Source organism: Ornithodoros turicata, chromosome 1 (assembly GCF_037126465.1).
Source record: "Ornithodoros turicata isolate Travis chromosome 1, ASM3712646v1, whole genome shotgun sequence".
Taxonomy (NCBI): Eukaryota; Metazoa; Arthropoda; class Arachnida; order Ixodida; family Argasidae; genus Ornithodoros; species Ornithodoros turicata.
In genome coordinates, this window is record NC_088201.1 from 126,962,200 (window position 1) to 127,034,288 (window position 72,089).

At 44.7% G+C, this 72,089-nt stretch overlaps 1 pseudogene; it reads left to right on the plus strand.

The window, feature by feature from the left end:
• The first annotated feature begins 29,421 nt into the window (after positions 1-29,421).
• On the plus strand, positions 29,422-31,869 carry LOC135385044 (uncharacterized; annotated as a pseudogene).
• The last annotated feature ends 40,220 nt before the right edge of the window (positions 31,870-72,089 follow it).

Sequence of the window (72,089 nt, forward strand, 5' to 3'; positions counted from 1 at the left end):
GTACAAACAAATATCTTGTATACAATGTGTGACTATACAGACAGCTTTTTAATCTATATCTTTAAAAAAATTAAGAAAGTGTGTACAGTTTTGACTTGTTTAAACAAGAAAATTATCTTTGGTTTGGAGTTTGCATTTTGTCTCATTATGAGCTACAAACTTCTAAAATTAAACTATGCCCTTTCCATTTGAAGTGCCTCATATGCCATGACATTGTGAATAAGCTGATATTTTTTCAGTACGGCTAACGAAAACCTCAGGTACATTTTGTCAGTTGGATCTATGTTTATGTGTGATCTGTACTGCTTTGGTTAAATTTGCAAAAAGGAATATTACTTTTTATAATTACATATATTCCATTGTGTTTATGAATAGTGCTCATCTTCATTGTATAGTGGTTAAACATTTCTGATGACAGTTGTGTGATTCGATTCTCCCAAAATCTGATTGCAATTGTATGCCGCGTGTTACGATGATTAGAACTGTAGATTCCGCCTGCGCGTCATGCTTGCAAAATCCATCACTTGCATCGCGTCATTTCATAATAGAATCCTTTCAACATATATTGTCAACTGTCCAATCGTGTGAGAAATATATACACTGTGCAATTTAATTCATAACATAAGCTTTCACAAAACAATAAGGACCCTCTTTTGTAAACAAAGATTGATGTAACATGCCTCTAAATTTCAATTAGTGATTCTTCTTCTACAATTCTATCCTTCGGATGTCGATGTTGTATAGAGTGTAGTCGTGTCCTCTTTGATTGTAAGCGCTGATTCCATGGGGGGATCCTTGTACGTGGTGTGGAGTAAACGTCTCAATCTAACATACTAACAAGCTGTTTGCGTTGCGATGTGTAGAATACATTACATTGATGGCGAATATTACATTTATTATTTCAGTTATACACTTGTTTATTTCGATAAATTACAGTTCTATTCCAAACTCTGAAATTTTCGCTTGTTGTCTTGATTGATGAATTCCGAAGACATCAAATAGTTTAGTTTGATTATTGGGCGCTTGAATCCAGTGTTGATTAACGCAGGCGATACGTTGTCGCCGTGTTTGTATTGCTTCAACAAGTCCCCCTTTGTTGTGATTCACTTGCACAGTCTCTTATTGATGTTTCCTTTCTTTGTATGAAGATTCTTGAATGACGTACAAGAGAGTATTAGATGAAAATCGTCCGGTGGTCGACTGCAATTGATATGATCATTCCCGATCGAAAAATCCATCAGAGCCAGTCCTAATGGAACCATTAGGCCAATCGGCCTATCGTAATTTCGGACATCTCAATTAAGACTAATGGTTTAACGGTTTGATGGGACACGTAAAACAAAAAAGTAAAAAAGTAAAAAAAATGTTCCTTTCTTTTTTCTGAACCTGTCATGACAGAATTTAATTTCTCTTGCTTTAGTCCGTTCTTTTGTTTCCAAGACTTATCAAAATATACAATGCGTGCAGCACTTCAGGAAGTGAACAGAAAAAGTAAAAAATAAGATAAAACAAACGCTCTCCAGAAGTGAAGGACCCAAACCTCACTTAGGATGGCAGTGTCCATTTCCTTTGATACATTGGCATCAAACACACACACACACACACACACATATATAGAGATACGAGGATGGGGCTGACGCCGGCCAGCAGGCTGGGTGCTGCCCCAGTGCCACTTGTACGTGATGAGGGATGATGATGGAGATGATAAGGGGTCCGGTAATCAAAGCAGGGTGGAGAAGCCTGTCATCATCATCATTGGCATCAAAGCAGTGGACGGAGACACCATATATACTATACTTATAGCTTGACTTCCGGGGTTTGGCGTATCCGATTGCCCTGCTTGCTGCCACGGTTAAAGAGAAGGGGGGTCTAAATCTATTTAATTTACTCACACACGCAACACTGAAGTAAGGAATGGCTTGGGATATTAACTCAAGGTTACCACAACGTCTGTGTTTCTTACTCATTTTGGTTTAGACATTCTGTAGATCCACCGAGAATCGATCTTCTGCAGTTCAATCGCGCGTGTTTTTCCCTCTCGCAGCAGTCCATTCCATCAGAGAATTCCGTCAACACTACGAAACTTTTTGAAAATGCCGACACGCGACATCCGGCAGATATACCGAAAGCGATGTCCACCTATAGATCTGCAAGTCGTTGTATGGATGCTTATGGTACTCGCGCATGGCACGTGGCATTTTATAGAAAATGGTTAAAATTGGGCTGTTCAGTATTTCACACTTTAAAAGCAATCAAACACCCCGTGCCTGGAAACAAACAAAATGACGACTTAACGCACAGCACAGACTGACGAAGAAGATTTTTATTGACAGACGTGCCTCTGCAGCCAGCAACGCCCTCTTCTGCAAGGTTACCATTTTACACCCTCAAGCCTGCCTAGTGCCTTTATCTTTTCGGAAATACAGGGCTTAGGAGTTGCAAACAGGAGGGGCTTTTGATAAGTATTGTGCTCTCGAGAAGGTAAAGTTACTGGGCAGGCTTGAGGGTGTAAAAGGGTAATCCTGCAGAAAGGACGTTGCTGGGTCAGGTTATTTATGAAGCAGGGCTGTCAATAAAAATCTTGTTCTGCTGTCTGTGATGTGTGTTGTGTCGCCCTTTTGTTTGTTTCCCGGCACGGGGCTTTTATCGCTTTTAATACCTTTTATAGGCTGGGAGCGTCGCACGATGCTCAATCGCCACACGCTAGGGCGTTCGCAGCTTGAGTCTCTGAGAGCTGAGCAGTTTTAGGGATGTTTTAAGGGAGTCACATATCACGAACGACTGCATCTTGAAGAAATATTAGAATATTCCAAGTCGTAATGAGTAAGACGGTATAAAAAATTTGTAGTCTAACGGTCGGAGGTCTATCTGCATGAGAAAACGAGCTGCCATATTGGAGACTGGAAGAACGTCGGCTACAGCGTTGCTCATTTTTTTATAACAACTAGGACATTCGACACAAGGAAACACTAAAGGACAAGAGTAGGACGGGGCAGGACGCAGGTTCCGTCATAGCTTTTGCAGTTCTGTCCTTTACGGCGTCCTGCATGGAGTGTTTTGGTAATTATATGCTATTCCATATCTCTGATGTCCCGTTAGGGGCCCCTGATCTACAATGAGGCATCACCTGTTCGATGGCAATGCCTCGTTGACGTACCATTAAGTTCTCCTGTGGGACCACTAAGCTCACCTGATAGGCACTTAGATACCCTTTATTCGGCCGTCAGGGGCCCCGTCGTACCATCAGGCTTTTTTGTGGGGCCATTTGGCCCACCTGTCGGGTTGTGGGAGAGCATTTGTCGGACCACTAACAGCCCTGTTGGACCACTAGGAGTTGTTAAAGTGCCGACAAGCTGCTTCGATGGTCCATCAAAATATTCTAATGGACCATTATAATTTCTGATGGAGTCTTGATGGATTTTTCGATCGGGTTGAGCTTCAATAAGTGATGATACATCACCTTGTACGCCAATATTGAACTTCTGTTCATTCGACATCATTGCAAGAACTGGTAGAAGAAAATAATTGTGTTGACGCTCTAGTGGAACATATCACGTGATAAGATTTTTTTTATGTACTTTCCATTTCAACCGTTAGGTGTAATTTCAACAAATCCGTATTGAATCGCGCGATATAGACCGCTTGTATATGATAATTTGATCTGATTGCTTTCTTGATTAATGCAATGTCCATTAAATGATTACAATTACATCTGGTCTAGTGTATTTCAATTCTTCGTTAGCAAACCTCAAAAACTCCACCGTCAATCCCAGCGGCCCTTCCGTTGTTGACGTGCAAATACTTTATAAGTATTTTTAAAAATTGATTATGTTATCAGGCTTAGAATGTTATTAATATCCACCTGCCGTGAGAATTATGAAAATCAATTTACAAAAGGATGTGATGAGTAAGAAAAACAAGGGCTTTCAATAATTCTATGTACAAAACCGCGCAAGAAGCCTCCTTTCCCTAACTTGACTTGCAGGAGCGAGTTTATGGTTTTCAACTATACATTGTGTACCAAGACCATTGTAGAATTCCCCTACTCCTTGCGGGCGTAACGTTAACGAAAGTGTATGGCTTCCCTATGGCTAGTGGCTTCCCTCTCTCACTTCGAATCCACTAGTGTGTCCTGAATGAAAAAGACGTGTTTCTGTCATGTATTTGCGCTGCGTGGTTAGGAAAATGTTTGCCTAAATTAGTTACTGCTTTGACTTGTTTCAGGTGATCGCTCGATTGATATTAGGCCGGTTTCACGTCAATTCAGGCAGGGAGGTCCCATCGACGCCCCGGATTTTCGTTTTTTTTATATTGAGAAGATCATCGTAGATGATGACCAACAATGGTAAAATAAATAATTGCTACGGAATAGTTTACCCGCCGAAAAATCGAGAAAAACCGGCCCTGAATTCGAGTGCTTCAGTTTTGCCGTGTTTGCACGGGTATATCTCCAGAGTCTTAAAAGATACTGCAGTGAAACTTTTAATGCTTTGGTATGCCGACAGGCCAGCAGTCAGAGAGCAAATTTTTGCGCGCAGGAACAACGCTCTGTGATATAAAAAATGGCGAACATGCTCTTTTGTGCAGTTTTGTTCCAAGTTCGACGCGTGATTTCTCGGAGTGTAGATATGCCTCACTACCATATTCACTATCACTTCACTCAGTTTTTAATGCTCTTTCACCTAATATATATATCGTGCGTATACCTCCCCCCCCCTGCAGGTATCTGCTGAAGCAGGCAAATGTTAAGGTATATTTCGAAAAAACAAGAATTTTGAGCTTCGGTTTCTCGAAAAGACCCCTTTTTATTTCATTTATACTTTGCCAGGATGTGGCCGGATGTTAGATCTTTCAGCTTACGTAAAAAATTCTGCTTCAAAAGGCGTACACTGGCGATTAGCGCGTTAAGGCTACGGTTCCACACATCACCCGAAAAGTGTTATTTTCAGTCAAACGTTACACGGCTTCCCGGCAACTTACGTGAAATATGGTGGTACCGTTGGAAAGCTTGTTCTTTGGGCAAGCTAAGCCAAGAGCTCGTTTTTTTATGTAATAATCAGCTGTGGCATTATAAAGCGAGAAGGACGACCATATCTTCCATTTTAGGAGTTTTGCAGTCAAGGATGATGCGAACACGAAAAGAGATAGCGCTGTCAATCTTCTTTCAAAGTGACATTGCACAGTATGCAAAGCAAAGTCAAGAACGTTTTTACTCCCGTAAAGCGTCATTAATTGATTATTGCCTATCAAATTTAAGAAAAAAAAGGCTACTTTTACACTTGCCATAAAAGGCTATTCTGTAGTTATTCTCGGCTGAAAATATGATCAGCGGGCGGGTAATTATCAGCAGGAGTGATGTTCAAAGTTTTATCGCAAATGAAAGAATAATAAATAAACTAGTGCGGTTCAAAATCGCACGCCTAAATACACAGAAACGCAGAAAATGTGGTGACTAGCGCCATCTGCCGTACGCGTTTGAAACCAGCGGCAGCTTCGCGTTGCAAGAGGTTGCCGAGAGATGGCATGGGTTCCTATGTGCTGATCACGTGATCACGTAGCGGTTCTCTGACCTCCCTGACTTACAAAACGTTGGCCCCGTGCGTGATTCCGTATACGCATGTTGCTGCCGCGTGTATTTTTGTTGATCGTACGGTTATATTGTGTCCGTTTGGCTGAATTTCGTACTGAGGAGTTGGATTATTCTCCGTTGGGTGTGCCCTGCACCCTGTCCCTTCGTTCGGCAGTTAGGTAGCGGAGTACCTCTATTCGCTACTCCTCTGAAACACCGCTACTCATTCCGAAACGTAGCGCGGTACCGCTACCTGAAGGAAATATGTACCGGCGCTACTGCCAAGCTGCCTCGTAAGATATTTTTTTATGACGAACATGTAACCTTGATGAGTAGAGCCCACACAACGCTTAGGCAATAAAATATTGTTTTATGCAGGAACAATAAGCATGAATAATGTCGATACCAGATCTGAACTTTATTATAGGCAGAATAAGAGCGTACACAAATTAGAAAATATCACTTCAGTCATGCCGGATTGTGACACAGATACTGCCTTGTCGAAGTGAAACGACGTGGAATACGAGTTACTTCTTTTGTCTTGCCCACTAAAGTAGCCGGAAAGTAGCGGTAGCAGCATCGGGCACATTACCAAAATTTTTCGATTAATTATCTATTAATTAATCTATTTTTATTTTTCAAATAAACTTTGAAAATTGCCAAGTGAACCTCACTTTTTCACAGAAATATGAAGTTCTCCAGGGGATAACGACAGGACCCCCCAAAATTAGTACAAACTCGGCTTTAGCCCCGCCTGCTTGATTGTCACAAAGAAAAGCCCGCGGTATTGAGGGGAGAGGGGGAAGTGTTCCCGCCTTTCGTTTTACCCGTGGTTTTACCTAGAGTTTTACCACGGTCCATTGATAGTCTCTCTGGTCAAAACTCTCTGGTCGAAACTCTGCCGGAGAACAACAGGTCAGGTTTGCCTAGGGAGAACCGCCGCCGCGCGGAGGCGCGCGCGTCGCTAGTTGGGGAGAAAACGCCAGCTGATACGGGTAAATGCCTCTTCTTTTGCCTGCGTTTTGACCAGTGTAGATGCTTCTTCCTGAAATCCACGTGCATCCTTAGATTGTGAATAGATTTCGATTAATCTATGCATGAGGCAGACGTGTTGTATCCCAGCGTGTCGCTCGGGGTATGATAATTCTGGTGAAAAGGTACCGTTTTTCGCGTTGCCGACTGATGCCATCAAGCGAGACAAGTGGAAGCGTTCGATACCTCAGAAAGAGGACTCGCGTTTCAGCTTTGAGTCAAAGTGGACACGTGTGTGCGAGAAGCACTTTGACATATCCGACATTGTCAGAGCGGACGAATTCCTCGTGACACGCGAAGCTCTGAATAACACCGCAAGCAAAGAGATGGTCACCATGTCTCGCGACAGGTCAAAGCTGCGTCCTGAGGCCGTGGCACGAATTTTTGACGGGTGTCCGCAATACTAGAGAACCCCAAAACCTAAAAGTTGCGCAACGCGAGGCTGCCAGTTGTGGTTGTAGAAGCTCTCATTGACGTTGAAACAGGAGAACTCTGCGTTCAAGACAGACAGCTAGGCGCATTAGAGTAGAATGTGCGTTACTATTCATAGAAGCCCTTTGAAACTTCTCTGTTGTAACATATGAATGCAATGCAGCCAACAAGAGGCCATAATAACACGCAATCATTAATTTATCTTTTCTAGCCTGCAGTAAAACTTGCAACAATTCCTGTCGGACTGATTCACATGTGTGCATAAAAGCAGAACTTGACCGAATGAAGCGGAAGCTGTGGGACACACAATAGAAGCAGCACACCCTGCTGAGAAAGTTGGCACAGGTCTGTGCAACCTTCAAGGTGTCACATGCACCTCACATATATATATATGTCCGGGTCCTAGCGTTGGATGCAGTGCGCGCTAAATCCAGAACAACTAAAGAGCTTTTTTTAGATGTCGGCTGCACTTATTTGCCCTAAGAAAAAAAAAAAAAAAACAAGAAGCTTAACCTGGCTACACCCAGATCACGCCCTGTTGCAGGTGGCAGGAAAGATTCCCCACTGTCGGTGGACAGTGCAAATAAGTCTGGCCCACCAAGGCCGTAAGGCATTTGGTCATTTCATGAGTTGCCCTGGAACACTGTTTTTGCCGATTATCATAATTGATTATGTAAAGCCCAGTCACTCACTGCCATTGATGTTCTGTGATATAAAGTCCTCATTGCCAGTGCCGCTGATTGTGATCACTGTTGTTTCGCGAATCATAAAATGTATAATACAATCATAAAATGTAGTTAATTAAAGCCTCCATGGTGTGGGAAACACGTTGCAATAGCAGTATTGTGAAGTTCTGCTACCTAGAATAGTAAATTTGCAATAAATGATGATTGGGTTCATTGCTGTAGCGCAGGTGGAGTCTTCATTTTTTTCAGACATTAAACGCGATCGAAACACTTACAGTAAAACGTGTCGATGAGATAACTGCCTAAACACAGCGTTTTTAAGTGACAAAGCGCCGCTGCAAATTTGCGATCAGTCGCATTTGGACGTCGGTATGTGAAAGCCATTTGTCGGTGAAAGTTCTCCTCCGTCCGCAGCCGATTATACTGCTCAGAGAGCTATATATCGTTGCGCACCCGTGCACGTGTAAAATAAAACAAAATTCAAAAACGTTGAACAACATTATTTGGTTTGTTGTGCTCGAAACCACCCAAAACGGCCAGCTCAGCCCTCGTGCGAACATACGGCTACGATGCGCCAGACGCGACCGTCACCACCACCACCTCCTGCTTACGCGCGCGCCTCCGCGCGGCAGCTCCGGTCCCTAGGCTAACTTTCCGGCGGAGTTTCGTGACCAGAGAGAGTATCAAAGGACCGTGGTTTTACCTTCCTTTGGGCCGCGTTGACCTTGATGCTGGTGACAACCCTCTTATCACAAAGAATACAACCGTCCTTATCATAAGGGCCAACGCAAATGAAGGCGGGGACACTTTCTCGTCTAGACTTAGATTTCGCGTACGGTTCTCTGCGAAAATCAAGCAGGCGGGGCTACAGCGTAATTTTTACTTTTTTTTTTCGACTATATCTGTTGCGATACTGTGCATAGTCTTTGTCGAGTCTGCGGTTATCCGTGGAGGGCATCATATTTTTGTAAAAAAAAAAATCCCGCAATTATTGTCCAAAGCCTTCTGTATTTCTTCGTTGCATTTCTCCATATCGGGCTCATAGGATTGTCATTACCTTCACGTTGTTGTCATAATATCAGTATAGGCTCAGTATGTAGTAAAGGGGATAAGCCCATGAACAGAGAAACTGTTTCATGACCGTAACTGATTGCAGTTGTCTCGCGACGTAAAGCCTCGGATTATTATTATTATGACAGTAGCTATCGGCGTTGCCTTCGCAGACAGCGAAGAATGATTGTAGGAAACAATCTCCCCGAAAAAAAAAAGTCCGTACACCGAAACTTCCACACCTGAATGTCCCGTTCCCGCCCCAAAAATGTCCCCGACTGACCGTGTTATTCAGGCTACCAGAGGTATTCCTGCGGCTAATTTCAGAGTTAGCTAATTCCTAAAGTGCGAATGCCACGAGGAACTCCTCGTGTAGTGGCTCAAGTATAATTATTGCGGGACAGGGAAGAAAACATTCCCGCACCCGTTCTAACGAAACAAAATACAAGATTACAACAACACACGCACACGAAGACATGATGATGGCGTGGGGCTCATGCCGGCCAGCAGGCTGACAAGATCACAGAAGTTTTTACCAGATGTACGTTTTCTTCTATTTGCGTTCACGCTTTTCTGCTTTTCGTAACCGATTGTGCACCCCGATGCTTTGGAGAATTGTCTTTGCGTGACAGTAAAATCCCGAGACGAGGAACGATGAAAGGCAAGGGATGATAAATCGGCGTTCGATGAAACGGCGTTGGGTAAAATGTCCCAGTCGAAATGACGAAATGAAAACCCAGTCACATTTCCCTAATGTATCAATTTCGCGTGTGACGTTGTCCCGGTCTACGTTCCTGAGTACGCTGTATTCCAAAGATAAAAATAATATAACTACCATAATTTTACTGTATTCTCGTACTGTTGTGTCGCCTGTATTTGCTTGGCTGGTTGGTTATGTGTATCAAGCGTAAAACAACATCATAGAAACAAAGCACAACAATAGGCTCGATTCATAACAATTGCACCCTTCGCTGCGCATGACGAATCAACTTCAGTCTCCCAGTGCCACTGACAACTTCTATGACAGCGAAGCCTGTTAGGGGCGGAAAGCAGGCTGTTACAAAACAATTGTCAGTGTTAGGCGTGAATAGTATTGCCCAGAGAGAAAATAATATAAGCCAATCCCCTTCCCCAGAGCACGCGCGTCTTTGTCTCGTTCCTTTTTCTTTCCAACTAGTTTCTTTGTTTTCTACATGTGGGGGAACTGAACGAAGAACCGGAACATGGAAGGAGGGGGCACCACGGTAGATGTTTGTTATGTAGGCAAGGGGAAGGAGTGCTGTCGCATCCATTTTGCTACGAGGAATTTTTGGCGTACGATAACTATCTTGCAATGCAAATGCGATTTCTTGGATTGAACTCTGAAGTCTGTAGACGGATCTTCCGTTTACTCCCAAGTACAACGATCGTCTCACGACAAACTGTGGGCAATCAGCGCCGCATAATGCGATGGCGACGACTGAAATAAACTAGTGAAATGACCACATTTCGTGGCAAAGATCACACCTCTCGTCATCTCACAACGCGATAACACGAATCGCAGCAAAAAAAAAAAAAAGTTATCTTCACCTACTAGTCACGGCCGCTACTATGCGGAATACGGACAGGTTACATAGCGTATAATCGCCGACTTCCCTATTTTACTTCGGTTATGCCATTCCTTTGATTCTTATTATTTTGTGTGCGCACTGTGAGTTGAACTTCTAGTTTCAACAGAATTGGTAATTTCGTAATTCATTTCAAGAAATCCTGTTTCTGTAAGCTGTATTGAGATAAAACTGCTACCGATCGGCACTGCTGACTGCAATTATTTAGTCCATTTTTTATTACCGCTGTTTGACCATTTTGCATTTGAGATATATATTTGTATATATCTCAAATATATTATATTTTGCATAGTCTTCGTCACACGCTACGCGCGCGGCAACTACGACTGTGCTACTCAAAACACGAAAGCACGAAAATCAACTCGCCGTCTTGCACGACAGTTTCAAAAGACTTTTACGAGACAATCGTCCCTTCTACACAGGCATAAACACCGGATACAATAGCATAGAGGAGAGTCCCAAGGTCAAAGGGTGCAGTCCCTAGCTGCCCCACGCGTAACGGGGTCATCCACGGAAACCGCGATGGTGGCACCCCGTCGTAGGAAGCCCGTAAGTACATTCAAGATGGCTACCGTGAGACCGTAGCCCTAAGACGCGGCCCTAGTCTGCGTGCGTACGTATCTGAGCCCGGCTGCCCGTACCGCGGAATGGCGTGCCTCCTGTGTCTGTGTCTGTTTGTAATCAAAAGTGGAAGTTTATCGTTTTGATAGATTGTTTCTAAATTATTTTTCTTTTGGGTACCTCTTGTTTACGTGTTCGATGGAGCATTGGTTTGGCTCTCTGTTAGCTGTTGATCGTGTTTCTCATTATTTTCTTGCATGTATCTATTGTTTACGTGTGGATGATACGCCGTTCAAAGTGTTTCTCTGCTATTCAGCGTTAGCTCTGTGCTAGTCGCTGTATTAAAATCGTCATGTTTCTCGTTTTGATAGATTGTTTTTCAATTATTTTCCTGTACATATCTCGTGTTTGGATGATGCATGAGTTTGGCTCTCTATTAGCTGTTGATCGTTGAGTTTGAGTTTGATTATAGAAAAAAGACGCAAGGTATTGAATTCGTCACTGACGAATTCTGCGACTCCCACAAAGGAAAGGAAATGAATGAAAGGAGAAAGAAAACTGTTGATCGTGTTTCTCGTTATTTCGTTGCATGTGTGCTATTCACATTTGAAATTCCAGGCGGTTTCACTCACCTCTTTACGTCTCTCGTGCGTCGTTTACGACTTAACGTTGCACTCACCCCTGCGCTCCGGTATAGGCTGGGCCACAGCAACACGGCGCTGTGTGCAACTTGTGGCTTCCCGGCAACAATCCGACACATTATAGAAGACTGTAGCCAGTACGTATGTGAGCGAGGGACTGTTAAATGTCAACCAGAAATGCTGGATCAGAGGCCATTCAACATCTGCAAAGTTCTCGGCCCATGAAGTAACCCTGGACATCAGTGCCGTGCACTTGGCGCTTTTCTTTCCTTTCTGAGGGCCACCGGCCTCTTTCACGAACTGTAGGGATTTCCTTCCCTCGTCATCCTTTCATGTGAACCTTTTTAGAATGGGGTAGGGTCCTGCACTCAACGCAGGGAAACATCCCACATCATCATCATCATTCATTCATCTATGTTGTTGTTGTTGTTGTTGTGCTATTCACGCCATAAGAAAGTGATTAATTATGTCGTGTTGGAATATTCACCTTAGCTTCCCATATTCTTTATTATGCGTATTGCGTTTCTTCTGCTTTCTTTTCTTTTCTTTTTTTTGTTGAGTTTTTCTCCCAACTTAGCTTCCCATATTCTTTATTATGTGTATTGTGTTTCTTCCGTTTCATGTTTTTGGTTGGGTTTTCCTTCTTCACGCGGAGTCACAACATAATTCCTGCCACTATTGGCTTTAATCGATTTAATCTTGTACTTTTGTGTATGGCGATCCTTTGTATAACTATACTTGCATGTAAAACGTCCACCGCGCAGCTGTTGTAACGGAAAAAAAATACGAATGAAGTCGGCCCAGGTGTGACGGCACCAACGTTGCCAAACTTGCTGGGGTTGCAGGTGTGCATGTTCCTACTTGTATGCAAATCGACCACCGCGTAACTGTTGTAGCGGAAAAAATTACGAATCAAGTCGGCCCAGGTGTTGTCAGTGTGCATGCCCCTATTTGCGTGTAAACCGCATACCGCACCGCCTGAAAAAAATGCGAACGAAGTCGGCCGAGGGTGAACAATGTGAATGAATTCGGCCCAGGCGTTGTCACTGTGCATGCCCCTACTTGCATGTAAACCACTCACGCACCACCTGAAAAAATTGTGAACAAAGTCGGCCCAAGCGAAAAAAATCGTGAATGAAGTCGGCCCAGGTGTGATGGCATCGTCGCTTGGTAGGGTTGCCGGTGCGCATGTCCCTGCTTGCATGTAAACCGCCTACCACACGGTTTTTGTAGCGAAAAAACTTATGAACGAACTCGGCCCCGGCGGAAAAATCGCCAGAGAAGTTGGCCTAGGGTGAAATATGCACAATGATAAGGGCACGCCCAGCCCTTCGGCCTGCTGGTAAGCACCCGGACAGCCCCTCAACCGCCACGCGCTGGAAAACAAAAAGAAAATCACGAGAGATGTTCGGCCCAGGTTGCAACTGCACACCTGCCAACTGCACACCCGCCAACTGCACACCTGCTGTACCGTGAAAAAATTTGCAATTGAAGTGGGCACAGATGGAAAAATGGTAAAACAAGTCAGCCGAAGCTGAAAAATGTGCGAGGGTAAGCGCGCACTTAGCCCTCCGGCCACGCGCCGCCCATTGGTAAGCGCACGAACAACCCTCCACCCTCGCGCCGCAGGCCGGGCGCGGGAAAAAAATACGTGAGTGAAGTCGGCCCAGATGCTGTCGGGGTTCGAACCAGGCACCTAGGGTCGAGTCTGAACACCTATCTACAGGGTGTCTCACGTAACGTGTCAAAAAATTATTTCAAAATCTACACGTCGGAAAATTATGGGGTCAATGCTATTCGCCTTCAGATGGTTTTTGCCATCGTGTGAGGACACTTTTATGAATTTTTCGTCATGAGAAATTTAATTTTCCGAATTAAAGCCCGGAAATTGCCTAGTCAACCTAACATATTCTCAACAGATTCAGGAAGTACGGGGCGGGTTTAGCAATCCACAGAAAAATTGATTTCGTGACACAAAATAAGGAAAGGTTGAAAAATTGGGAAAATATCCCATTTCGGGCCTCGCAAATTGGCGCTCGCCTTTCGCATTCTGCCAGAGCGCTCCGGGAAGCGACGCATAAAAAACAGTAGCCACACCCCTTCGCAATCGGCCCTTCATATCATGCAGGTTGGCGAGCCGTATCACTAAAGCAAAGGATAAAAAAAGCGAAGAGTAGAACAACAAAAGAAAATAAATGCAATCACCAAGTGAACCTGTGGCTGATAATGTGAGGGCGTTGAGAGTGAAATTAAAGGGGCGGGGCGACAGTTTTTCATGCGTCGCTTCCCGGAGCGCTTTGACGGGATGCGAAAAGCGAGCGGCATTTTGTGCAGTCCAAAATGCGATATTTTCCCAATTTTTTCCGCTCCTTACTATTGTACCACGAACTCAAATTATCAGTGGTGGGCTAAACTCGACCTGTTCTTCACGAATCTGTCAAAAAAATGTTAGGTTGACTAGGCAATTTCTGGACTTTAAATCGGAAAATTAAACTTCTCATGGCCAAAAAATCATAAAAGTGTCCTCACACGATGGCAAAAACTCCCTGAAAGCGAATACCGTTCACCCCATAATTTCCCGACGTTTAGATTTTTAAATATAATTTTTGACACGTTACATGAGACACCCTGTATACTACTTCTGTCCTACAAATGGCACGGCTTCTTTCACTTTCTAGACGACCTCAGGTATCTGAAAAGTGTCATTTTTACCGCATGGTCGATATTCTCGATCGCTTAGTTAAGCAATGAACACAGGTCATCTTCAAATTTATGCGTGAAGCGAATCTCCATACAATAGTTTACGGGCATAAATTATCTCGGGCTCCTGACAGAATGTTAACTTGCCAAAAATTGATCGTAAACTTGATCCAAAACGCGCTCAGTTCTTGAGCTCCTACGACGTCACCGGATTTGCACTCTTTCCATACACTCTTCGGGAAGCCCTCGAACACAAGGCGAAGAAAGCGCAGAACTGGTATTTGTATGTTTCAAAAGGACGCGAGCCCGGACATGACTTTCTCATGTTTGGGTCAAGTTCGAGGCGTCCCGAATGCTGATGAAAAGAAAATCTTGAAAAAAAAAGTTTATATCCTACATACACACCCCTAAGGGAATGCACAAATTTTTTTTTCAGCGAAATCTAAGAGGGTCGAGCTACGCATGTGGCTGGTTTTGAGTGGAATAGCCAAATTGTAACTGTAGTTGAACGGCGGTGTAGTTTTAACAAAGCTCGGGAGAAGTAATTCTATATGCTTGGATAGTAGTTAGTGCAGATCACTGCATAGCACATCAGGGTCAGCATGCACTGAAGTTTAACGACTCTATCCATTCTCACAAATACTACACTCTTAAAAATGAACTTCACCACATAGCACGCTCCTAGCCAACCATCAGCCCGTGTGACATCGTTTTCTCCCCTAATTTGTTGAAAACGGGAGGCGTACGACTTTTTGTGACACTTATGCAGAAATGTGAATTGTCACAAAAAGGCGTACGCCCCGCGTTTTCCACAAATCAAGAGTGATAGAGGTATCACTCTGTACAACGGTTGGCCTTCAGCGTGCTATGTGGTGAAGCTTTGTCTTAAGAGTGTAGATACCACACACCTATACTTGAGATGGTTCCATTATAGAATTACAGCATCTTTTCTGGGCCTTTTACACTATACTCTAGAACTATACTAGATAACTATATACTAGAGAAAAAAAAAGCACCAAGCACAAATCCTGACCACAAGATTCGTGAAAAGAAGTGGCACTATGAAAAACCACCGGAGGGCAAAGAATGCGCGCTAGAAGCACAACACATTGCTTTGTATAGGATGCGACGACAGCTGATAGAAGAAGAAAAGATGTTCAGAAACAATGAATTGTAGCAAAAAAGTTTGAGGACGAGTTAGAGATACGTGCACAGGAGGTTAAATACGGTATTAAGAAAGGCAACAAAGAGAAGGACAGATCCGCATGCGTGCGACCAGTCAGCAGGTTATGCTTGGTATTCTACAGGGTCCTGTCCAGCAAATAAAGTACTAAAGACTATTTTCTTTATTTTGACATAAAAAAGACACACACACTAGGAATGGAACAGCATTCCACATATTTTTGCTTGAATTAGCAGTAATTTAACTAAATATGTTGCAAGACAAAGTTTCATTTCGTACGCATTTTCTAGACAAACATTTGATATCAGGGTGTGGAACCGAAACGTTTTTCGTTCCGGTTCTGTCGTAAACGGTCCGGTACCGGTTTTGCTCCGGAGGGAAAACATAACTGTTCATACCGCTTTTAAGTGGTTCCGCTTCTGGTGGCTATATTCATTCACAGAAAAAAAAATCAATGTTGCAAAATGTAAACCTGTTCATTCCGCATACATGTTATTTAATATGAATAGGTAGCTGTGAAATTGATAGCTCCTCGTTCCTGTAGGTGACTGTCTGTTCAAATAGGCTTTCTCCTTTCTTGAAGCGCATGATACAGACGGAGTTGTTTGTCGAGATGTCATACGTACAGTACTTTCTTGCTAAATTGGTGCGATCGTGTCCCATCCGAATGTCTGTTGCTGCTTCCTAGCCACCAAGCAAAACCGCACGATTACGACGCAAATCGAGGTACACCTTCACTCACAAACGCGCTCGACGGCTCCGTTTTCTTTTCTTCATGTCCAGTCTACAAGAGAGAGCACCTTCGCACGCGCTTGCCTTCGCGGATACTGAAATGTATTCAACTTCGCTGTTCTCAAACCAGGGTGTCGGAGCGAACCGCAAACCGGAACCGAAAACCGAAAAAAAAACGCTATTTTGGTGCGAACCGGAACGGAATCGAAACCGTATACATTTGTTTCGCTCAGGAGGGAAACCGAAAAATAATTTAACGGTTATCGGTCCAAGAAAAAACTTCGCCGGTTTGGACTACGGATAGGCGAATGAGACGTCATGTGCTCTGAAGTCATGTCATGGATACTATACGAGGGTTACGGTTACGATGGAATCTATGTCGGTATAGTATGACCCTTAGGCTCCCTTTGTAATGGTTTATCGTTCGCGCACGCACACATACTTTGAGGTACATGTGACTCTCTAGCAATGTGCCGTAGTGTTCGTTTTAATTTGATCCCCCTAAACACTCCTCAACTAAACAACAAGGGGGCTGCATAACAGCTTCTTTATCGGTAATGTCGCGCAACGCGTCCCTTGTTTGAGAGCAGCTAAGTTGAATACATTTACGTATACGCGAGGGCAAGCCCGTGCAAAGTGGCAACTCGTTTGTGGACAGGACACCAAGAAAATAAAACGGAGCCGTCGAGGCGTTTGTGAGTGAATGTGTTCCTCGATTTGCGTCGTACTCGTGCGGTGGTGCTTGCTGGCTGGACAGTAGCAACAGACATTCGGATGGGACGCAATCGCTCCAACCCAGCAAGAAAGTACTTTATGTATGACATCACGACAAACAAGTCAGTTTGTAGCATGCGCTTCAAGAAATGAGAAAGCCCATTTGAACAGACAGTAACCTACAGGAACCAGGAGCTACCAATTTCACAGCTGTCTATATCAATATTAAATACCATGTATGCTGAATAAACGGGTTTACATTTTGCAACATTGATTTTTTTTTGTGGGGATGAGTATTCCCAGCAGAAGCGGAACCGGTTAAAAACCGGTATGAACCGTTATTTTTTTGCCCCGGAGCAGAACCGGTACCGGATCGTTTATGATGTAACCGGAACGAAAACCGGAACGAAAAACGTTTCGGTTCGACACCCTGTCTCAAACAAGGGACCCGTTGAACGACATTATCGATACAGAAGTCGTTACGCAGCCCCCTTGGGTCGCTGTTTAGATGAGGAGAGTTTGGGCGGATGAAATTAAAACGAGGGTACTAGAGTAAAAGTAGTAGAGTAATTAAAATTACAGTAGAGTTGGTAGAGAGTCACGACCGGTCACATGTACCTCTAAGTCTATGTGCGCGAACGATAACACGTTACAAACGGAGCCTGAGGGTCATAGTATACCGACATATATTCCACCGTAACCGTAGCCCTTGTATAGTATCCATGACATGACTTCAGAACACACGACGCCGGTTTCATCCGCCTATTCGCAGTCCAAGCCGGCGAAGTTTTTTTCTTGGACGGAAAAGTGTTAAATAAATTCTTCGGTTTCCCTCCTGAGCGAGAAAAACGTATACGGTTTCGATTCCGTTCCGGTTCGCATCAAAATAGCGTTTTTTTTTTTCGGTTTTCGGTTCTGGTTTCTCGGTTCTCTCCGACGCCCTGTTTGAAATCTTTTTAGTTTTCCAAAAGCATGAATCATCTGAGTTTGAATTAAGAAGACTTCTGTGTCTAATGACTGGGTTAGGTTGAACTAGCCAAGGCAGAAAGGTGGCTCTCACCCAAAATAAATTGACATCTGGTTTCTGTACATGCATACATGGCGGTGTGCAACGATCACGCATGCCCAATACAGTATTGGTACAGCTGGCAGCAGTGTTTTTGTTGCCTTTTTTTTTAAGTCCAGGAATGCGATCTGGGGTATAACTCTGCCAAACCCCCACTCAACTGCCTGTCCAACGGTGCTCATAGCTGCATTACGCGAATAGCAAGTACTTTCGCAATCGTCGCATTGAACCTCACGTACTATACAGGGTGTACCAGCTAAATGCTAATATATTTATTCAAAATATACATGTCACTTTTGACGAGATGACATCAATTGCATTGTACCATAGACTGAAGGGTACTCCTTAGGAGGGCATTAGCAAGCTCCTAAGGCAATGTCTTAATTAAGTTAAGTCTTAAGTTAAGTCTTAATTAAGTTAAGTCAAGTTGTCTTAAGTTGTCCCAATGAGAACATCTGGTCCCTTTGGTCACCTGATACTGGAGCCGTTTTCAGAACAAAAATCTGTTGGATACAACGTCTGCAAAAAAAATCGTGAAGGAACACCTTTTTTTCTGTATTTTGTTCATTGCGCATCTTCTGAGACGCGTCTTTCCTTCACCCCCAATGTGAGAGGATGAAGGAGCACAGTGCCGCCTCATGTGTCGAGGATGAGCTTTAACTTGCGGAAACAAAACAAAAACAAATGTATATCGATGACTCTATCGGAACTGCCCTTATCTTGGGTTGCATTTTCTGTTTTCTTTTAATCTTCTTCCAGGACGCAAGATGCAGAAGTGTGCTCTTTCACCCTGTCACATTGGGTGTGAAGGAAATACGCGTCTCCGAATATCCGCAATGAACAAAATAAAGAAAAAACATTGTGTTCCTTCACGAATTTTTTGCGGACGATCTATCGAAGCGATTATTGTTGTGAAAACGGCTCCGGTATCTGGTGACCAAAGGGACCAGATGTTCTCATTGGGACAACTTCGTAGGTTATATAATTAAAAAAAGTTAATTATTGAAAGTTAATTAAGACATTGCCTTATGAGTTCGCTAATGCCCTCCTACGGAGTGCCGTTCAGCCTATGCTATAATGCAATTGATTTCATCTCGGAAAAAAGTGATATATATATATATATATATATATATATATATATATATATATACTCATGGAACGATGCGACAGCACCAGAGGGCACGTGTTTTGCCGTGTTTGCGGCTCGTCAGCCCTGGGTAGCTGCGCATCGTTCGGGATTGGCAAACCAGGGGTCACTCAGCGAGTGATATACACCTGGGAGGGTGACTGAGCACTCCTCAATGCCACAGTGCAAGCCCTCTTTATATATATATATATATATATATATATTTAAATATGATCGCATTTAGCTGGGACATCCCGTATATATATTTTTTTTTCTTGGACTTGCACGGTTTACATGGGTGGTCCCGTGGAAGGGGGGGAGGAGCTCCCTCCCAAGCTCTAATGATGTTTTCCACTGCTTTCCACTAATGTAAAGTAGCCTTGTGATTCCGATAGATTGTGATAAATTTACCTTGTGATTCCGATAGCACTACCCAATTCGGCACGCATCCGAAAGGTTCGTACGTACTCAACGCAATTAGACGACATACTGCGCTCCCTTCGCAGAGCCCTATATAGAGAGAGTCTGGCCATTGGGAGGAGCCCAACTTGAAGCGCGTCATGCGACGTCACATCTGAACGACCTCCCCCGCTTGGCTCAATTGTTGCCCCGTCGTCAGCCAGCCGTCGACGCCATTTTCATGCTGAGCTTTGTTTACCATGCAAGGAGGGAAGACACGTGTGTACCTTCAAAAGCCCTTCGTCATTGAACTCTTTCAGTTTGGCAGCAAAGTCCCTCCCCCATAGCACAACCGGCTGCGGGTCATAAGCCGGCGATCACTGTAGATTACATTGAGCGCCACAAAGCACCTGTCGACTAGGTGGAGGACAGCATCAGAATGGCCCGCCCCAGATGGCTGAAAAGCGGATTCTGGAAGTATTATGCTTGGATAAAGGCTTTTTGGGCGGCGCAACGACAACTCTGACGTCAAAATAGGCTCCACCCACAAGGCGGCAAAAGATCAGAGAATGGCCAAACTCTCTCTATAAACGGCTCTGTTCCTTCGCTGGACGTCGTTCCCTGCATCGGCCCGCTTCCCCGTTTGTCATCCCACGTGACTGCACAGGGTTGGCAACAAACGGAACAGCTCCGCTGTAGTTACGGGGCAGAAATTCGTCCACTAACACTGTCCATGGCCAACGGATGACTGCGCCCGGGCGGTCACGCTCGGGGATAGGAGAATCCCATTGACGGCGTGACAAGTGCGTTCTATAGAGTCTTCCTATATTAACTCTATGAGTGAAAGCTCTAACCAATATCCCTGTTGCGAGTTACTCCTGCGTGGGACTGTGTAGTTCCATAAACACGTGTGACCTCCTTGACTATTGAGGTGCAGGGATCTCCCGTCATGTGTGGGTTGCCAAGGTCAACTTAGCTAAAGGAAAAAAGGCAGGTCCGACCAAGGCGAATTCTTCTTCATTGTCTCTTTGTGGACTCCATCTACTGACTTTTGGGGTTGATGCTTTAGCTTTCCATTTCGGAGTTTTTCGACACCAGCACGCAGTCCTACTGTTACGTTTCGTTCGCCGCGCTTACTTCTATAAAATTATATTGACCAGCTGATATTTCTTTGGCTGAGAATTCCATGTGTAAAATATTTTGCAGACAGACGGCTTTCGCAAAGCCAACTGCTGTGTATTCGGTAGTAGCTCATAAGCACCAAATGCTCATACCCTCCAAACGCTCAAAACCTCCAAACGCCCATATGCACCGCAAAAACGTTGGTGAACATGAGACAATTGATGTTCTGAGGCTCGAACACATAGAAAGGACAAATATATACAAAGCCTCAAGTGCCTCATCACCTCATCAAATGTTGGTGGTTTTGAGCATTTGGTAGAAATGAGCAGGAGGGGGAAAGCTGCTCATAAGCACTAAACGTCCAGAACATCCGAATGCTCATATGCACCGAAAGGCGGGAGACCACAAAGCCGGGTCTTCCTCTCCCGCATTTGGAGCAAGCTCTTAGGGTGAGGAAGGTGGAATGAACGGAGACTGCCAAGGCCGCTTAATGTGTCGGTTTGGAAGTATATGGGGTTGATCAAGTTTGAATTTGGCTGAATGTGTGGGTTTGAATGGGGTTATCTTGAGTCAATAGGTGTTTGAACGTGACAAGCGGCATGTCATGCAACATACTCCTAATTAGTGGACTTACATCGCGAGACATCTGTGATCATGGGCGATGCCACAGCTCTCTTGGCTCAGTGGTTAGCGTGCTGGCCATGTCACGTCGAGAGTGGGAGGTATGCGGATTCGAATCCCGGTGCCGGCTGTGCTCTCTTGGGGTTTTGCTGGGTTTTCATCTGACACGTTCAGTCATATGTCGGCACAGTTCCCTTAAAAGTCCGCGCGTCAGTCGTGACGTTGCGCACCTCTGTGAATCCACCATGTTCAGCTTCGAAGAACCATATGAACGACGTCTACGCTTCAGCTAGGTTGATGTGGTGAATGAAGTAAAATTTTGGGCGTACTTCAAGGAACGCCTTCATGCAATTAACAAGTGGGCGTTATCGCCTCTACATGTTCGAACGCTGAGTTTGTCATCTCTTCCTACCGGGGGTCGGTGGGGGGGGGGGATATACGTTTATTTCAGAAAAGTCAGCCTGACCGAAGGTCGGCTTGCTATTCCTAAATCAAAATATATCACAAAGATGAAGTACAAACAAATATAAGATTATGAGGATGGCGTGATGTGTAGATGACATGAAAGGTCAACTCATAATTTGTTGATGAGGTCTGCCGAGTGGAAAAAGTCGAGGTAAGCTCGTATGACGCACCACTGACGGGAGTGTCGCACAGGGCCAAGTAATACAGGATCGTCTATGTGTGTGTGCCCCAGAGCAGTCAGGCGTCCTATAAGGGTGTCGCGTGCAGTGTCGTAACGTCTACAGTGCAGTAGTAGATGCGCTGTGTCTACTTCCACCCTGCACGTTGCGCATGCTGAGGAGTTCAGTTAGCCCATCTTGTATAGCAGTGACGGTGTTCGGGCTACGTTTAACCGTAAACGGTGTACGATAGTTTCTTCCTTTCGAGTGAACCGCAGAGTGATCGTGTATTCCATCTTCGGGTAGATGGAGTGTAGGAACGTGTTCTCTAGCACAGCATTTTCTATGAAGTGTAGTGTATTGCGGGCGCAGAGCCGCCTCACCTGAATTCTGCTGGTGGACGACGACATCAGTACTGATGCAATTAGCTCACCTTCCTCATGAGCGCGGCGCGCAGCGTCATCAGCATATGCGTTCCCGTGCAGGCCAATATGGCCTGGCACCCACTGGAACCAGACACTATGGTCTAAAGCGAGTAATTCATTGTAGCGCTTTGTGATCCTTGTACAGATGTCGTTAATCGTATTAGCACAGTATCAGGCTATCATCTGTAATGCTGACCTGCTGTCAGTAAGAATCGTCCAATTGTACGCTGATGAACGCGATATGTATGACAATGCTGCGTAGAGCTCTGCCTGTGTGCAGGACGTTTCATGAGGAAGCTTAAGTCCTTGCTGGATGTTGCAACTCGGCACGTAGAATGCGGCCGTTGAACTGCCTGGTACCGCAGATCCGTCAGTGTACACTTCCCTTCGTTGGTGGTGTGCAGTGTCTAAATGTTCCAGCGCAAGTTGGCGCGCGATGATAGGGGGCACATTACTCTTCTTTGCTAGGCCAGGGATGTCCATGTGTACTGTAGGGGTACAAAGGGTCCATGTAGTTGGTGCATATGAGAAGTGTGCAGTGGACCATGGTACGCAGCTTTTTAGACCCCCGCAGGGGGCATCAGCGTACGCTGATGTTTGGTGAGTGGCGCCACCACGGACCCTAGCCCCCACTCCCAAGGTGTTATCCGTACCGTGCCGAGGGGATGAAAGGCGAAGGGTAGAAGCGTTGAACGGTGTCAGTCGGGGTCTTCATCAAGCCCCGGCTGATGGGTTGTCAAACTCCGGGACCTTCCCGTATGTATGAGTATGAAATACGGGTGCCTTTTTTGGAATACTCATTGATCGAACCTACATGGGTAAATATTCTTCTTCTACTGAGATCGTGGCCGCAAAGCGTCCACGGACCGAAGCGTTAAGGACTGTAACAAAACAGTTCACTTCAAAATACATTGTACTTTCTTCTTCAGATACAGAGAAAGAGAAAAGCACACCACTGGGAAAGATGTCGCCCTTTTTCATTGAGAAAGCGGAGGCATCACTGTCTAAGTACATTACTGAAATCAAACGCATCAGATCTGGCGACCTTCTCCTAAAATGCACCAATGAAATAGACTGTGAACGCATTCTAAACACACACGAGATGATGGGTAAAAAGACTTCAGCTTCCTTGCACAAAACACTGAACACTTGCAGGGGCGTCATCGCAGTATCAGAACTGATTGACGTGCCTGTCGAAGAAATCCTAGAAAACTTAAAGGACCAGGATGTCATCGACGTGCGAAAAATTAAAATCCGTAAGAATGGTGAATATATCACCACGAGGAACATTGTATTGACTTTTGATAAGCCCAACTTACCTGACAAGTTAAAAGTAGGATGTCTCTCAGCAGATGTGCGGCCTTACATTCCGAATCCCTTGCGTTGTTTCCGCTGCAACAGATACGGGCATGCTGCTGACGCGTGCCGGGGTTCTCCTTGTTGTGCGAGATGTGGTCAGGCAGGCCACGGCACAAAGGAATGCAAGGGTCCCGACCGCTGCCTCAATTGCTCCGGTGAACACCCCTCATATTCAAGATCCTGTCAAAAGTGGAAGTATGAAAAGGAGATTCTACATGTCAAGATCACACAAAACATCAGTTATGCGGAAGCAAGAAAAAGGGTATCGCCATACTTCTTTGAGAAATCTTTCGCAGCAACAGTCAAAGGAAAGCCACAAATGGCCACCAAACACACACAGATCGAAGCACACACAAGCGCACCACCGGACACAGAGGAAAACAGGGGGGTGGAAGATCCACCCCCAACTCCATTTACTTCTGTGGCGTCACCGTCATCGACGCCGCTTTTGTTATCGCCACCCATGGAAAGGACTTCTATGGAGTGCGATGACGATGCAAGCTCGCAAAGCTCATTCATGAGCGCGAGCTCCCAGTCTAAAAGACAGCCAAAAAGTAGTCTGTCGGGGAGTGGCTCACTTCCTGATATATCGCCAACGGAACTAGCTGCTGCTCGGAAAAAAACTCCGAGACAACCAATAATGGCCCCCAGAAAGAAATAATGCAAGCTTACTTGAACAGCACACTCTTCACCATAATGCAGATACGTGCCACACATGTCTCTTTCTTCCTCTGCTTTATGGGAATTCTACAGTGGAATTGTCGAGGGCTTTTCACAAATCTTGACGATGTCAATGATCTTGCAGATAGGTATGATGTGTTATGTTTTGCAATACAGGAAACCTATCTGAATCCGCAGCAGACACATACACTCTGGCGGTGGAACTTGTTTAGAAAAGATTGTGTTGATGGAACACGTACATCAGGGGGTGTTGCTATTCTTACATCGAAAACCCTCCCTTCAAAAACATTTCCCTTTAAAAACAACACTCGAGGCAGTTGCTGTTCAAATATGTCTTCATGGGGTCCTAACGGTTTGTTCCTCATACCTACCACCATCAGGTGTGGTATATCAGAATGCACTCGAAACTTTAATTGACGAACTCCCGCCGCCTTTCCTCTTACTGGGAGATTTTAATGCCCATAACTGTTTATGGGGCAGCTCGAGAGTCGACAGGCGAGGAAAAATGTTGGAAAATATATTACTTTCTAGAGCTATCTGTCTTCTTAACAAAGGAAGTCCGACTTATGTATGCAGTCCTAATCAGTCTTTCTCTGCTATCGACCTCTCTCTGTGCAGCCCATCGGTGTTTCAAAGCATTGACTGGGCAGTAGATCAGAATCCTCGGGGAAGCGATCATTTTCCCGTAGTTCTAAAACTGCATAATGCCCCATCCATCCTAGGCACACGTCCACCTCGGTGGAAACTGTCTCAAGCTGATTCCCAAGTGAAAAAACGTGCTTGGCCCAAGGTCGGCTGAGAGGAGTTGGCCAACTAAGCCAACCTTGGCCCAAGATAAGACAAGATGGTTGGGCCGAGCTTGGGGATTGACAACGGCCTGAGACTGGCCATCCATTGGCCACCAACATAGGGCCAACCTTTCTGGCCAACCTGGCCAACGCTGACCCATATATGGCCCTATCACGGCCCAGTGAGAAATTTTACATGACAACGCTACTTCCCAGCGGGAAAAGCAATATTGGCGAAACACTGGGCCGACGTCTGCTTCCAACCTAAAAGTTGTCGGGCCCAGCTTGCAAAAAAAGCTTGGGCCAAGGTTTGGGATTGACAATGGCCTACTCGGGCCGACGTAGCCGGCACAAGCTCGGGCCAATGTACAGCGCCGACCTGACAGATGTAGGGCCGATGCCTGGCCAATAAGGAACCAAGCTTGCGTACTGATTGGGTAAACGTGGGTCCTAGAATGGTCCACGGAACAACACCTGTGCATGGGCCAACCACGGCCCGTTGCCAAAAAATGCATGGCCCCACTCAATTCTCTCGCGGGGTAGGGTAACGGCGTAGGGGGAGAATCGTAAAAGCTCGCAATATGCCCGAGATCACTAGAATCAAACAGGTCAGTATAAAGAAAAGAAAGTGCATTTCTTTCCTGAGGAAGAACACCAGATACTATACATAGGTTTGTCTTGCGAGCTTCCACAAATTCGAGAGTCCTGCTCGCGTGTGAGTCAAAATGAAGGGTGAGGTGTCTAAGTTTAATTTGATGCGTACACAAACAACACTGAAATGAGGAATTGCTTGTCGTATTAGCTCACCATGAAGATAATGCCTCTGTTTCTTACTGGGTGGTGGTGGTGGTGATGGCGAAAGGGCTTGCTGTTGTCGGCCTCACCTGTTTCTTACTGCATTTGGTTTGAGACAATCACTTGGCCAATCGAAAGTTGAACTTATGCAGTGCTACACCATTCCGCGTTCACCCTCCCCGAGGCAACATACCGAGATTGAACCAAGCTTGGCAAGAGCTTGTCTGGCCAACCGAGCCGTGCTTGGCCAACGAGCTCGTTTCTTGCTACAGATCTGCCCTGGCCGACAGCTTGCCAAACCTCGCTCTGCCTATCACAATGCAACATATAGAAGACGTTAGAGGACCCTTTCTCTTTTTTCATATGGCGTATATGACTCTTTTGTGACAGTTTCAACGACTACAACAGAGTCTACGTGACTGTCTCAATCTTCGGTAATATGTGCACCCCCGAGAACTGATTGAAATCGTCATAAAGAGACGTCATTGGCCACTTACCTTGGTGCTACGTGAAGATGAGTTCGATAACCGACTGACGGCAAGCTACGGTGCTGTCCCGTCGGCACGGTCTGTTGGCCCAACGTCATTGGCCAGGTCCTCGCCGACGTAGTTGGCAGTTAACGTTGGCCAGACGTTAGAACATGACTGGCTGGCCGACTTAGTTGGCTGCCAACTGGTCCCCGACTTTGTGCCGAGAGTCGGCCGTCGGCCAATTTCAATTGGGTTGGAATCTCTTCAAAGAAGAAGCCAATCTCCTAACACCATCTTTCCAAGGTTTAAGTATAGAAGATGCCAATAATTTTATTACTGGCATCATTATAAATCCTGCTCAACAGTCAATCCCACAAACATCCGGTCGCCTCCCTAAGCGCTCTAAGCCTTGGTGGACAAGCGACTGCGAGACTACACGTAAAGAACAAAATCGGGCGTGGATTGTCTTTCGAAGGCACCCCACAACCGCAAACTTAGTTGCGTTCGGAAAGCACGTGCAAAAGCGCGCTGGACACGAAGACAGGCAAAAAACGAATCTTGGAAAAGTTTTGTATCTCCTTTAAATTGTAACACCCCCTCAAAACTTATATGGGACAGGCTAAGCAAAATCAAAGGGGATTACACAAGTTTCTCTGTTCCGCTATTGGAGGTAAATGGCATAGTTTGTCAGAGTTTGGAAGAGCAGGCCAATGCCCTTGGGGAGCATATGCAACATGTATCCAGCTCAGCTCACTACAGCAGTGAATTTTCGAAAATAAAATCATCTGCTGAGAAACAGACTATCCCAAGCGAAGGCGGTGACAAGTATGCATACACTTCGTTCTTTACAATGACTGAGCTACAAAGGGCTCTGTCATCCAGTAAAGTTACAGCACCAGGTCCTGATCGCGTTACCTACTCCATGATCCAGCACTTATCTTCCACATCTTTAGGATCCCTTCTTGATTTCTTTAATCTTGTCTGGCGGGAGAGTTGTCTTCCGCCTGGCTGGAAGGTGGCAACCGTCGTTCCACTGCTAAAACCTGGAAAAGACCCCTCAAACCCCTCCAGCTATCGACCCATAGCGCTCACAAGTTGTCTAGGGAAAACTTTTGAGCGCATGGTGAATGATTGCCTTATGTATTTCCTTCAAGAAAATAAATGTCTCGATAAATTCCAGAGTGGCTTCAGAGCTGCGTTCTCGACGACAGATCACCTGCTGCGGCTAGAGACTGCCATCAGGGAAGCATTTGTCCGGAGGCAGCATTGTGTGTCCGTATTTTTCGACATCGAAAAGACTTACGACACTGCCTGGTGGTATGGTATTCTACAGGATCTGCACACTCTGGGAATAAGCGGCCGCATGTTTCGCTGCATTGCCAATTTCCTTCAAGGACGATTATTTCGGGTCCAGTTTGGATCGACACTTTCTCGCCCATTCATACAGAAGAACGGTGTACCGCAAGGGTCGGTCCTAAGTGTGACTCTTTTCATTGTAAAGATGAACTCCATAGCAAGTGCCATTCCTCCTTCAGTCAGGTATTCACTTTATGTTGATGACGTTCAAATTCCTTGCTCCTCTTCCAGCATTGCTAGGTGCGAGCGTCAACTCCAACTCACAATAAACAAGTTGGTCAAATGGTCACATGAAAATTGTTTTATGTTTTCCCCGGAAAAGACAGTATGTGTCTCCTTCTCTCGGGTACGGGAGTATTTCCCGAACCAACACTTAAAATGGGCAGCCACGACATTAATGTAAAGCCTGAGCATAAATTCCTTGGGCTTATATTTGACCGGAAATTGACTTTCCTTCTTCCCCTGAAACACCTCAAGGTAATGGCCATTACATCTCCTAATCTTCTAAAGGAGCCTTCTCACCGGCCCTGGGGAGCAGATCGTGACACACTCAAGAAGATTTATGTCTCTACTCTTCTTTCCAAATTGGATTATGGATGTGCTGTGTACTGTTCAGCACGGTCATCTACACTCAAAATCCTCGATCCAGTACACCACCAAGGACTGCGTTTAGTTCTCGGAGCTTTCTGAACTTCTCCAATACAAAGTCTGTACATAGAATCAAATCAGTGGTCTTTACAGCAACGTAGGTTTTACCTTGCTGCTTCATATGCACTTAGAATCAGGTGTATGCCATTATTTTAGTCCTGAACTATATTTTGAAAAATCATATCAAATCGTCAGTCATATACACAGATTCTTTGAGTTCCTTACAGACTCTCTGTAGCATTCGTTGCACAAAAGACCCCATTGGTCATCATGCAAGGAGCATAGCAAGCACTATAGCTAACAGCTTTGGCTATAGTCGTGACGATGCCCACTTGAGTGCGGCCAACAACGGCAAGCTACCCCCCCCCCCCCCCACTATAGCTAACAGGGCTTATCGGTTACTGTTCTGCTGGGTACCCAGCAATGTTGGGATACCCGGAAACGAAAAGGCCGATCGAGCAGCTGCTGCTGCCCTAACAAATGACATAACGCTCTTCGACATTCCATCAAAAGATCTCAGGTTATGTTTAAAAAGCAGCATTAAAGGTCCATTCAAACATGCGTTTCAAAAAGCGGCGCCGCAGGAGCGTTTGCGTTCGCGTCTTGGGTAACCTGTCACGCATGGGAGAAACGCATTCGCAAACGCCTTTTCTTTCTCACGCGTATTCTCGAAGAGCACGGCACTCATCGTACTTCGTAGCCATCTTCTCGCAAATATTCAATCCAATCCTGGTTTCAAAGATGGATGCTTCGCACGCCGCTGAATTGGACAGGGAAGAATAAGTGTTGATGACCGTCCTTCTTGCTTATGCCACTGCCTCTGCTGCCACAAAACGGAAAAAGAAAACGAAGTGGTGGGTACGTCCGTGTTTGCGGGAGCGGGACTGTGTTGGGCAAGCCCACAACCTTCTTCCCGGCTTGCGCAGGGCAAATGACGAGGTCTACTACTGAGAGTAAGTTCTGCTCATTTGCCCATTTGCTCAACTTGTCCCTGTGTAACGTGTAACCAAACCTGTCCTGTTCAGCTTCTTGCGCATGCCCCCGAGGACGTTTGACTCACTGTTGAGTCTAGTAGGGGACAGGCTACGCAAAAGGGATACACGGTGGCGGAAATCAATCAAGCCAGATGAAAGGCTCGCCGCCACCTTAAGGTTTGTTGTGATCGTTCGTTCGCTGCGTATCGTTAGCAGCAGCGTGTAACTCAGTGACACACTGTTGGTATTTAGATTCCTGGCTGCGGGGGATTACTTATGCAGTAGCTCGTTCAACTTTTTGATCGGGAGGTCGACGCTATGTGGCATTGTGTCAGAGACGTGTCAAGTCATTTGGGACGTGGTGTCTCCACTTCATGTGCAATGTCCGAGAGCTGTGGACGAGTGGATGAAGGTTTGTATTTTTGCTCTTTATTATTAGAGATGAACAAGTTACTCGATAAAAGAAACTCGTTATAAGTCAAGTTACTGTGTGCAAAATGTTGGTGTGAGGCCATTATTTACTTTTTTGTGACAACCGTTTTTTTAAACGTTCACTGTCGGCAACGTGTCACAATGCATTTTTAAAAAGTGCACCTTGTATACCTGTTGCCTACTACTACTGTATCAAGATTGCTCCAGTATTTGATATAATGAAATAAGCGTACCTTTATGTGTATCTGCAGGGTGGTATTTGATGATTTTGGTTTCTTAGTAGAATTATTAAACTCAGCACAAAGCAGACATTGGAATTTTCGTATCGAGGTGAGCATCATTTGGAACATTGTGAGGTCGAACCATGCTAAGCGCGGCCTTTTTGTGTGGCCAATTTGTACAATTAACCACGTAACAGCATGGCAGCAGAGCGAGCAGCACCATACACGTATACAACTGGGGCCCACAGGACTGCCCTACAACATTATAGGGTGAGGCCGCAGCTTTCACTATTTATGGATCAGAGTTGAACAAAAGGAACTTGCCTCAAGTTACTTTGGCTAAGTTCTCTAAAAAAGGAACTAGTTCCTCAAGGAGTTACTGGAGCTCCAAAACAATGAGCCAAGTTATTACTGGAAAAAGTCGCGTAGTTACAGTAATGTCTTACCACCAGCACTGCTTAATATTGGGCTTGTTAATTTCTCTCATTTATGCTGTGCCATGCGGTTATTTTCATTCTCCCATTTTGTGTGAACAGGTGGCACATGGATTCCTGGAGCGCTGGAACATTCCACACTGAATTGGTGCAATGGATGGCAAGCATATTGTCGTCCAATGCCCTGCCAAATCAGAGAGTGTTGACAGGAATTATAAGGGCACTTTTACCAAGTGTATGTTTGGTGTCTGTGACGCCTATTACAGGTACTTCTCGCACGATTTTATGAACTAACTTGGAATCCAAGCCATACCATGCGCCTGCAATTAAAACACTGTTTTACAGGTTCATCTATGTTGAGATAGGTCATCACGGTAGTCAGAGCGATGGCGGAATATTTGCCCAGTCGTCCCTTCTGAAGGACGTCGTGTCTGGAGAGGCCAACATCCCCCTAGCGAGTCCTCTTGGGAATCGTTCAGAGCTTCCCTACTTTTTTGTTGGCGATGAGGCGTTCCCATTGAAAATGTTTCTCATGCGACCATTCCCCAAGCGAAGTATGTCGGATGCGTTTTGCAGATCAATATTTTCAGTGGTACCCCATATCAAATCACATATCGTACACCATGCAGAAAATAAGTATATCATTATGTTGGTGCAGGTATCACATCGATGAGGCAGAGGGTGTTCAATTACCGCCATTCTCGAGGCAGGAGGATAATTGAGAATGCCTTCGGTGTACTTGCACAACGATGGAGGATCTTGCGGCGTCCGTTTGCAGCGAAAGACGACAACATTAGACGTATTGTAGCTGCATGTATTACTCTGCACAATTTCCTTCTCAGTGAGTCAGAGTCATCCAAAGCTTGCTATTGCCCTACTGGGGTAGTGGACCGTGAAGGATCTGAAGGGGATGAAGTTCGAGGAATGTGGAGGACTGAAGAAGCTGGAAGGCCAGCTCTGGCGCAGTTTCCAAGAACAGGCCTTCGTTGCACAAGGTTTTATATTTTCACATGTTTGCTTAATTTTGCAAAGAGGAAAATGTGTAACATATGATGAGTAAGCGTGCTGGTGGACTGCACATGAGTGTAACATTTGCTCTGCACCATCTTGTGGTGTCATGTCTTTTTTCGTGTGTCTCCATTGCTAATATTTCGAAGATTCAATAATGTGTTATGTTTATGTACCTGCATACATGCTCGCCTGCTTGCTCGTCATGTGCTCCTCAGAAAGCTATGTTTCATCTCCCACCTCGTTGCCTCTTAAACATTAGGCTGTATTTTACTTCTGTTTAACATTGAAACATTGGGTGAAACTTGTTCTAGTGCTGCACATCAAGTGAGAGAGCACTTGGCTGACTATTTCATGGAAGAAGGTGCACTGCCATTCCAGGGAGACGAAACCATGAAAAACTGGGGCACCTGATGAAATGGAAGTGACGTCCACCACCAAGGTGTGCACCTTCTGTCTTTTTTCAAACCCTGTTTGCATTGTGTATTTTCCTGCGTTTCTTGTGCATATTGCTGGTGAGTAGAACATTAGTTTCCTTTGGTAGATGATAGAATGTTGGGACAAGAAAAGGTAAATAATCATTGAAAATGCATTTTTAATCATATTCCTGTATCACATGTCCACGAAAGACATTGCATTGCACATTTTTGGTGGACATTCCTCAGCTGCCCATAGTGAAAGTCACGTACATTGTATAATAAGGTCACTTACATTCCAGGATATCACAGAGAAACATGTATTTAAAATGCTAAAATAGAAACTAGATATTTCACAGTACTAGAAGATAAAACATTGCACATGAAGCAACTAAGAATGACAACGTAAAACATATGACGTGGAAGAACCGCGACAAAAAATAGAATCTAGGAATTGCTCAGTACCAGAAGATAAAACATTGCACATGAAACAACTAAGAATGACAAAGTAAAACATATGACATGGAAGAACCGGGACAAAAAATAGAATCTCGGTATTGCACAGTACCAGAAGATAAAACATTGCACATGAAACAGCTAAGAATGATCAAGTAAAACATATGACGTGGAAGAACCGGGACAAAAAATAGAATCTAGGAATTGCACAGTACCAGAAGATAAAACATTGCACATGAAGCAACTAAGAATGACAAAGTAAAACATATGACGTGGAAGAACCGGGACAAAAAATAGAATCTAGGAATTGCACAGTACCAGAAGATAAAACATTGCACGTGAAACAACTAAGAATGACAAAGTAAAACATATGACGTAGAAGAACCGGGACAAAAAATAGAATCTCGGTATTGCACAGTACCAGAAGATAAAACATTGCACATGAAACAGCTAAGAATGATAGAGTAAAACATATGACGTGGAAGAACCAGGACAAAAAATAGAATCTAGGAATTGCACAGTACCAGAAGATAAAACTTTGCACATGAAGCAACTAAGAATGACAAAGTAAAACATATGACGTGGAAGAACCGGGACAAAAAATAGAATCTAGGAATTGCACAGTACCAGAAGATGAAACATTGCACATGAAACAACTAAGAATGACAAAGTAAAACATATGACGTGGAAGAAACGGGACAAAAAATAGAATCTAGATATTGCACAGTTCCAGAAGATAAAACATTCCACATGAAACAACTAAGAATGACAAAGTAAAACATATGACGTGAAAGAAACGGGACGAAAAATTTAAAATATCATTTCTGCAAGTTCTTGCGTTGTGGACTAGACAAAAGATTCTACATATTGCTGCTTTTTCGCTCGTGCTTTCTTTAGGTACCTATACAGAATCATCTCCATTTCGTGTAATGCATCATCCTGGTCATCTTTGTCTAAGCATTTCTGGCTATTTCACTACTTTCAAGCTTTTTCACTGCAGGTGCTGCACATTGCACCTGCATGTCGTCAGCCACCTCCTTTGCATTCCTTCGCCTTTCTTGGATGTCCTTCAGGTTCTCAAGGCACAACTTCATGGTGTCGTCATATTTTGTGCACCTAGTACAACATTACGTTGTCACGTACATTCACCTCGCATGAACCCATACTTACTCATTCGGTCTATTCTATATGAATCTCCGCCTTTCCGCTGATGGTGGTGTCTTTTCTGCTGAATGTTCAGCTTGAGTTCTGTTTTAGATTGATGGGTAATAAGGCAGAGATGACAACTATGAAAAGTGTATGAGAAGCCACTGAGGTATTTGTTCAGAGGTTGTTAAAGGGCAAACTTTTGGTCGATGTGACCATTGTGATAATTTAAGTTATTTGCACAACATTATGCGAGCAGAAGATTAAAACAAAGTAAGTCAGGGGTTCAAGAGCGTATTCAAAGGTGTTGGCAAGGCACACATTTTCCGCACGCAGGCCCCAACTAGACACAAATTTTTGACGTACTTGCACGTCACATGTGTGAATGATACAATTGTGAATGTACTTATTTACTTACAGATCATCTTCCAGGAAGTCAAGGTCAGCAAAAAGACTGCAACAGATGGAGTGAAAACATCAGTCATACATGCTCAGCCCAATAAGAGTTTAAATTTACACCTAATGTAAATACACATCCCCACTCACTCTGATCCTATGTCTGCCTGGGAACTCTGCTGTGGGGATAGTGACAGCTGGTTGCCCTCCAGTTGAGATGGGGACTGTGAACTGCATGAAATTAGGCTCCAATGTGTTAAATGTAGGGTCAGGGGTGCCACAGGGCTTTGTTCTGGGGACGTTGCTCTTTTTGGTATATATGAATGACAACACAGGAAGTATTGGACCAAGCTTGAACATTAGACTTTGCAGACACTGCTGTACACTACAATACATGTGATCAGGAAAGATTGAACCAAGGGCTCGAAGACACAGTTTCATGGTGGGGAATGACACTAAACGATGCATCTTTGCATCTGTCATAATTTTGATTTTCTACTACGGCTTTTTTATGTTGAGGTGCATCGTGGCTATAGAGCTATTGCTTGTTTTGATTTTGTTGTACGTTTTTGGTAAGACTGTACACAGTGTTATCAGTGGCTTGACAATTCTGATGTATCAGTTTTGTCCGTATGTGCACCCTTACATGAAGAGCCTGCAGTATCTGTTAAATAAATAGTAAAGTGAGAGAATCTCAATGCTGCCCTATGGGAATAAATACTTTGCACTTACCCTGAGGGTTGTCTTTCTTCTCTTACTTCCACGTTTGTTATTATTCTAAGAGGAAATATTTATCAGCCCAATTAACTGCAAAGGATAAAGTACAATGCTGAAAAGGGCGTTGTAGTACTTACGGCGCGTCCTCCACGTACGGTCCGAGTATGTCGTTAATTTGATTAAAGTGTGGCCATGTTATTTTTTTAACATCCTTCGTCCCTGCGCCACTCCTCGACGTCTCGTTGAGCGCCAGCAACGTTTTCTTATATTTGTCCTTTGCGTTTTTAAATTTCCCAGCGCACAGTTTTCCTGAAATTGGACTACATGTGTCACCGATCGCCACGAAAACGGACTTTCGCAGTGCTTACCGTTGATGCCACATATCTTCCCAATCTTCTCCCATGTCTCCTCTTTCAATTGAGCATTCTTAAAGTCGGGGTGTCTTTTGTCGAATAGGTACTGATGTTCTCGTGTACTGTCGAGCAGTTTTTCCAGGTTAAACTTGCCGCCCGCCATCTTATCTTGTACCCGACGGCGGCTATGGATTAAGCTATTGCGGACAGGGAGCCACAGGAAGTTAGCGTGACATGCGCTCCTCCTTCGGAGTGCTGCTATTGGACGGAGAGGAAAGCGTTCGGGTTTCTTCTGTCCGAAGCTGGAGCATGGAGCGGTTCTCAAAACGTGGCTGGAAACGCTCCGCGGCCCGCGTTTCGCGGCGCCGCGAACGCGAAACGCGTTCAAAAAACGCATGTGGGATTCCAGCTTAACAGACACTGGCAAAGCTCTTGGGACCAACAGACAAGCAACAAATTACACATTACAAAACCAAAGATAGGCCCTTCTCCGTCTGCATCAAATCGACTGTATGAGGTGCTGTCCTGTCTTCTCCGCTTGGGACACACATATTTAAACAGACTCTGACCAGAAACTGTGGGAGCTCTTTGCAGTCGATAAAGCACCCATCAAGGACTCTCCATGCGAAAATTCACGCATTAAAAACCCGCGGTTTCTCTAAACTCGAATTTTAAACATTCGACTTCATCCGAGTGCAGCACGCCTAGCGTCAAACCGAGAAAACATACGTTTATATAGAATATCCACCCCGGCTCACCATCAAGATGACGTCAACACGGGGGCCACTCGCAACACCCACAATTGGCTCAAACGCGTCACGAGGTCACGCAATACCTGTCAATTTCCTTCATGAAATGGCATTTCTATGTTAATATGTTTTTATTACAGAGCCTCAAAAAGAAAAATATACCCTGCATTTATCACCTGCAACAGTTTCTACGATTTTCTTTTCAATCTGTACACGCGTTCCATATATGCTTCCGTATCCGGTCAGCTGTAATGGATGCCGTATGCCGAGCTTGCGAACTGCGAACTTGTGTGACTCCCGGTTCATCCTCTTTGTTCGGGTCATTGGATTGGTGTTGGTGTTGGTCGCCATATTCTGAACGTTTCACCCATCGTTGCGGTGTACTGTTCTTGATCTGCTGCGAAGCAACGAACCGCAACGGCAGTAACTCGCCTCAGCGAAATTCTGTCTGCTGCATCTCAAAGGAGCATGGGGACCTGATGTTACCTTCAACTCAAGGAACCAAGTGTGCTCTCGTGTGGTCCTGACAGAAAAGTAGTTTCAACAAGGTTAGCAGATTTATTTTTCAGTTCCAAGTCTACGTACTGAAAACCATGCAAGTGCAGTCGATCGTTCTCGTAGCTGTTGTGTAACGCGTATGCTTTCTTACGTATCCCACAGAACCCTCCACTTTTTCAACCAAGTTATCTTTATGAGATCCTTCTGATGGCTTCTTACTAGGCTATGCCGCTCCGAAGCTTTGAGATGGGGAAGCGTCGTGGTAGCTGCACCACCGCTTTCGAAAGATGAAACAGTCTTTCCACACTGTGCTTACTGGCTTTGTATAGAGTCTGGCAAATCCGACAAACATGGACTGCTTTTTTCAAGAAAGTTTGAAATGTAAGTATGTGTACATTGGTTTCACATATCCACCACATATTGAGCGTGTGTATGATTGTACTTTATATGCTACAGCATATCAGCGTACATTATTATTCAACACGTAGCTTGGTAAACTCGACATCAGTCACACAAAGCCAACAATTGCCTTTTCTGCAATTGCTTATTTTTATCATATGTTTTTGTCTATATCTCAATTTACCAACCAACAAAGTATATTATTTTAGTATAATCGTCTGATATTTAACAAGTCACAGTTTTACCATGGTTTTGGCGCACTGTAGCCCGAGTTGCTTATGTGCCATTAAATTGAATCATCATCATCTTCAACTGCCATTATTCAGTTGAAGTGCCAGGTGGATATAATGACATGGCGAGATATATTTTTTGCTGTCATCCTGGAATTGCTCATTTCAGAAGAATAGTCACCGTGAAGTTTATTTTCGTTTTTGGAAACATTAAGAGGACTAAAACCAAACACTTTTCTTTCAGAGCATCCCTTATGCACCTGCATTTCAATTCCAATCTGTATTACAAGAATGACAGACCACTCAACAGAGATGAACATCTGAAAGTGAAAGAGCTGGAACGGAGATACGTTAATCTGTGTGAAAGGTGTTTAGTATGTGTGTGAGTCGAGGACATAGGTCTCGAGCTGATTCCTGTCTTCAGAAGAGGTGACAACTATGCTCCTTCTATCTATTAACCAGCTCCACTTTTTAGGGTTCCCTGTAAACTAATGGAGCACATCATGTACTACCACGTTGTCAACCAAGTTGAGTCTCTCGATTTCTTTTTTTAAATTCCAGCATGGCTTTAGAAAAGGGTATTCAGGCAAAACTAACGTAGTGGAATTCGTTCACAGCATTTTGAACTGTCTTGATTTCTGGGTCCACGTAGATGTAGTATTTTTTTATTTTGTAAGGGCTTTTGGCACTGTGCTGTATGCTCGCGTGTTGGCCAAAGTAGCCTAATTAAAATTTGATCCTGCTAACTGGATATGCAGTTTCTCAACTAACCGTAACCGTTGCGACAACTCGTGAGGAGAACCTATCATATCGCCACCATGCAGCATTTGTTATGTTACATCGCTTCACATTTTAATCTAGTCAAAAGCAATGCCTTTTGGTGATCGGTCTTGTATGATTACATGCCCCTCGGTTATGTAACACCACACTGGGTTCTTCAACCTATGAGGGATGAATAAATATATTTCCAAGTACACTGTTTACGAGGCTCGTTATTCCATTTCGCCACACTACCACAAGCAATTGTTAGAGTAGTGGCCCAGGGTATGAAACTCGCCACTAATCATCATTCAAACAAAGTTCGTAATGTAAAATCCTTTACTGAGGACACCGGGTTAACACAACAATTAAGAATAGAGTAAACGTTTCATTGCCTATCCAGGTGGCATCATCCCTACAACAGAGAACAATCAAAAACAACATCAAAGGAGTCAAATCGATGGTGCACATTCCTTTCATCCAACGTATTGCTTACGCTATTTGGAGGGCACTGTGCCCATCAGGCATTTTGAGTGTGCATATCAAGTTGAGTGCATAGAATGTGATGGAACGTACATTGGCGAGATAGACAAAAGACGCGGGACAAGACTAAAAGAGCACACAAGGGACGTTGCCAGGGCTACTAGTGCTTAGCTTAACTAACCAAGACCGAATTAATCTACCATTGCTGTCCTAAGGGACATATATTTTGATGGTGCAGTAACCTTTGCACATGACTAGCGATGGGGCCCTAGAAAGTTCTTAGAATCCTGCTTTATCAGGCGTGATGCTTCAGCCTGTAATACAAACCGTGGCCCCCTATCGGATGTGTATGATGCCTTCTTAGATAGGCTGATGTGCTCGTCTTTGGCCTTTGTTGTACTGATGATGCCACCCGGAAAGGCGACAAAACGTTTACGCTCTGTTTTTAATCGTTGTGTTGAGCGGTGTTTGCAGTAAAGGACGCTACATTATGAGGTCGTCACCCGGCTTTTGGAATATATTTTCAAATAAAATTGTTGTTTTACAAAGCTCGATACATTGCAGAAATCATTCTCATTGCCTATCATTTTGAGGGTGCCATTCTTGCACTCACATGAAGCACTGAAGGGCCAATTTAAAAAGTAAAGGCAGTCTGATTTATGTTCTTAATGACATGGCACAGCGTATGTACGATGTAGCTCCATTTCAGAAGCCTGAGAACACTCAACGCAATTAGTGTGCTAGCATCAGATATGGTGTACAGCATTACATATTTGCTTTTGCTAGGGCAACTAAGGAGGGTGGATAGAAAGGCAGTTACAACCTGTTTCCACAAAAGACACTCAGATCCATTAGCAATTTCCTCCAAGAGAGCCAAGGCTTTTTCTAGATTACTAGAACATGTGTACCTGGTTATAAATAACAAGAATTCATCTACCAGAGGTCAGTGTTTCACACACCCTGCTTTCCATCAACACTATTAAAAGGTGTGACCCCCAAACCTGCACAAAATTCCTGGAGAGTCTTTACTGGACACTGTTGCTGTCCCTCTCACCAGGTGCTCTCTATGAACCTGATTCACAGTTCTGGATGCACTGCCTGAGCTAACTTCAGCATGCTTTCCCAACACGAATGGTAACTGCTATGAGGAGTGTTGTACTTACTGAAAGCAGCATGAAATGCTGTACCTTGACAGGTAATGTTGATATCCTTCTTAAGACCGTAGACGGATGTTCCTTGCTCCCTTTATTCCAAATTGTACAATCAGACGCAAGCCCACTTGCCACCAAGCCAAGTTGTGCCTCACAGTCAGTGCAATCAAGGGAATCTATCACTGAGGCTCAGAAAAGCTGTTTTCCATCGGGATCTGATCCAGGACTGAGCCGTGAGTAGCTCCGTGAAAGCACCAGGGTTTCTTCGAATTTTAGATGTGCCAGCTTGTTTTCCTCCCCCTCCTTCTTTTTATGTAGTAGCTGATTACTTTAGCCTTGTACTGCTTTGGGGATTGAAGATGTGGAGATGATGTAAGAGGTGGAACTAGGCTTTAGGTAAAATGAGGCAAAGTGTGACTATGTACAAATCTTCTGAGAATGATAACGAAAGGAAAGTTAGGTAGCAAGTGAGCTGGTGGTGACGATCCATGACTTGAAAACCCGAGACGAGGTAGGGACGATAACAGACAAACACAAACACCGTGTTTGTGTTTGTCTGTTATCGTCCCTACCTCGTCTCGGGTTTTCAAGTCACGGATCTTCTGAGAATGTTTACGTATCATTCACACAAAGAGAGGATAGGTGTTACATCTTTTTCCGGTTTTGATATTTATTTATTGATGAATATATCTCAAAGGCCCTCACAGGCATTACATGAGGGGGGACATCAACATGGGTCACTTAACAAATACGGAAGTTACAAGGAACATACATATTTGGAAGACAGACTCTGTTTTTCGTTCGTTCATCAGTCTTGCTCAAGAAATTGTTCACTGTAGCAATGGTACACAATGTCACGAAAGGAGTGCTCATGTATCGTTCCGCAAGACTCATTAAAAAGGACTAGTGTTGTGTTTCAACACAACATATTGAACTCATGAATCATGCATCATCCTGAGAGCTATAAATCATCCCAAATACAGATGCTGAATTATTTTAAACGCGATAGACGAGCTGTGCGAAGAGGTACCTCCAGTTAGGATCTTGGGTACTCAAAGCCTGTGGCATTTTCTGTGGGAAAGGCTTGCCAGACCCTTTTCACTGCACAGGCTGGGATGACCATGCTCTGGTTTTTCCCAAGCTTGTGCCATACTCACCTTGCAAACTGGCGACACGCAGTGTATCTGCATCGTCTACACAGATGTACATAAAATATAGTTTAGGTAAATAGGTAACCGGTTACAGTACAGTGTGTGTGCAGTGTCATTTCTACATGTACCTGAGAGCAACTACAGTTTACCTGCCCATACCCTGTACATTACTGCACATGCTGTGTTCTTTTCGAAACCAACATTGTTTTACTTTTCACTGAATCGACAATCAAGAACACTCAATATCGCTAAAAACCTACGCTAAAACCTTATGCACAGGGCAATACATAAAAACGTGACTTAGGACACAGCACACTGACAATTACAAACTATTGGTTTTCTCCAGTTCAGTGTTGTGTACTGTATAGTCTTTTTACGTGCTGCGCCCTGTACTGGAGTTTTTAACGACTTTAATGCAGGACCAAACCAGTTTTGGGCGCCCAAATTTTAACATCGTTCGACAAGGACACATGTGACTTACTTCTGAATATAGTCGCTCATAGGTTCGCGCTGCCCACGGAGTTCAATATGCGACCTTCAGGACAGTCATATTGAAGCATACAAGTTGGAAATCTTCGTGGGTTGTAATGCACTCATACTGCAGTCATTCGGCAGTGTTTTCGAGCTCCTGGCAGCACAAGCATTCGATCTCCTTCGGCATTATGACACACCAGCCACACCGGCACCATGAACAGCAAGTGCGCATTAAATATCAGAACACGAAATTTCAGAGAACGTATACGTGTTCGATCACAGTGTGCGTTAAAAAGCTCATCGCTTACCTGAAGACAGGCGACACATGCTGTTTGCTCCATCTGTGACCGATGTTCGTAGAGCTCTAACTTCATCTCACATTCGCAGCATCGGTGACGTTTCGAAAGCCTACCGAGGTGTTTAGCACGCAGAATTTTCTTCTCGATCGCAGAAATGTCAGAAAGAAGTTCGGGGCTCGAAGTCTCCGCATTTCTTCCTTCGACGTCCATATTGAAGATCGCTTTCCGGACGAATGCCGGCGCTCTCACAAACTCACTAACAACAGAACTTCCGGTCCGGGCGCCCAATGAAACGTGGACCTCGTGCTTTCGTCACGCACACGGAAACTGGAGGATGTCCAGTACAAAGAGGCTAGATTTCGGCCCCGATTGCGCGAGGAGGAAAAGCGAAGCCGGTTTTCAGCCCGCCGTTTGGCAAACTTTACCGCCGCGCACAGCCAAAATATTTCGCGTGTGGCTTGGAGGCATATTATACCTTCGTAATAGATGCAAACGAAAGATTTGTCGAACTTCTGGTCAGAATCCCTTTAACACATGGATATCTCTTACGGGAAGAAGACCCTCCTGAATGCAGTCACTTTGGGGAACAGCTCTCAGTCCTTCATATCCTCATTGTATGCCCAGCATATCAGCATCTTCGTGAACGTCATTTTGTTTTATTCTACAGAAACTTCTTACCACTCCACCCGGCGCTTTTGCTGGGCGATGAAAGTTTCATACCCTTTGAAAATATGTTTTTTAAAGATACCGGTTTTTAAAGGATCTGTGATTTTAATTACTAACACTGCACTTAACACTTTTTTAGTAAACACACAAATTTTACGTAGATAGAACTTATAGTAGTATTTGGCGCATTATGGCCTGAGTAGCTAGTGCGCCAGAAAAACCCAAATCGAATCAAGCTTTTTAGACAGGAGACCAACTCCGAACGTAGACGAGGGGCAGTTCGACTCGATAGACTGGAGGTAATGTGATTGGTGTCAGGTGAGAAACCGCGTGTAGGTACGGAGTGTCTCTCTGTCTCGCAGGACATGTGCCGGTGGTTCCTTCGCATCAGCTAAGACGGAGTATGTCTCAGTGGTCCTAGGAACTCCTAGGCATACTCGGTGGCTACGTGCTTGGATCCGTAGGAGTTCCATCTCTCCGTTTCTACTCAGGCCGTGTAAATACGGCAAGCTGTACCTTAGGGTTCCTGTTATGAGGGAGCAGTTTAGCTGACGCAGGTCCGCATACGTCAACCCCCAGGATGCTCCAGTGACGCGTCGTAGCACGTTGGTATAGTTGTTGGTTTTGGTCAAAGTTGACTTTAGGTGTTTCGACTGTGCCAACCCTCTGTCTGTGATGATGCCCAAGTATTTATAATGCGGGACAAACTTCAGCGGTATACCCCAACATGAGGGTACTTCCTAAAAGAGCGGCGCGTAAAATCCATGGCTACCGTTTAGTTTGGTGGGATCGAGAGCCCGCGGTCGGCGAGGTAGGATACAATAGTGTCTAGAGTGGTCTGTAGACGTTGTTGGATCGTATCGCGGCGGGCAGCTGAGGTCCAGATGCATATGTCGTCAGCATATATTCTTACATGGATATGTTCACATAACTGTAAGGGGAGTGAAGCCATAATGATGTTCAAGAGCAGTGGACTGAATACGCTTCCTTGTGGAACGCCACGGTGAACGGGATATGTGGTCGTATCTCCCTCTGAAATGTGCACAAATAGGAACCGATCAGAGAGGAAATCTTGGATCCATGATAGGGGCCGGCCACTTATCCCAGCCTCTTGGAGTGCATGACGCTGTGCAGCACGCTGTCGTACGCCTTCATCACGTCGAGGAAAACACCAGCTGTTAGCTGTCTTTCAGTCCGAGCTTGTTTATCTATCTATCTATTATTATCTATCGCCGGCCTTCCTTGGCGAAATCCTGCCATGACCTCTGGGAAATAGGTCCTGGTTTCAAAATACCAGTTTAAGCATGAGTGGATCATGCGCTCCATGATTTTGCCTATGCAGCTGGTAAGGGCTATTGGGCGAAACGAGTCGAGGTTGTGCGGCGACTTTTTCTGGTTTTAAGATGGGAATTACCATGGCGGTTTTTCATGGACTCGGAACAGTTTTCGTGCACCAAGATTGGTTGATTATATTCAGGAGTGTTTGTCGTCCACTCATTGGGAGGTTTTCAATGGCTTTATATGTGACCTGATCTGCCCCCGGGGAGGTGTGCATTCCGGAGTGTTGTAGCTCTTTGATCGAGAAGAGAACGCCTACAGACGGTTCATCCGATGACTCTAATACGATGGGAATGTCTTTCGCAGCTGCTAGTATGTGATTAGGAGTTGCAGTTAGGTGAGCACAGTAACCTGCGACCTCTGCGACCTGTAGCTCTGTGCGTCCCGCAGCTAACGATAGCGATCGGAATGGCTGCCTCTCAATCACAGGTGCAGAGAGACCTTTGAGCACGGACCAAATCCGAGAGAGGGTTTGCGTGAAAGAGGGACGACTCAAAGTTCCTCCAATGGTCGCGTGCAGGTTTGCATAAATGTCTATGGACTACCTATTCGTTTGGCTTCTGTCCACTGACAGCGACAACGGCAAGCCCTTTCACCATCACCACCACCACCACCACCTGTCCACTGAATTGAAGGCCGGACCGGCGGCCTCGGCGCTCGGAGCGGCGGCGGATGGCACGAAGCTTCTCGTATTCTGCGTCTACAGCTGTGAACTTCTCGGGGACGCGGAAAACTTTCGTAGCGCCTTGGGTAGCTCTGACTACTGTATGGCAAGACCGCCGTCTACTTTTGGTGTGCATGGGGGCAGGCGGCAAAATTTGTGTTTCCCTTTTCACACTGTGTTCAAGCAAATGGCCATTTTGTGCCCCCTTCAAATATTATGAACGATTCACATTTTGAAAACTTGTCGGGAAGGGTAGGACTGTACATGTTAACGTGCAACGGCTGTACTTTTGCAAATTCAGTGTTGCGGGCAGCAGATGAGATGGACGATGGTGTATGGTAGCCTCCTTCCAGGTGATAGGTCTCGCACGATAACAAGTTTTGTTAATGCTGCAAAATATTCCTCTGCACAAGCACTGTTGGGATGGATGTCTGTTTAAAGATTCGTAAGAATCACACGTGATCTTTGTGGAGCAAAATGTCGTCAAACATTCCATTCCCCATAACGGTTTAATATTCTCTGGCAACATGCTTGTCATGATCATGCTATCAGTATGTCGCGTATGTGCAGGGACCTGCTTAATCATATGTAGTGGAATCGCAGAGTAATCTAGAGTGGACGCGTTCTGGTGTCGTGGAATTTGCATACATCCCACGCCGATGGTAAATTCAGCACGGTCGTCGAAGAGCATCATAGATTTACAGCCCTAGAATTCTGTCGCGTTCGTAAGTGTATGTTCTTATTGCAAAGAGAATTGCTCGCAAACAGACCGATAAGCAAAACTCACGTTCTATTTGAAGTACTCATGTTAGAAACACGTGGTACATTCCATGCACCGCCTGCTTCTAACAGAACAGAAAATTGGGGGTGAAGGCAAGACGCGTCTCCGAAGATGCGCAATGAAGAAAATAAAGAAAAATTGGTGTGCCTTCACGATTCTCTCTTCTTTTTTTTTTTTTTTGCTGACGGTCTACCGAACGGATTTTTGTTCCGAAAACGACTACGATATCAGGTCACCGAAAGGAACAGATGTTCTCATTGGGACAACTTCGTAGCTTTTATAATTAAAAAGTTAATTAACGATTTTAGGTAATTAGTCATTTGACGCTTGAACAACATATGGCCAAGAACGTCCGCCAGCCCAGAGATGATAGAAGTGAAAACAGCATGGCTATAGCCCTTATAGTTTTTTTTTAATGAAAAATCTGTCTCCATCACAGATTTGAATGGAGATTTGGAGGAAATTTGAATGGAGACAGGGATGAAAAAAAAACACCCTGTATAATATGAACCTTACATAAATAAATACCTCATTCTAGTTTCTGCATTGTAAGTTACCATGGACATATGTTCGGAGGGAGCCATGGTCTTTGTTGCTACAGCCCTGGAAGCCGAGTGCCTTTCGTGCTAAAATCAAGTCTTTTGTCCCAGGCTCCCTCCGTGCTTTATGGGAATAAAGCTGAAATGGAAATCCATAAACGAGAAGGCTGGCTACATACAAGCAGTACCAAGCTGTTGCATAAACTTCAAACGGACGCATTAAGAGGTCTTGGTAGTCGCCATTCATTCCGCCTTTCTCACCCTATGACCTTGTTCCAAATGCAGGAGAGGAAGAGCCGGCCTTTGTGGTGGCTAGAGTTGCCACCAAGCCGGTATTATACAGCACGACCGGTTATTTGCGCGCTCTGCCGGTTGCCTGTAGGAAGGTGATACCGGCAGCCTTTTGCCGGTACTGAAAGATGAAAGTCACTGAAAAGGTTAGCCTACATCTTCTGGAATACCGGTCCAGGGCTCTACCAATTGCCTACAGCTGGCTAACCTTTTCAGTGACTTCAATCTTTCATACTCGATTTCTTATTCATTTGAGGCCTTGTATGTGTTTGTCCTTTCTATATGTGTTCCAGCCTCAGAACATCAATAGCATCATGTTTTCCCGGTATTTGTGGCTAAAGACCTTTCATAAGGGGGTTTTACGGGGTTTTCCCTTCAACATTCCACTACAGCTTCAATAAATCTGGAGCACAGACCCAACTCCGCTGTCACCAGTCGTGTTCTTACTTATTCATTATAATTATTATCGTTGTTATTCATTAAGTCTTGCGTTCCGAGGGGAGAAGAGCAGTTTTTGTACAAAGCTGTTGGTGGTTCTGTCGAGCCAGCTAGAATTTAAGCCATATACAACATTTATGAGATCTCTGCCTGCAAAAAAGAGTTTGTCTGCGTCGACGCGTTTTTCACAGTAAATTGCAGCCCAATCCGGTTGCTCCAATACGATCCAGTGCAGCGTTCATGCCTCTTATAGCAATTTCAAGCGTCAATGATCCAGCCACACACAGCAACACATGTTTCCTCTTGTTATTTTGACCGGGCACGCTCTCTCTCTCTCTCTCTCTCTCTCTATCTCTGTGCTAGTCCAACCCTCATCCACTTTCCCTTTCCCACGAACATTTCCCCTTTCCTTGTGTTGGGTAATCCTGTAGTTTATTTCTTCCCAACGGTGTTACACATCAATACAAAGTACATTTTTGGTACACAAAGGAATGATTCCGAACAACGCCGCTCACACCGATGAACTGACGCACCCTATCATCTCAATACACTTGAGAATACCCTTTGGATTCTGAATATACGGTTACAGTCTCTTTCTCTCTCGCCTGGCGCTGGCTGGCGCTTCTCACTTTTCCTTCTGGCGTCTACATCTTCATTTTTGTTTTGTTTAATCCCCTACATTCGGCCATCCTCGAAACTTCTCTTGTCCTCAAGAGGTTGTACTAGTTCTCTCCAATTTTATACGTTGGTGTTTGTGTCTCGGCGTTTCCGAGGTGACCGCCTTGGAGGACTCGCTGGGGATTCTACGTCCTCTTCCTCATCACTTTCGTTTGATTCGTCCTCTTCTATAGAAGGGTCTTCGCGGTGTCCCCACAGTTTCATCTGCGAGACATGTGCCGTAGTAGCGAACCTATGCTGTCGTCCGCCTTCTCTCAAATCCATCACTCGATACGTGTCTCCTGGAATACACTGAGTAACGACGAGTGGTCCTCGATACTTCTGTTGCGTTTTCGTAGGTTGTCCTGTCTTCTCAGGAGCACGCTGTAGGACAACAATATCTCCTACTTGATATTCAGTGGCTCTGTAGTGACGCTTGTCGTAGTGAGCCTTCATGTGCTCTTGTTCTTCCAAAATTTTCTCCCTGGCCTGCTTTTGCAGTTCCCTTGGGTCGCTCCACGTCGCGTCATTCCTCTCATCCGCTAACTGATGTAGTCTACCGTCATAAAAATTGGGCGAGTAGCCATGCAATGTTTCAAACGGTGTCTTGCCTGTAGTTTTGCATACTGCGTTGTTTAAATCTCTCTCTATGCTAGGGATTTCAGCGTCCCAGTCCTTGTGGTCTCTCCTCTTGATGGCAGTTGAAATGATGGGCACAAGTACGCGGTTCACGCGTTCCACTTGTCCATTTGCCTGAGGATGTCTGGAGGAGTTGAGAATGTGCTGCACTCCCCTTGACTGGCAAAATTCTTCAAACTCGTGAGAAGCGAAGCAGGTTCCCCGGTCACTGATAATTCTTCGGGGAAGGCCCCTCTCAAGAATAAGTTGCTCTAACGCCTTCACCACGCTCTTGCTTGTAGTAGTCTTCGCAGGAAACAATCTGACGAACTTCGTAAGATTATCCACAGCTACGAGAAGGTGTTGGTTTCCTTTCGTGCTTTTCACAAAGGGCCCCAAGTGGTCCACGTGTATCACCTCGAATGGATACGTTCCCGGTGGAATCGGATGGAGCAAACCTGGCTTCCTTCCGCTTCGGCATTTGTTTAGAAGGCACTCGAAACATTTACTGATATGGCAACGCACATAGCGCCTCATTTTAGAAAACCAAAAACGCTCCTTGATTTTTGCGACGGTTCTTTCTGTTGCGAAATGTCCCATTAGGTCGTGTGCCTGTACCACAATGCTTTTTCGCATGCTCTTTGGCAACGCAAGAAGCCATTTTACTTCGTCGCCATCCGTCAAGCCAAGCGAGACTCTCCGAAGTGCAATGAGTTTGGCGTTACAGAGGACGTAGAACACATAGGGCAACCTAGGGTAACGTTATGATTTTATGAAGCCTAGGAAGAGTACACTCTAAGAAATTTTTCCAAAAAACGGAAGAATTACCCGACTCGTTACTGTAAAATTTTACGGGTCGCTTACGTTATCCTAATTTAACGGAACTTTCCGGGAATAGCGCACTTTCGGCCATTTTCGACGCTCCGCGCCGCTGTTTACCAGTTGGGAGCAGCGTAGAAACGCCGACGAACACCGGCAAAGCAGCAACACTGTGTCGGGTCATCTATGAACAACTGGCGAAATAGGAACGCGTGGTTTTGTTTGTGCTTCCCGCAGCTACATCTTCTGCTTTTTTTGTCTTCAAACCCAGACAACACGAAACCTCACTGGGACGTCCGAAAAAGATCCCCACATCCCACGTCCCGTGTGGGCAATCCCTTAGACGTCCCAGGAACAGCCGCGGAGGGCAACCACCATGAAGTCCATCATGAGTACTTCGGCGGTCGTAATGGGGACTTCCCTCCCGCTCTCCCACTTCCCTTCTTCTACTCTCTCGCAAACGCTCGCAAACTGCGAGGCCGAATTATGGCGTCCGTTAGCAACCAGATGGCGCTAATCATTTTTAATTTCTCACTAGCTTTGTAATGTTGCTCACAGCATCGTTTGAGTAACGCAAAGCTGCTAACGTAGACAATAGAGAGTAACGTACCGCGGATAACTGCATGTCATGGTTTTGAAATTGGTAACAAGCAAACGGTCATACGGTACTGCGGCTGAGTGAAACTGAACGCTAAAAGTGGCGGGCGGGAGCAGGACGGTTGTCCGTTCGGTCCGTTCTTTGTCTTTATGGCTTCCATGATGGCGGCGTGCGTCCGTGCGTATTGCTGCAGTTTGATGTACAAGTGAGAGACATGGACGGCAGTATAGGTATGTTTGCTCTTTTTTAGATAACGATAGTTTGTCACGGGTTCTGGTTTTCATAATGCAGTGAAGTTTTGCAGCGTACGGACGGACATAATTTTCTGGCAGTTCAGAGCGAACACGTTTGACAACGTAAAGAGCGTTTAGTGTTTTTTTCCACAGTTTCAGGGTTCGTTATGAAGATGTTTGACAAGTTGCTAAGTTGAGAAGTTGTTTGAGAAATCGCTACCAATGGCCGAGTCCAGAACAACACTGTAAGTTAGACTGACACTGAGTTTTATTATCAAACACCTATAGTATGAAAACACTGGCTTGTAACAAACATGTATCGTGCACCGTAACACGCTGAATGTCATTACAGAGGATCAGTCAATGAAGGATTTGCCAAGTTACAGCAGCCTGCTATCCATCACAAGCTTTTGGCCTGAACGCACACACGGTAAGCTGTAGTACTCTTTCTCTAATTTCAGGTAAACCAGAGCCAGTGCATTCATTGCGTGGGAATCAGCATGTACACATGGATAGCGTAAGCTAGCTTCCAGTACGACAAAAAGGATGCTATGCCAGGGGTAACTGACTCTCCTCTGTCCTATACACTTTAAGATTGCTCTCAGCAGAAGATTACTCACTTCCATCTTCTCAGTTCAGAGGAACAAGTCAGCGTCATCTACAAGGTGTCCCGCTTTTTCATTTCTATCCCAAGCAGAGCACCCAGTCATGCAATTCTTAACATTTTCCTATCTATATAGGTGACCACAACAGTTCTTTCACAGCGGCCTGTCCTGCAGCATCCCAATAAACAACTACTGTACGATCCGTATGGGAATTTTTTTCATGAGCAGATCAACAATGCCAAGGTAATTAAATTTGTGATAGGATTCCAAATGTGTCCCTGCTTGCAGGAGCTCCATTTGGCATGCCACTGACCTGTATTACCACGTGAGGCTTGCAAACTAGGCATGTTTACCTCCTGTACTGTTTCAGAGCAATCTGTATAAGCTAAATAATGAAATATATTTATTTTCTGTGTGTATATGCATACTATGTGGACAGTATAAGTACAGCTTGGGACAAAAGTTTACGGAACACGGCACCTGCGTATTTCTTCATCGGAGCGCTTTCCTGCTAGCTATCACGAAGCGGTCGAATAGGGAACAGGTGGCGAGCTATTCTATCCATCTCTCAGTATGTATGTCCACTCCTTTTTGCTGCTAGGTTGTCGCTCCCTTGGAGAAACGCGACACCCTGGTGTTCCGTGAACTTTTGTTTTAAGCTGTTCATACAGGTTTTCGCCCCAAGCGGTATCTAATTAGCTCTTTTTTTTCTTTTTTTTAATTGTATTCTCAATAACAAAACATTTTGTATATCGCCCTGGAACGAAAAAAAACTATGAAGTATATGATCTAAATATTTAATTACGTCTCGGTTTTGTTTGTTGTCAGGTTACCTCACGAAGATCCCGGTGCCTCTAGCGTCGCTACCTTCATGGGAGGGAAATGAAATAGACAACTATGTTGTGACTGCACCACGCATCGCGAACTCAGGAAAGTCACAAATCAGGAGCAGCACATGGAAGCAACAAAGAGGACATTTAAACTGTGTGTACTCAGATACATAGCTTTGTTTCGGTTACTTAGTTGAAAACTGCACCACTCGCTTATGAGAGAAGCATATGTTGCCTTGCGCGTTAGAAAAATCTATTAAAATTGCCTTTGTAGTAAGCTGTGTATTTTGATAGGGACACGCTATATCAGACATCAGCTCTGGATTCATGGTGTAAAAATCTGATACTAACACGGCAAATGTTGAACTGTAATTTTGAAAATTTAATTTCTCAGCATGAGAAAATTATTAAATTGCTTGTAATTTGTGACAAAAGTTATAGATAAAACTTCACATTTCAAGCGAAAATGTGCTGTGGATGTGCAAGCTATTGTTCCTATCTTTTTTTAGTGTGGAAGCTGACAGGACTTGTGCATACAAAAATTCTCTATGGATCTTTGTGGCAATCTCAGAAACGGCATTATATTAATTTGCTTGTATCTGTATGTCGATATATGCATAGTTTGCTACAAGTGCTCTTATTTGGGCATACCAGTGCCACACCTTACCTTTTTGGCTTCAACTTCTGAATTCAATTCGACTTGCCTTTTAACATAACCGGTGTCCCGTCTCTGTCTAGTGATTCACTGTGCCGTAATGAGGCTGACCGGGGAACGAATCACTGGCTGTGACAAGCCAAACTGTTCTCTTTACGCAGATGTGATGTCATGCTTACGGTGTTGCACATGTCATTTTCGTCTGTGCAATGTTCCAAGTAAATGTGATTTGTATGATTTTGGATTGCTATAGGAACTGTGCAGTGTGATATTTTGTTCCTTTGAAGCTCAAATATATTTGAAACCAATAAACTGACAATTTTTCCCTGTATAAAAGCGAATGTGGTTTCCTTATAGCGTACACACTAACAGTGTGGAGTTCGTAAATACGCGCACCGGATACCGATGACCCTAGAGAACAATCAGCAGATGAGGCTAGCACCTCTGCAGAGCAAATATGCTATGCTGTGAAGCCTCCTACCAGCGTGGGCTTGAGGTACCGGAGAAGTCCCTCAGAAATCCTTTAGAGATCTCGAGGGACGTCTATGGGACCGTCACTGTTACGTACTTTGGAGTTTCATTCAGATCTCCCAGTGACGTGTATGGAACCAACTGCGGTCCTCTCTGGGATGTCTGCAACATCCGCATGGAGGCATACCTGGGACGTCCCTGGTACGCATCTGTGTTGTCTGGGAAGGTAAGCATGACTCTGTATTGTTAACATGAGCATAAAGTAGCGATGTCTGAGGTATTGTTTACTGCATTTTACAGGTTGCAATATCCAACCGAAGTGTATGCGTTTGTGTTATGCTCCTTCCCGCGCGAAGTTAACATTTCGCAGAACATTAATTTTCCTTGTGTAGAGCAGAAACTTCGATTTGCTGGTTCGTAGCTCATTTTATCGCGACATACTAGGAATACGCAGTTTTCTAACTCTATAGTAGGTTGTGACTGGAATGAGTAGGTTTTGGTTTACGTTAGCGTGCTTCTTCGCCGTCTAATTGCCCTGTAACGTTATTTGAACACTTTCCGCGTTTGGCAAGAGATACGTTATTGGTTTTTACGTTTTCAGTGTCGTTGAGCGGGGGGTTCAGTTTCGGCTGTACAAACTGCCGCGCGAGCAGTCCCGCCTTTTTGTTGGTTTCAGTTGTAGTTCAGTTAGTTTGACCTGTTCCAAGGAATAATCATTGTGTAGTAGAGCTGTGCACGGACCGTGGGTCGGCTGGACCGGGGTCGGGCCGTCTATTCAGTGCGCTGTGGGCCGGGCCGACATCGATTTTGGTTGGCCCACGCTGCTTGACTGGCCCGACAGGGCCATGTCAAGCAGGTAATTACTTACGACGACGAATGATCACGCAATGTACGCATGTTTGCTCTTGTATTTTTTGTTGTTGTTTGTTTGTTTAGGGGACGCCCCGTTTTTGAAAGAATAAGTTATCAGAGCCGCATAGACGTCATTTTTGCATGCCTACGTTTGGTGCGGTGGGGTCCAAGTTTTGTGAGTGTTTTTTCTATGCCCTCGTTGAGATTTAGACCTTCGGCGAACGCGGCCCTTCCGACGCAAGTATACGCTTTTGAGTTATTTTTCTGTGCCGTGTCGCAGGTTTTATCGTCGTTAAACGCTGTACCTCGACTGTTTACGCGCGGTTACCATCAACTGGGATGACCGTCACAGCAAAATTGCCTTGTCATTGAAAGGTATTTGGGGTATTTCAGCTGCATATTCGGAAAAGTGGAATGATGCGCTCTACTTGCATGCTGACTCGGGCCAGGCCTGATCGGGCTCTATTCGCTGCGTTATCGGACCTGACCGGGCCAGATAGTTAAGGCAAACACGGGCCGGGTCGGGCTCGATTCGCTGTGTCACTGTGCTGAGGCGAACCACATCAAAACAGGATGGTGCGGGTCCAGGTTCCGTGCGGAGCTCTACTATACTGCAACAACCTTTGAACTGCATTTTAAATACTTTTTTCTCTTGTGTTGCGGTGTTGACTGGCTCTGTAGAACCCACGTGATTCACTTTGCTGGCTTGACTGTGCCTTCTCGACTTGTCATTTGAGCTGTGTGCTAGGGACGATCCGCTGGGAAGATTGTGTTTAGTTGCCTTCTAAATTTGGCTTTTAGAGCTTCGTTATTTCTTTACAGAGTGATGATGTACACCTGTAAGCAATGCAGAACGTCACATTCTTCACGAGCGAGTTACGTTGGTCATCAGAAATTGCATATCAACATCAACAACTACAGATTTCCGTGTTTCGAGCGGGCATGCAACGCCACATTCTCGACGTACTCTGCGTTTTCCAACCATTGCAGGAGAAATCATGTTGATAAAGGGACACATGTGGTCGATGATATCGTCCTGCAGTGCAGTGCCTCCTTCTGTGGGAGGTCCTGCAGCGGTAACCTCATTGCAACCCACCTGCGTGAGCACATATCGAACGGGCAAGCTGTGTTCTGCCCCTATCCGCAATGTAAGAACAGACCCGAACTTCAATCCAAGAATGCAGTATCCATCCACATGTCACGATATCATGGTAGAGCCCAGTCTGCACATGTGGAGCAAACTATGAGTGACAGAGTTCACGAGAGCGAATTTGTTTCTGAAGCTGAAACTTCTCAGAGCGATCTTGGGCTGGAGATTGAAAATACAAGTACAGGCATGACTGAAGATGTGGATATGGATATTTGTGAAAATGAGTTGGTTGCACGGCTGATCTTACAAGGAACAACCAAGCTGCACATCCCGTCCACTACAATGAACAAGATATTAAAGGATGTTGCTTCTATTGTCGAACTTAAAATGGATCAAGTAAAGAAGAAAGTGTGTGACCGCTTTGAGAGGAATTCAGAAGACTCTGGACAGAGCTTGAAGGAAGGCATCCTTTCAGATCTGGAGCAAAATATGCCTTTTAATTCATGCAGACAGAATGGCGAGTTGTCGTCACAGCACCTGCAAATGAAGTTCTTCAAGGAACATTTTGGATATACTGAACCAGTAGCAATTTCTCTAAGAAGTGACCAGAGGGAACATGGTACAATGCACTATGTACCACTGACAGTGACCATGCAACGAATGTTACGCGACCCTTCTGTGACTTCACAATTGGAGGCACTGAACAGCAGAAACGATGCTGGCATGTCATTCTCCGATTTCACTGATGGGTCACTTTTTAAGGACGCAGACATTTCCTTTTCAAGTAATGAAATACAACTGATGCTGTATCAAGACTCCTTTGAGGTTGTGAATCCACTTGGCTCTGCAAAGCAGAAGCACAAAGTATTAGGGGTATACTTCACACTAGGGAACCTGAAGCAGCATAACCGCTCAAAGGTGGATCAGCTTCAGCTTTGCCTCTTTTGTACTGAGAAGCTGTTGAAGAAGTTCGGCCACAGAGAAGTATTCGGACGATTAGTTGCAGAAGTGAAACAACTTGTGATATCTGGCTTGAGTGTTGATAACAAACATTACAAATTCAAGCTTTCTTTCATCCTTGGTGACAACTTAGGTGCCCACCAGATCGGTGGGTTTCTAGAATCATTCAGTGGTGAATACTTTTGCAGATTTTGCTTAATTACCAGGAAGGAATTTCACGACTGCGCAACCTCAAGTGGTGAAATCCGAACACCAGAGAACTATGCTGACTGTGTGGCTCACTTGAACGACACAGGCGCCGCAAACAATAAAGGTGTTAAATTCGAGTCCTTGTTAAATGAGGTACCAGGATTTCACGTGTGCAGAGGACTTCCACCTTGCCTAGGCCATGATGTCTTGGAAGGCGTTATCAGTTACGATGTTGCCATTTTTTTGCGTTATTTTCAAAGCAAGGGATGGTTTTCCGTAAACCTTCTTAATGCCCGCTTGGAGAAACTCCGACTACAAGGTCACGACGCTGCAGACAGGCCTCCAGCACTCAAGGAAGGATTTAAGACACTTGGTGGTCAAGCTGCTCAAAACTGGATTTTTTTAAGGTTCCTGCCTGTCCTTTTGGCAGATATTATTGATCCTACAGACGAGGTGTGGCAACTCTTCCTTCTGCTTCGTGATATTGTGAACCTCGTTTGTGCAAGGAAGATCTCACAGACTCAAATATTGTACTTGAACGAGCTCATTCAGCTGTACCTTGAACTTATTACAGAGCTATTTCCAAGAGTGACATTGAAACCAAAACATCACTTCCTGTTACACTACCCAGAACTGATTTTGAAGTATGGCCCACTGATCTGGCTGTGGACGCTACGATTTGAGTCCAAGCATTCATACTCAAAGAAGGTGGCAAGAGTTTCCAATAATTTCGTAAACCTGACATCGACACTGGCAAGGAAACACGAGCTGCTGCAGTGTTATTTCTCCACTGGTACCATGTTTGGAGCTGATGTCATCGTTACATCAACCAACTCTTCTCAGAAGCACACATTTCCTCCCTACGTACTAGAATACTGCAGGTCAGCACTTCCTAGGCCTTCAGAAATGTGCCGGAGTGCGCAGTGTTTTGGCACGACTTACAGTGTGGGCCTTTATGTAGCCATCAGACGAGAAGAAATGGTGATTACATTTGCAAGGATAGAAGCTCTAGCTGTGTGCGAAGATGACAACCTCTTCTTGATTGTGACAGAAACACCAGTAAGACATCTTCATGAATTGGGTGTATATGCTGTCGAAGACGTTTCCGAAACAACTCCCTTGACCTGGGTGAAGGCTACAGACCTTCTGGACTACTATCCGTTGCCTCTGTACAGTTGCCTCAATTTCAAGACCCTTGTACTGAAACACAGTATATTTGATGACTATGCAACGGTGCCAAGTGCCACTTGATTTGAGTGCTCCAGTGGCAGGTTTGCATTCCGTAGAGTAAGTTAAGCTGAATGCCGCGGGCATACAGGGCAGGGTGTGCGCTTCCTCGCAATATATGCCCTAATTTTCTTTTTCGTTATTTGCGATAGGAAATCAGAACTTTTAGGTTTTGATAAACTTGCTTGCAGAAGCTCGGCTTCCTTTGTTATCCTAACTTGCAAGGTGCCAAGCCTGTGTTACATTTTTGCCGTTGCTTTCCGCAGTACAAGGCCGTCCAAGGTATGTGTGAGCTGTCTGCAGATATCAAATCAAGACTGAATCAACTTCTCCCAGACCTTTCGAGAGAAAAGGAAGCCCTGCTACATCAATGCCTATGGGACTTGGGAGTTCGCAGCACTGGTGATGTTACATATGTTCAAGAGAGGGAATTATCAACTATCCTAAACCCCATCCAAAGCAGGAAATTTTTGCACCTCTGGAATGATTGTAAGCAGGTGTACCATTCAGTGCATAAGTTGTGCAAAACAGAAGTGCTTCACTTGTACATTACTTAGCAATTTGTATTTGCAAATGATGTTGCAAGGTTACAAAGCCTGTATCTTTGAAATGCAGCTGTGGTAAATTTTGATTGCTGCTGTAGCACTATATTATTGTGCATTAACATGAAAATGTTTGATCACAATTATCTTGTGAGGTAAAGCTTGAAATTATAATTATATAATTTATTACTTTCAACTAACATTTGTGGCAAGAATGTTTTCGTATCCTTTGCATATTTATACAGCTGAGTAGGAAACATTTCATTTACTTTACGTTGAACTTCCAGTTGACAGCACTGCTCTAAGTGTGTCACAACCTCCGGGCAACAACCCAGAGTCACAACTTCTGGAGAACGCACGACCGCCAGTGCCACAACGTGTCAGTGCTGACTGGCCAACAACATTTTCAATACCGTTTCATCGTGCAAACGCTGGCTTCCTGAGTGATTTGGAACAGAAAAAGCGCCCGAAAAAGAAACATCTGCTGGAATTTGTGCGGCTGGTGTGCAGTGACATTCACAATATTTGTGCCAGGCCAGGACGGGCAGCCCTTGCTGAAGTTGCCAGGCGGATTGTGGAGGCGCACCCAGTCTCACTGTCAGATACTCTAGGTGGAGCTGTTGTTGGCTCAGGGTATGACTCTTTGCGTGCAAAACTTGAGAACAGACTCGACAACCTAAATCGTGGCTCTGCGGAGGCAGTGCCGGTGGCACGTGCATCACACAGAAAACGTGTAGCCAGTGACAAGTGTGGTTGTATTGAATGGAACTGCTCCCCACCAGCAGGTGAGACTGCTGAAACACAAGAAGACAAAAGAGCTGAACTGGAAGAAATGTTTGCCATCGAAAATGCAAGCCTTAGCCGTGCAATAGACATGATGCAGCAGACTTATTTTCTACAAAGGGAACACATCAATCAAGGACTATCAGTTTCTCAGGTCCAAGACAAATGGCCGTGGTTGTTAACGACTGAATGCCTACTCAATCATTTCAAGAGGCTCACTGGTATTGATTGTAAAGAACGATTTAGTAATGCTATGTCTCAGAAGGTAAAGGCTGTACTTCAGTTCCTAACGACAAGTCAAAATGAAGAGGTGCAGAAGATCATGCAGTCTGTCAGTCAAGCCTTTCATGAATCTCAAACTCATTACGGAGAGCCCGTAGGGATGCTTCTTGGGACCATAGCAAGCTTGAATGAGGACTCGTCCTACCTCATTGTGGAGCTTGGGGTGAGATCGTTATTTGAAGCACAGTTGCATGATTCTTTACGCAATGAAATTCAATACTGGAAAGGGATGCTCCTGCTTCTTGCGTTAGTCTAGAGAATAGATTAAGGTGTTTGCTTTGTTTTGCTTGCCCAAGCTGGTTTCGGCACTGTTGAGGCTATGTGTACTGTAACTTTCTGTGTTTCCTTTCTCATTTACTATCGAGTTGGCTTTAGATCCAATTGAGCATGTGTTCCAGTGAGGCATACGTTCTCATCTGCAGTCAACGCATTCAGCTCTGTTTTACTTACGTCTGCAAGCTAATTTTTCTGCCAAGCTGAGCCCTGCGTCTAGCAGTGTGCTGCTAAAATTTTGAATGAATTAACCTTCGTTCCCAGTAACACAAACTGCCACACAACCTGCTGATTGCCAATTCTTGGCTGGCGTGGTCAATTTTGCCATTCCCATTCATGTGTTTTTTGTTTTTCCAGACCGATGTGCTTATCCAAGATGCTCCTCTTCCCCTGACACCAGTGATTGTGTGTGCTGGTAGGTGTCATACAATCTTTGGCTGTGGCGCGTTAGGGATATTTGTCTTATGATGTTCTGAAATGAAATTTGTCCGTAAGACCCGATAACGCGGTCCGCCCCCGGGTGGGCCGTGTCCTGGAATGCGCGGCCCGTAAAACGGTCGTCGGGGCAACATCGCTTGCGGTGTTGTTTCCGGGAAGATTTTTTCTAAAGAAGACCCGTCCCCCAGGTAACAATAAAAGATTACATTTTTATTATAACAGTTTTAGCACCAACTGTACAATTCGCTTGCTACAGTAATAGTCCTATCGGTATTGCAATAGGAGACCGCCAAAAAAGGTCATGACTTACGACTGGGCGGGGTGTTATGAGTGAAAGGCTTGTAATTCCCATCACAGTTCACAATTGAAAATACTATACTGTCAGTCAGTCTGAACCTACGAACGCATTTTCAGTGTCGAAGGATCTCTTGGAGTTGATCATGTTTCCTCTTCTGACAGGGAGCCCCTACACTTGCCGTACCTTCATGGTTGCAGCTGATCAGCAGATTGTGATGACTGCTATCTCTGATTTTACAAATGCACTCTGCACCCTGATGGCTCTGTACTTCGTGTTCAACATCGCCTACCCTCGCCAGGCAGAAGCTACACTTGACTTCCTTCAGAGGTAAAATAATGTCAAATCACAAAATGAAGTTGCAAAAGTAACAGTTCAATAGTGCACATGTCTCTTGATTTTCGCCACGGTAACGTATGGGACTGCACAGGGCATGATTGTGGTGTAACCAATTTACGTCATTTTATACGTGAAAGAGTTTCCTGCAATTTTTCTCGAGAGCTTCTTGGGGTCTCAGTATAAATAGACATCTGTGATGTCACAAAAAGAAGGAAAGCAATAAGGCACGAAGAAATAGACAAAAAAAAGTTTTTGTAAAGACTAAGTGACTCAACAGAAAAAGTAGGGCCGGTTGGTACAACTCCATTTTTAGCGGCAAGAATAAGGACACTCGGTTAGACACTGAATAGGAAAGAACAGGTCGCAACTTTCAACCACTTTTACTGGAATGAGCCGAACATAAAACCAAATACAATCTTCTCATCCGTACCCTCCCCCTCTTCTGGCTGATTGGCGCAGTGTGCGGCGCTCAGGTATGGAAGAAGAGGGGGAGGGTACAGATGAGAAGATTGTATTTGGTTTTATGTTCGCTCATTCCAGTAAAAGTCGTTGAAAGTTGCGACCTGTTCTTTCCTATTCAGTGTCTAACCGAGTGTCTTTATACTTGTCGCTAAAAATGGACTAAGTGACTAGCTGACAGCTTTGTTTGGCTGCACGTACTGTGTTTTTCCACGTTGCCCTTTGTTCTCACTTGCTTTCGGTATGACTCTCCACACGTTCATTCCCAGCCCTGCTCTAGCAATAACCTCTAAGGACTTGCAGTTGTTTACCTACACCTCGGGTCGTGCACTAAGATTTTTCTTCTTGTACACATTCCTTTTGGCACGTCATCAACCTAGCCTTTAAATACGATACCCACGAAAAGGGTGGTGCCCCTAAGAAGAACAGTTTGTGTCCGAAGTAATAGCGGCTCCCCACTGAGGCTTTCTCTCATTTAGTGTTCAGTATTTTACATTATCGTTGTAAAGTAACTAAGCTACTTATCTCTCTTTTATACTTTTGATTTTTTACTGTGATTCTCCTTTTGCCGTCATAGTACTCATCACAAGCTGCAATCGGCTTATTAAAGATGTATTTCGTACAAGTTGTACTTCATCAGCATTTGGTTTGCAGGTGCTTCCTCCAGATAAATCCTGAAAGAGGAACAAAAGCCAAAAGCAAGAGGCGTGGACCTGGAGTTGTGACGCAAAAAGTGCTTTCATTTGTGGAAAAAATCAAGCAATATGAGGCTACGAGCTGGGTGTTTTGTTAAGACAACAACCTGTATGCATAAGTTTTTATTCCGACAGTCATTCCAATTACAAGCTGTAAGCGGAGACCATCACCACGCAGATGCTATGTCGGCTTACTTGGCTCATGCTGCTCCATTCTGACATTATCACAGTTATCATTCTAGCAACGCCTACAAGTACTAGTCTTATATTTGTTATACTTCTTTCACAATGTATAGTTGAAGCGCAAAATGGGCGCACCCCTAAGACACAAGCAGCAACTCTTCAAATGACCCCGATGCAAGAAATTTCCAAATGAAGAAAATAAAATACATATTCATTTGTTGTTTCAGAAATAGGTTCCGTGTGGTTTCTGATCGGGTACAGGACAGCAAACTAGCGCAATCATTCCAGAAACATGCTCCAGTCCCAGTGTAACACCTTTTATGTACATGTAATTCCATGTTTCACTGGAAGCATTCCATGGAAGACACTGTACAGGATGTCTGTTTTTATTGGAAGCTGGACAGTTCACAAACACAGCAATGAAAGAAAATTGGCAATGTTTTTGTGGTACTTGTAACTTTAGCAGGGGGCATTTTTCTGTTGTCCCTGTTGGTAACACAAATACCACAAAAGTAGTGTCAGTCTTTCTTTTATAGCTCTGTCCGTGAAGTGTTCTGTTTTCAATAAAAATGGACACACTGTTACACAAACAAAACAAGCTTTCCGTAAATGTAACAGATAAACCGGTTACAACAACAGGTTCCGTCGTTGGGTTAAAACTGGCATTCTGTAAAAGCAACAGATGAGCCTGTTATATCAACAGCCTTCTGTTCTTGAGATAAAACAGGTCCTCCATTAAGCTAACAGGTAAGCCTGTCAGCTCAACAGCCGTGCGTTATTTAAAAAAACGTGAACCTCTGTAAAATAACAGCAGGATATGTTATATCGACAGACACCGTAATGCTTATTTAACGAAACACCCGTATTGCACAACGGAATGTCTGGGGTATAGATTTCCGGTAATTTTCCGTTGAAACAACAGAGAAATTTTTCTCAGTGTACATCTCAGTTACGAAATATTTGTTTTGGAATCCCTTTTTCTTTTAGTATATTTCAAATATTGCATTCGAGCGCAAGGCTTCGAAGGCAAAGCAACAACGCGGGGTGCCCCTGTCTGCTATGACTAGTATCGCCTTTCTCATCCGCGTTCCGGTCTGTGGCGAAACCGTAATGGCCGAAATGTTTTGGCATGTGCTTTGGGGTACATGGCGTGTGATGTCGAATTTACCAAACCTGAATGCCCTCGAGAGCTTCGGATAGTCAGCAGTCACGCCGGCAAAACTCATGTTCTTACGCGGGCACGCCGGAGACACAGCATGACACGATGCCATCCGCAGAATCGTCGACGGAGGATGAATTGCCGTCATCATCGTCGCCTGGTCGCGTGGGAAACAGGCTTCATGTGTAATGAAAAGGTTGTCAGCCTCACAGCGGAAATATTGTATTGCTCCTTCAGTTCAGGTGTCCTTGCGGCAAATGCATGCCGAAGCCGACGGCAGAGGAATGCCTTTGTTGCCGCGAAATGAGACGTTACCGAAGCAGCGCAGCGGTTGCATTTCAAGAAATCTGTACTTTGAAATACTGTGGCTGGACACTGAGGTGTTCCAGGTGCCCTACTGCTACGTGAGAGAAAGCGACGACTACGCCCTTATCAGGAACAGCGATAAAACAAGTGAGTTCATTCACGTGTGCACTCAGTTTGTTATCCGTAAAGTTACATATCATAATTATAATTTTACGCGGCCCATGATACATGCAGGAAGTCTCGGTACGTTGCCTACAAACAATTTACCAGGTGGCTCTGGGGACCATCAGGAAAGCACTGCAGAAAAGTCCTGAAAGCATGTGCTGTACATGCGATAACGGAAAACTTTCCTCCTGGAGCATACAAAAGTCTTTTTTTTTTGCCTTTTTGACGTGTGATGCAGTAGGTGCTGTCTAGCCATGTGTATGTTTATTCGCTTTCATTGAAGTGAAGCTCTCACTTTTCTTTCAGATGTTTGTTGGCAGCATTTAATGCCTGCCATCTTGACAGAGGTACACTGGATGGTTTGGTCGTGAACACTGCAAAATCGCAACAGTATCCATTTCATGCACAATAAAGGTCTGGTATATACCCTCCTGGAGTAACCAGACAGCCTCTACACTGTAAAATACATTCTACAGACATCCCAGCTGGCATATATTGCTTTATTGATCACTGAGGTTATGAGTGAACATATGAGTGATATCCGTAAACAAACAAGGAAGGAAGGTGAACATCCCTGTAGTGTGTTCATATCAATTTGCAGGTGCTTCACCTACCACCAACCAGAAACGTAATGTATGCGTGCTTCTTTTTTCTTTTCAGTGCACAGGTGTTTGCTACAAACGCGTTCCAGTTCATAAGCTCTAAGAGAACACAGGCTATCACCTTGCCTATCAAACATCACATGGGCTCATGACTTCATCACTATGAGAAGTGCCTCAAGTGGGTTCTCACTAGGGCTCGGGATCTAACACGTTTTTTTTTTTCGAATTTCGTTTAAAACGTTTCTGGTTAAACGTTTTGTACGCCGCTTAGATTAAGGTATAGTCTAGAAAACGTTTCCTTATGAAATGTTTAAACGTTTTGTTAATGCGAAGCGGTTGAACGTTATGTCAAGGTCGTTTAAACGTCTTGTTAATACGAAAGGCAACGCCTTCCTAAACGGATGGCTATGTAAGCAACTTCTTATCTTTATTAACAGGAAACATGCACGCGCCAGGCATTATGGGGACAGAGACAGAAGTTGTCCCCTTTATGCCTGGCGCGTCTATGGTTCCCATCAGTAATTACCAATTACGCCAGTTTCTCACTGTCTTGTAAGCAGCTTACAGTAGTATGGGATCAGCTCAAGAAGCCGGCAAGTCTCTGGACGTCATTAATTAGCAATTAGAGCAATTTGGAACCCCCCACATTAATTAGGATAATTCAGGGAGTCATTACACTAATTGGGGAACGTCTATCTCGTGTCCAGACCACTGTGTGAGTTGCCGGCTACTTGAGCTGACAAAAAATAAAAAAATAGGTAAAAAATAAAATGAAAAGATAGAAATAGAGTGGAGAGAAGGAGTTTAGTTGAAGATCAACGACGTCATCTTGAAGAAAGCGGCCCGGAACGGCAGCTGACCGTCGCTGGGCGACGGAGCACAGAGGCAGGTTGCAAAGCATCACAGCACCAGTTCCGGACATCCTGTGACGTCAGCTGCGACGTCATCATGGCATGTCTGGGCAAGTTAGGACAGCTCTGGTCATGCAAGGAGAAAAACACTCTAATACAGAGGCTGGGAAAGCAAGAGTATGCAAACCATCAATAGCTAACAAGAAAATAGAACTAGCTACACAACAAATAATCCCACCACAACAGGAGCGCGGAATGTTGCGACTGCTCTATCCGACAGCCAGGCAGAAAACTGACTCGTAATAGTTTTTTTCTCCTGTATAAAGCCCACAGCTGCACCCCCTAGCGGTTACTTTCTCAACTAATCTCGCAACAAAATTATTAAGAATCACGCCAGCGCTACTACGTTCCCAAGGCAGAAGAAAATGGCGGGGATGCCCGGACAACAGCAACCAGCAGCCGACGTGCACTGGCACGAAAATCGCAAACAAAGCGGGAACAAAGTTGGCGAAAGCATTAGTTACACAACAAATCACCTCACCACAGCAGGAGCGCAGACCGATGCGACTGCTCTCCGTCACAGCCAGCCAGAAACTGAGCGAGCGCGGGGAGCGCACGTCTGCTTTCCGCGACAGCCGGAGAGAAACTGACTGGGGCGCCGCTCCGCGGCCGCTACGCATACACGCTCCTAGCGCCCTCTGGGGCGACCACCTCCGAGAGGCTAAGAGTGAAGAGCATTCCTGTGCCCCCTGCTGGCCGTTCTCATTGGTCGTGAGGCTAAGAGAGAAGAGCATTCCTGCGCCCCCTGCTGGCCGTTCTCATTGGTCGTGACGTCATCCTATTGTCTCAGGACTACCCTGTTTTTTTTTCCACTAATGCTCCTTTGGTCAATCTACAATGAAGCCACAGTATGACGTCATCATGCACCTGCGTGGCTCAAGGACGCGTACGCTCTAGACAGGGGACCTATTATTTATTGAATCACTATCCCATGATTAGTTCCTTTATTCTTCTATAACGATTGAATAGGAAACTATTGCAGAAGAGCACCATGCATGAAAGCTGATCGTAGGAATTCCAAAGTCTTACTAAATGAGACTTGCAAAAGAATAAAATACCCTAACACGTAACTCTATCAACGGCAAATAAGATGACTAGACACTCAACAAATCAACACAGAGTACGGGTAAAAAGAAGCGCAGAACTCAGGGCAGCACTATCGTCAAGACAACAATGTTCCTTGTCGAAAAAGAAAAAATACAAAGCGCCAACAAAGGAAAGCATGCAGGTCGGGGAATGTCAGAACACGTCAGGACAAATCGCACAACTGCTGGGCAACAGAGGAAAACAAACACTTGAACATAGTGGAAAGACACTCACCATCATTTTTCCCGTTCACAGCATTCCCTCATTGTAAATCCACTCGTCACAAAATCCACCTGCATCGTCGAACACCATTCACCAGTGACGAACCACACATCCGCACCCCATCAGAGGCAGACAGAACCCCACCGAAGCTACGCTCTTCCACTGACGGCCAACGCAATTAACAGGAGCAGACTTTGCGTGTCCAGACCCATCAGTGTCCAAGAGAGAAGTGAATCCTTGCGCCCCCTGCAGGCCGTTCTCATTGGCCGTGACGTCATCCTATTGTTTCAGGGCTACACTGTTTTTTTTCACTAATGCTCCTCTAGACAAGGTCAACCTGAAACAGTAGTCTCGTGGTATGACGTCATCATGCAGGTGCGTGGCTCAAGGACGCGTACGCTCTAGACAGGGGACCTGTTATTGATTGAACCACTATCCCTAGATTATTTCCTTTATTCTACTATAATGATTGCATAGGGAACTATTGCAGAAGAGCACCATAGAAAAGAGGAGATTGTAGCATTTCATTCCCAAAGTCTTATTGTACAGGGAAAAAATGGTTCAGCAAGACATAAAGTCACACACCTGTCCCCCTCGCGGTTACTCTCTGAACTAAATGAATCGCAAAATTATTAAGAATACCTCTAGGCTACACTAATTCCTAGGCTACAGGAATCCATGGCAGCACTATCGTCAAGAATATTTCTTGTACAAAAAGAAAAAAAACTGCATGTAGAAGGAAAGCATGTCAGAACAAGCCCAGGCATGTCAGCGCATGTTTGTCAGACAACAAGGGGGAAAAAAGAAACAAAGAAGGAAACCAGCACCAAACAATTTCTAAGCACACACACTCCTCTTATTCAAAAACAGTGCTCATCATAAATCCGTCCAGGGCACTACACACTATTTTTCTTTTGCTACACTTTTTTTCCCAGTGAAAGTCAATGCATTAGTACAGACTGCGTGACGTCATCACATCCTGTCTGAAGAAGAAGACAGCGGCAAAGACTCCTATCATTCATTGAATCGCAAGATTATTTCCTTCGTCCTACTCTTAATGACATTGATTCTCTCATGAAAATTCAACAAAAAAGCACCCTGCATATTAACGATTTTCACCCCAAAGGCTCATCATGGTCATTAGAATTACAGTAAACTGCCACTGCCCTTTTAAAATAATAAGTGAGACCACTCAACATCACCTCCAGGCTTATGTAATACATGACCCTTTCTATGCTCATGCATTCGTTGTCTGGGGCTACACCTGCGAGCAAAAAGGCGCAAAAGCCGGGGGCAAAGTTCCATTCGCACAGGCCAAAGCACAAGACAGAACGCCGTTACGGGAACACGATGGCATTCCTATACTATATAAATGATTATTGCATTGCAGTTTAGAAAAAACTACAACTACACTATAATTTTAGGAGCCCATTAAAATTCTACTTTCTATGGAAACTATAATTGCCCTATTACTTGGATAGCTATTAATGAAGCGCTCCAATTTTTTGTCTCTTCCCATTTCAGCCTTGTCATGCAGGAAAGCAGACTCACATCAAAAATAATTAATTTACACTGAGGGTGCCGTGCTTCAGGAATTCCCATCCTGCGCTCAGATGCAAGCATTTCTTCATGGATACCTTTAACAGCTGACTTCCTCAACATACCGAGCTCCTAACAGCATCTAACAAACAATCAGAGAAACCCTCTTCTCAGCTGCACCATGCGACTTTCTTCTGCGTAAAATCGGTGATTTGAGGAAGAGAGCAGCGAAAAATTGCGCGCACTTGTGCTTGACTTAAAAAACCTGAAGCATATGCTAATAAACTAAGAAAAAGACACTCATGTCTGGTATCTGATAGTGCCGCATACACAGACGCATTGTCGCAAAGAAAGCACAGAACAGGGATACACAAATTTCCTTAGGTGAGCAGGGAAAAGGCTTAAGACCTCAGGTCACCGGACATCGCTACGCGGCTAACACAAGATAACAACAACAAGATAATAGCGGCGGGTGAAATTGCAACACTGCTAAACAAGCCCCAACATGCCATCATGACGTCGCAAACCAGGAAAAAGAAGTACGCGCGCACACACAGCAGCTCAGGAATGCACAAAGAGAGGTGCTTTATAGGAATTTCTACTCCACACTCAGATACCAGCATTTCTGCACAAATACCTATAACGGCTGACTTCCTCAACATATCGACGAAAGCGTACTGACACTCAACATATAACAAAAAACAAACAAATCCCATTCTCATGAACTCTCCTCCGCCGAGCGGCTTTCTCCTGCTCTACCTGGATGCTGACTGTTTCCCCTCATCTACATTCTGAGTAAAAGCAGTGAAAGGAGAAAAGAACCGCGAAAAATTACACGCATTTGTGCTCCAATAGCTGTAACTGCAAGAAACCGTAGCGCACGCCAATAAACTGAGAAAAAGACACCCATTTCTGCCACCAGATAACTATTGCATAATGCCACATACACGACCGCATTACCCTTGCGTAAAGAAAGCACAGGACAGGGATACACAAATTTCCTTAAGTGAGCAGGGAAAAAACTTTAGTCGAACCGCTCAGGAATAACCGGAGAATCACCGCTTATCGCAACGAAACTCGACGGCTATAGCACAACATGACACCAACAAGATGCTAGCGACGGGTAAAACTGCAACAAGAAAGACACTGCTAAACAAGTCCAGACATGCCATGATGCCGTCACAAATCAGGAAAAAAGCACACGCACGCACGCACAGAGCACAACGCATTAAACACATGGAGCGCTGAGGAATAATCGTAGCGTTACCGCACATCGCTACGAAGCTCAACGGCTAACACAAGACGATAACAACAAGGTATTAGCGGAGGGTAAAAATTGTAGCAAGAAAGACGCTACTGAACAAGTCTAGACATGCGACATCGAAAGCGAAAACACTGGTGATCGGGGAGAAGGCCTAAGCCTGCGGCGGATCATCATAGAGCATACAGAACTTCATTTTTCTATTTCGCGTAAACTAAACGCGGTCTGCTTGGAAAACGACGCACAATTTTTTTTTCTCAGGGAGCAGAGAAATATATCTACTCCGTGCTCAGATACCAGCATTTCTGCTCAAAAATCTGCAAAATTAAGCACCGCTTACTTCGTCAACCAGCTCCGGTGGCGCAGCGGTAACGCGTGCGCTTGGAGACTGGGATGTCCGCGGTTCGAATCCGCGGGCCGGCTGTGCCGTCTGGGGTTTTTCCTGGGTTTCCCTCAGATGTGTAATAGGCGTATGCCGGCACAGTTCCGACCATTCAGACTTTATGGTATTAAGCTGTTCGAGTAGAAGTGACTTTCCCTGCTCGCTTAAGATAAATTGTGTATCCCTGTCCTGTGCTTTCTTCACGGAGGGACAATGCAAATGAGTATTTAGCATTAAGCAATAATTATCTGATAGCAGAAATGGGTGTCTCTGTCACAGTCTATATTCGTGAGTGCGTCGATATTTTATTTTATTTTTTTTTCTCTCTTATAGCTATGCGAGCAAAAGTGCGTGTAATTTTTCGCTGCTCTTTTCCTATTTTCTCTACTTTTATGTAGAAGAAAGCCTCCTGCGTAAAAGCTGAATAGTGTTCTATCAGTGGAAGTGGGATTGTTTGATTTTGTTGGGTGTTCGATATCTTGACGAAGTAAGCGGAGGAGGAGGAGGAGTGTCGTTGGGAGGAACCCGAGAGGTCTGCCTGCCTGATTAGGCGGCATGTTTCTCGGGAAGGGAAAGGTGGTGGAGAGGAGGAGAAGAAAGGGTGAAGCGGGGGGAGGATAGCTGCGTCCATGGGCCGACTTCAGGGGAACTGTGCCGGCATACGCCTATTACACATCTGAGGGAAACCCAGGAAAAACCCCAGACGGCACAGCCGGCCCGCGGATTCGAACCGCGGACCTCCCAGTCTCCAAGCGCACGCGTTACCGCTGCGCCACCGGAGCTGGTTGACGAAGTAAGCGGTGCTTAATTTTGCAGATTTTTGAGCAGAAATGCTGGTATCTGAGCACGGAGTAGATATATTTCTCTGCTCCCTGAGAAAAAAAAAATTGTGCGTCGTTTTCCAAGCAGACCGCGTTTAGTTTACGCGAAATAGAAAAATGAAGTTGTGTATGCTCTATGATGATCCGCCGCAGGCTTAGGCCTTCTCCCCGATCACCAGTGTTTTCGCTTTCGATGTCGCATGTCTAGACTTGTTCAGTAGCGTCTTTCTTGCTACAATTTTTACCCTCCGCTAATACCTTGTTCTTGTCGTCTTGTGTTAGCCGTTGAGCTTCATAGCGATGTGCGGTAACGCTACGATTATTCTTCAGCGCTCCATGTGTTTAATGCGTTGTGCTCTGTGCGTGCGTGCGTGCGCTTTTTTCCTGATTTGTGACGGCATCATGGCATGTCTGGACTTGTTTAGCAGTGTCTTTCTTGTTGCAGTTTTACCCGTCGCTAGCATCTTGTTGGTGTCATGTTGTGCTATAGCCGTCGAGTTTCGTTGCGATAAGCGGTGATTCTCCGGTTATTCCTGAGCGGTTCGACTAAAGCCTTTTCCCTGCTCACTTAAGGAAATTTGTGTATCCCTGTCCTGTGCTTTCTTTACGCAAGGGTAATGCGGTTGTGTATGTGGCATTATGCAATAGTTATCTGGTGGCAGAAATGGGTGTCTTTTTCTCAGTTTATTGGCGTGCGCTACGGTTTCTTGCAGTTACAGCTATTGGAGCACAAATGCGTGTAATTTTTCGCGGTTCTTTTCTCCTTTCACTGCTTTTACTCAGAATGTAGATGAGGGGAAACAGTCAGCATCCAGGTAGGGCAGGAGAAAGCCGCTCGGCGGAGGAGAGTTCATGAGAATGGGATTTGTTTGTTTTTTGTTATATGTTGAGTGTCAGTACGCTTTCGTCGATATGTTGAGGAAGTCAGCCGTTATAGGTATTTGTGCAGAAATGCTGGTATCTGAGTGTGGAGTAGAAATTCCCATAAAGCACCTCTCTTTGTGCATTCCTGAGCTGCTGTGTGTGCGCGCGTACTTCTTTTTCCTGGTTTGCGACGTCATGATGGCATGTTGGGGCTTGTTTAGCAGTGTTGCAATTTCACCCGCCGCTATTATCTTGTTGTTGTTATCTTGTGTTAGCCGCGTAGCGATGTCCGGTGACCTGAGGTCTTAAGCCTTTTCCCTGCTCACCTAAGGAAATTTGTGTATCCCTGTCTTGTGCTTTCTTTGTGACAATGCGTCTGTGTATGTGGCACTATCAGATACCAGACATGAGTGTCTTTTTCTTAGTTTATTAGCATATGCTTCAGGTTTTTTTAAGTCAAGCACAAGTGCGCGCAATTTTTCGCTGCTCTCTTCCTCAAATCACCGATTTTACGCAGAAGAAAGTCGCATGGTGCAGCTGAGAAGAGGGTTTCTCTGATTGTTTGTTAGGTGCTGTTAGGAGCTCGGTATGTTGAGGAAGTCAGCTGTTAAAGGTATCCATGAAGAAATGCTTGCATCTGAGCGCAGGATGGGAATTCCTGAAGCACGGCACCCTCAGTGTAAATTAATTATTTTTGATGTGAGTCTGCTTCCCTGCATGACAAGGCTGAAATGGGAAGAGACAAAAAATTGGAGCGCTACATTAATAGCGATCCAAGTAATAGGGCAGTTATAGTTTCCATAGAAAGTAGAATTTTAATGGGCTCCTAAAATTATAGTTTAGTTGTAGTTTTTTCTAAACTGCAATGCAATAATCATTAATATAGTATAGGAATGCCATCGTGTTCCCGTAACGGCGTTCTGTCTTCTGCTTTGGCCTGCGCGAATGGAACTTTGCCCCCGGCTTTTGCGCCTTTTTGCTCGCAGGTGTAGCCCCAGACAACGAATGCATGAGCATAGAAAGGGTCATGTATTACATAAGCCTGGAGGTGATGTTGAGTGGTCTCACTTATTATTTTAAAAGGGCAGTGGCAGTTTACTGTAATTCTAATGACCATGATGAGCCTTTGGGGTGAAAATCGTTAATATGCGGGGTGCTTTTTTGTGAAATTTTAATGAGAGAATCAATGTCATTAAGAGTAGGACAAAGGAAATAATCTTGCGATTCAATGAATGATAGGAGTCTTTGCCGCTGTCTTCTTCTTCAGACAGGATGTGATGACGTCACGCAGTCTGTAGCAATGCATTGACCTTCACTGGAAAAAAAAGTGTAGCAGTAGAAAAATAGTGTGTATTGCCCTGGACGGATTTATGATGAGCACTGTTTTTGAATAAGAGGAGTGTGTGTGCATAGAAATTGTTTGGTGCTGGTTTCCTTCTTTGTTTCTTTTTCCCCCTTGTTGTCTGACAAACATGCGCTGACATGCCTGGGCTTGTTCTGACATGCTTTTCTTCTACATGCAGTTTTTTTTCTTTTTGTACAAGAAATATTCTTGACGATAGTGCTGCCTTGAATTCCTGTAGCTTAGGAATTCCTGTAGCCTAGGAATTAGTGTAGCCTAGAGCTATTCTTAATAATTTTGCGATTCATTTAGTTCAGAGAGTAACCGCAAGGGGGACAGGTGTGTGACTTTGTCTTGCTGAACCATTTTTTCCCTGTACAATAAGACTTTGGGAATGAAATGCTACAATCTCCTCTTGTCTATGGTGCTCTTCTGCAATAGTTCCCTATGCAATCATTATAGTAGAATAAAGGAAATAATCTAGGGATAGTGATTCAATCAATAACAGGTCCCCTGTCTAGAGCGTACGCATCCTTGAGCCACGCACCTGCATGATGACGTCATACCACGAGACTATTGTTTCAGGTTGACCTTGTCTAGAGGAGCATTAGTGAAAAAAAACAGTGTAGCCCTGAAACAATAGGATGACGTCACGACCAATGAGAACGGCCTGCAGGGGGCGCAAGGATTCACTTCTCTCTTGGACACTGATGGGTCTGGACACGCAAATTCTGCTCCTGGTAATTGCGTTGGCCGTCAGTGGAAGAGCGTAGCTTCGGTTGGGTTCTGTCCGCCTCTGATGGGGTGCGGATGTGTGGTTCGTCACTGGTGAATGGTGTTCGACGATGCGGGTGGATTTTGTGACGAGCGGATTTACAATGAGGGAATGCTGTGAACGGGAAAAATGATGGTAAGTGTCTTTTCACTATGTTCAAGTGTTTGTTTTCCTCTGTTGCCCAGCAGTCGTGTGATTTGTCCTGACGTGTTCTGACATGCCCCGACCTGCATGCTTTCCTTTGTTGGCGCTTTGTATTTTTTCTTTTTTGACAAGGAACATTGTTGTCTTGACGATAGTGCTGCCCTGAGTTCTGCGCTTCTTTTTACCCGTACTCTGTGTTGATTTGTTGAGTGTCTAGTCCTCTTATTTGCCGTTGATAGAGTTACATGTTAGGGTATTTTATTCTTTTGCAAGTCTCATTTAGTAAGACTTTGGAATTCCTACGATCAGCTTTCATGCATGGTGCTCTTCTGCAATAGTTTCCTATTCAATCGTTATAGAAGAATAAAGGAACTAATCATGGGATAGTGATTCAATAAATAATAGGTCCCCTGTCTAGAGCGTACGCGTCCTTGAGCCACGCAGGTGCATGATGACGTCATACTGTGGCTTCATTGTAGATTGACCAAAGGAGCATTAGTGGAAAAAAACAGGGTAGTCCTGAGACAATAGGATGACGTCACGACCAATGAGAACGGCCAGCAGGGGG